Source organism: Cygnus atratus, chromosome 30, assembly GCF_013377495.2.
Source record: "Cygnus atratus isolate AKBS03 ecotype Queensland, Australia chromosome 30, CAtr_DNAZoo_HiC_assembly, whole genome shotgun sequence".
Taxonomy (NCBI): Eukaryota; Metazoa; Chordata; class Aves; order Anseriformes; family Anatidae; genus Cygnus; species Cygnus atratus.
The window spans coordinates 187,049-238,495 of record NC_066391.1 but is presented as its reverse complement, the minus strand read 5'-3'; the positions used below and the strand labels follow the sequence as shown (position 1 = coordinate 238,495).

The 51,447-nt window shown below is 51.8% G+C and overlaps 4 protein-coding genes across 6 annotated transcripts; 2 read left to right on the top strand and 2 right to left on the bottom strand.

Annotated features, from left to right (window-relative positions):
* Nucleotides 1-1,042: 1,042 nt before the first annotated feature.
* GMIP (GEM interacting protein) lies at nucleotides 1,043-23,872 on the bottom strand. 3 transcript variants are annotated; one of them, XM_050716027.1, is made up of 21 exons: nucleotides 22,832-23,684; nucleotides 21,924-22,061; nucleotides 11,983-12,076; nucleotides 11,831-11,906; nucleotides 10,945-11,008; nucleotides 10,147-10,272; nucleotides 9,818-9,882; nucleotides 9,273-9,383; nucleotides 8,952-9,032; nucleotides 8,421-8,609; nucleotides 8,165-8,302; nucleotides 7,587-7,777; nucleotides 7,164-7,276; nucleotides 6,308-6,394; nucleotides 5,967-6,065; nucleotides 5,742-5,881; nucleotides 5,280-5,468; nucleotides 5,040-5,177; nucleotides 4,738-4,934; nucleotides 3,875-4,169; nucleotides 1,043-1,800 (listed from the first exon to the last, which is right to left on the bottom strand). In XM_050716027.1, the coding sequence occupies exons 1-21, from the start codon at nucleotides 23,079-23,081 to the stop codon at nucleotides 1,795-1,797; spliced, it is 2,787 nt and encodes a 928-aa protein (XP_050571984.1). In that variant the 5' UTR covers nucleotides 23,082-23,684; the 3' UTR covers nucleotides 1,043-1,794. The 3 variants fall into 3 exon arrangements, with proteins under 3 accessions (XP_050571984.1, XP_050571983.1, XP_050571985.1); XM_050716026.1 differs by lacking the exon at nucleotides 1,043-1,800 and having other exon boundaries at nucleotides 3,750-4,169; nucleotides 22,832-23,872; XM_050716028.1 differs by lacking the exons at nucleotides 1,043-1,800; nucleotides 21,924-22,061; nucleotides 22,832-23,684 and adding an exon at nucleotides 18,340-18,820 and having other exon boundaries at nucleotides 3,750-4,169.
* A 2,145-nt stretch (nucleotides 23,873-26,017) lies between these two features.
* NXNL1 (nucleoredoxin like 1) lies at nucleotides 26,018-27,250 on the bottom strand. The gene is made up of 2 exons (XM_035571704.1): nucleotides 26,919-27,250; nucleotides 26,018-26,315 (listed from the first exon to the last, which is right to left on the bottom strand). The coding sequence occupies exons 1-2, from the start codon at nucleotides 27,242-27,244 to the stop codon at nucleotides 26,018-26,020; spliced, it is 624 nt and encodes a 207-aa protein (XP_035427597.1). The 5' UTR covers nucleotides 27,245-27,250.
* A 504-nt stretch (nucleotides 27,251-27,754) lies between these two features.
* SLC27A1 (solute carrier family 27 member 1) lies at nucleotides 27,755-38,109 on the top strand. The gene is made up of 12 exons (XM_035571701.1): nucleotides 27,755-28,079; nucleotides 30,300-30,694; nucleotides 31,237-31,398; nucleotides 32,365-32,434; nucleotides 32,537-32,628; nucleotides 32,733-32,842; nucleotides 34,101-34,310; nucleotides 34,440-34,566; nucleotides 34,821-34,958; nucleotides 35,366-35,530; nucleotides 36,408-36,554; nucleotides 37,320-38,109. The coding sequence occupies exons 1-12, from the start codon at nucleotides 27,913-27,915 to the stop codon at nucleotides 37,475-37,477; spliced, it is 1,941 nt and encodes a 646-aa protein (XP_035427594.1). The 5' UTR covers nucleotides 27,755-27,912; the 3' UTR covers nucleotides 37,478-38,109.
* A 1,512-nt stretch (nucleotides 38,110-39,621) lies between these two features.
* On the top strand, nucleotides 39,622-42,812 carry PGLS (6-phosphogluconolactonase). Its single transcript, XM_035571702.2, has 5 exons — nucleotides 39,622-39,921; nucleotides 39,998-40,105; nucleotides 41,402-41,503; nucleotides 41,961-42,101; nucleotides 42,332-42,812. Exons 1-5 carry the CDS (start codon nucleotides 39,652-39,654, stop codon nucleotides 42,467-42,469), a joined length of 759 nt encoding a protein of 252 aa, XP_035427595.1. The 5' UTR covers nucleotides 39,622-39,651; the 3' UTR covers nucleotides 42,470-42,812.
* The last annotated feature ends 8,635 nt before the right edge of the window (nucleotides 42,813-51,447 follow it).

The window sequence follows — 51,447 nt, the reverse complement described above, 5'->3', positions numbered from 1 at the left end:
CCAGTCATTTATTACAGAAGCTCTACAGTAAAAGATAACTTAGTATGCAAGAACTCAAAGCAATATATTAACAAATGTACATTGCTCCAGAGATGCAAACTCTCTTTAGGCTAAACTGTACAAATGCTAAGAAGAGATGCTAAAGAATTAGCATTTCTTCTACAACTCTGCGAAGACCAAAACATATCTGTTGATGAGATGAAAGAGATCTGGAAGGCAGATTGTTTAACCTCTTCAGCTGGCTGGGAAAGTGTAATGTTTTCTTTTAGCACTTAGCTCTTACACCTTCATGCACGTGCTAGTGTCTTTGCAGCTGATGGTAATCACTGAAAATAACCCCAGTGCAGGGTTGTTTTCCAGAGTAACCCCAGAAGTTTATATTGTATTTATATTTACACTGCATACACAACAAAACACTGAGGGAACCTGTAACATGGCCCATCGTACAGTGCAAAGCTATCCCCAGGATGAGCCGTCGTATGTCGTGAGGTGGCACTGTAGGACTGAGATCTCTCCCGTTGCACTTTGGTGGGCAGAAAACCTGCTGCAGGGGGCAGAGAGAAGCCTTGGGGTGAGCCCCGTGCAGGTGAGATGGAGCCCCAGCACCTCGGGGTAACCTCCTTTTAAGAATGATCTTAAGGTCTTCTCATCTGCTGGGGGTTCAGCCCCTCTGTGACAGCACCAGCATCACAAGTACTGCAGAAGCTCAAAATGATTCGAGGGAAAGAGTTAATGTTTTGGAGAAGTGGGTCTGGCTCAGGGTATGGCAGTGTCTTTCCCCTTTATAAAACGTCTTTGTGCTGACCAGCAAGTGGAAGTTCCAGCAACGGAGGCATCCGGAGTGCATGTGCTTTGCCCATGTACCCTGTTTTATTAGCATTACGCTAAAAAATGCTGTGAAATAAAACCAAGGAAAATCAGTGCTTGCTGCAGCTGCCAGAAAATGGCCACTTGGGGATGTTTTCTGCCCAGTGTCCTACATTTCAGTTACCTCCTGCCAGGCTACATCCTTCCAGCCAGACAATCTGTGTTTCCTTTCCTTCTATTGTGCTTCGTGCTAACCTGGACATGTTCCAGAGAGAGACACCAGGCTCGTGTGGGTCTGCTGACAAATAAGCAAACCCTGGGCTAGCTCAAATTCCAGGTAGTTCCCAGCAGAAGCCTCTTCTCCAGCCTGCTTTGTAAATGCAACTGCTAGGATGTTATTCTCACCCCTGTTGCTATTCCATCCTTCCACAAGAATTGTGGCATGGGATTTCAGTCCCTCTGCTGCTGCTTTTTGCTGTCACCTTTAGGGGCTTTGCTCCAGGAGTGTCTCTGGGCTGAGCTTCACTTCTTTCTCAGCAGACCCCAGGCTCTCCAGAGAACCCTCGGGGGATGCTGAAGTGTCGTCGGCTTTAAGCTTCGAGATGATCCTGGCGGTTTCCTCCGTGATCTCAAAGTGTTTGAGTTGCTGTTTGCTTCCTGAGCGGCCCCTGAGCGTGCTGGTGTCGGGCGAGCTGTTCCTGCTCCGAGTCCTCTCCCCCAGGACATCCTTTGCCGTGGAGCTGCTGTTGGCAGGGCTGCCTTCTGCACCGGCGTCCGTGGCTGTGCTGGATAACGTGGTAGTCCTCAAGGGCAAACTGGAAGGCTTGGGAATGACTGGTTTCGTTTTTGCCTGCACGCGGATGTATTTCACGGGCTGCCGACTGAAATGGCACCTGGGCTGGGTGCCGAGGACAGTGTCCGAATCGCTGTCGGTCTTCTCCTGCACGGAATCCTCCAGGTCCTCCAGCTCGGAGCCAGTGCTTGTATTCATCTCTGAACAACAACAACAAAAAATAGACAGTTATCTTAGAGCAGTGAGACGGGGTTACTGCAGCAAATAGTTCTGGCTGAGGATTTCTGTTGCTGTTAGAAAGGATGCTGAAAGTCCTGCTGTACTACCAGGCGAAAACTCCTCCCTCTAACAGCTTTGTTCATTGGAAGAAATGTGAGATGCACGCTTGGAAGAGGCACGAGGAATGAATCAGGTTTATATTCTTAGAGCTGTCCTTGGTACACTGAAGCCAGCAGAGCTGGCGGGTGGCTGTGGGCATGGGAGCCGAGGCAGCACACACTTTTCCTGTGAGCACCAGAAAACGTGCTTGCGCTGCCAGGCAAGCTTCATGGTGCTGTTCTGCACTCAGCTATGAATAATTATGATGAAAAAGGCCTGGCTACGCTTCCCCTGCTGTGTACCATAGAGGTAGGAGGTGCACGACACAGCCAGCGTGGTACCAGGCAGCCTACACCAGCACCACGACCACCGCTTCGTTTACCTAGGGCATCCGTGCTTAATGGGCTGGGGGCTCCCTCCAGAGTCAGCTCACTGACGGCTTCCCTGGAAGACGAGTTATCAGACACACAGTCCACGCTTAAACCGTGCTGGGAGGAGAAATTCTGTTGGAAAAAGCCAGGAGCGTTTATACAGGACACTCATTTTACATGAAGATAGTCAGCTCCCACTTCACCCCGACTGCTGCTCTAGCCCAGTGAACGGAAGCAAAAACTTAAGTAGAAAATGCCCTGATTTGTCTTAGATTATCTATAATGCCTGGGGGAGAAGGGAGGGAGTGTGCAGAAGGTCCCAGGGCTGGGCCAGAGGAAAATATTTTGGTTCAAGAGCCGTGTCCAGGCTGGCAGACCCCAACTGCCACAAAACCCCCCTGGAAAGCGGTTGTGTGCTGGAACTGAGGTTCCTGTGCCCCGTTTCAGGACAGAAAGGGGGAAACATCTGAATCCAAGCAATTATAGCACCAAAATTATGATTGAATGCAGATGGACGGGTGAGGGAAGGACACGGGGATGCTTGGGAGCTGGAGCTCGCGTGGAACCAGTGTGAGTTTGCACAAGGACCAGGACACCCGGGCAGGGGCTCCAGAAGTCGGTTTTATTAATCACAAAATGAGTGCCCTTAGAAGCAACTCCCCTTCCTAAAGGCTTGCGACACCTGTAGGATTCAGTCATGCTGCGGACGTTTGTAAAATGCCCTTAAAAATAGTCCAAGGCAATAGCTGTGCACATCTCAGTGCTTTCTTTATGAACGCTGTGGGATTTCTGCACACAGGGATTGAATTGTGTCTATGTTGGTGATTTCTTTCATTATTTTTTTTCAGCTGTCTTCACAGTTACTCCAGTTTCTGCTTCCTCAGTGTTTCTACACGGCAGGCATGGGTGTGATCGTGGCAGACGGGCTGTCTTGCAGGAGGCAGAGAGCCCCAAACCAGGGCTCGACTGCCTTTGGCTTAACTTTAGGAAAGTAATTTCCTCTTTTTTCACTCATCACACCAGCCTTGGAAAGGAAAGAGCAGCCATGTCTGGCTCGGGGGTGTTATGCCAATTCTTTTTAAGTGCTGTGAAGTATGTGTGAACTATTGTGAGGAGAGAGCCCTCAGGGAAAAAGAAAGGATCCACGGCCAGGGATCAGGAATGCAGCAGAGCCCTGTAGGGTTCCACCAGGGAACCCGCTGGCTCTGATGTAGCTGCTTCCAAAGTTGTCGAGCTGTTTACACAGGGAAACAGCAGTGTCCTGAGTAATTTAGCATGGAGAAACCCACAGTTTTTCAGAATGACTGGGATATAAACCATGGAGCAAAACCCGCTGTCCAGAGTGGGCTGAGAAGCTGATGAGTGATCTCTAGCTTATGTATATATATAAATATATGTATTTTCTAGTTCTCCCACTCCATGTGTAACAGGCTCTCTGCTCCTTCCTGTTGGAGTAACCCCCTGACAGTGAACACCTTTTTTTTTTTTTTTTTTTCCTGTGAATAAAGTTCTCTTTATCTGCCAGTCTGCCTTCCTGTCCCTACAGCAGGGTCAGCAAGCCCAGCTCAGCGTCTGGCAGCTCTACCTCTAGGGTTATTTTCTGGACTGTGCTTGGGCTCTGGTGTCCTTCATCCTTTTCTGTCGATGCTTCTTGCGAGGGGTTTTCACAGCTGAGGGATAAGGATGGAGGCAGGTCATCCATCCCGAACACCCTTTCATAGTTCTGGATGAGAAACTCCACGATCTGGGCTTGGTACCCAGAGTCAACGAGGCAGGACATCGAGACGTCGCTCCCTGAGCCTGGCCGGATCAGGGTGGGCCCAAACACTATGCCCAGGTTGTTTGGGGACATCTTGTTCTCTTCGTACTTCTCTGCCACCCTGAGGAAGGGAAACAGGACTGTGAGGGGCTTCCCAGCTCTCAGGCCCAATATACTGACTACACAGAGGGAATGCACCAGCTCCACGTCTCCTAGTAGAGAGAGAAACTAGGGAGGCTTCCCAGCTTTTACAGGGGAAAAGAGCTCTGGTCTGTGCACAAAAACAAGAGAAAAATCCCCAAGATTGCCCAAATCTGTCCGGGCAGCTCTAACGAGAGGTTTTTTCTTGGGATCCCTGCTCTGAGCTGCACGAGAGGGCCCTGATTCACGTTACATGACCTCTTGCTCTGCATTTAAACTACAGAGTGTTGTCAGCAAGGAGCTTCTTGTATTTTTTTTTTCTTGTATTTTAATGACCGAGCTTGGTCATTAAGACTTTCTCCTAATTGCTGCAAGTCTCTCCTTCCCACAAATTACTTTTTACCCTCCTCACAGCCTCCTGCTTGGCTCTAGCCCAGGTCGAGGAAGCCCAGGAGCTCACCTTGGATGCTTTTGGTGCTGAGCTGGCAGTGGGGTCTCAGCAGTGGACCCCCAGGGTCAGCACCTAATGCCCCCAGCACGCTCCTCACCTGTACAGGTGGGCGATGAGGTGCCGCAGGGTGTTGTAGTTGCTTCCAGGCAGTTTGCTCAGCAGGTCCTTCATGCTCTGGATGGGGTCCGAAGGGAAGCCGGCGCAGTCCGTCCTTTCTTCCCCGGGTTTTTGCAGCTCTTTGGCGAGTGCGATGAGGCTGTTGTAGAGCTGGTACAGCAGCACCGGTCCCGAAAGCTGCAGCGAGAAGGGGGGGGAAACTGTGTCACTTCATCCTGCTGGCCTGGTGCTGAGGAATGTGGAGGGCTGAATGTGGTGGTCCGGCGGAGGTTTGGTACCCACTTCCTTCAGGAAATGCTTCAGCACCCCGGTGATGTCGTGGGGGGAGTGCTCGGAGAGCTCCACCAGGCTCCTGCCGTTCTCAAACGCCTGGCACAGCTTCTCCACCCGGGCTTTGGACCCGCTTATCCGATAGATCCCCTGTGTTGGGGAAAAGGGAAGAGGTCAGGAGCTTGGGATGGAGCGAGAACAGATCGGAGAAGGTGATGACACTGAGACAAAACACCCATCGGAACAACTCACCTGCACTCCGAGGGCACGAGCTTCGATCTCCGAAGTGCATTTCACCACGATGAAGGGAACCTCCTCGGGGAAGTCTCGAGGAACTTGGGTGAAGTCGATGCCAAAAAGGGGCACTCGGTTGGGCAGCTTCCTGTGGCCACAGGTGATCAGCAGGCTCTCCAGGCACTTCTTGTGGCAGGCCAGGTAGCACTGGAAAGGCAGAAATCCCCCCGCGTTATGCTCTAGCTGTAGTCCAGGTCTCCTTGGAGGACTTTTCCTATTCCCACTCTACCAAAGTCCCTTCCTGGGGTACAAGGGGGCTGTTTTGGGCAATGGGCGGTGTACCCATGCACTGAAAAACGTGCCTGGTGTCGGGTGAAAAATCACGTAACTTTACAGGGGGGCCTTTCCATCCCCTCAGACCTCCAGTGGGACGATCACCGGCTGCTCACAAAGTGTCTGTGATGAAGGCTGAGCTCTCACCTCCTCACACTCAAAGCCGTTGACCATGAAGGTGTCGCAGTCCCGGCACTTGGATGGCCCCCGCAGCTTCCTGAGCCGGTGGGTTTGTGCTGCGCTGGAGAGGAGGATGTTCCTGAACTGCTGCTGGGATGAGCCGTTTTCTGCAGAAACAGCACGAAAAGGAACTGGTAACTGGGCAGGAAAGCATGGTGTTCAGCTCCTGAGTCAGATATCCAGGTCGCTCACCATTTTCAAAGGTTTGCAGCGAATCTCTTTCCTCAAAATCATCTGAGGAGGACATGGTGCCGGTGGATGGAGCTTTCAGCAGCTTCCTGTTAGAGTTTCCTGGAGAAGAGAGAAAATGCAAAGAGCTGGTCTCATCCTTGTGATCCTCTTTGTGGATCAGCATGTGCTTTACTTCCATCCTAGTATGCATGAAAATAAAACAAACTTGTAAAACAAACACAAACTATTAAAAAAAAAAAGGTAAAACAAACTTGTGTTTACTTGTTTGTTTTACTTTTTTTTTTTTAATAGTTTACTTGCATCTGTTTTAAATCCTAGGTAAGAATCTGTGTAGCTCTCACCTGGGCTGGAGTTGGGCGAGTCCAGGGATCGGGACTCACAGCTCCCACCGAGGCTTTCTGTGTCGCTGCAGAGGGATCTGTTTGTACCTGCAGGAGATGGGCACGGTAACCAACCATCCCCAGCACTCCTGGGGTAACTGCTAAGAATTGCCTTCAGCGGAAGCAACCTGTGAATGCCTCTAACTGGATGTTTATTGTTAGCAATTATTTCTCAAAACAGCTGCTTTTTTATCAGTGAATGTCCTTTAAAACAAGAAAAACAGGCAGGTACTCAGTAAGCCAAAGCAGCAATCTGTCCTGAACAAGTTAGGCTTCAAAAGACATATATAATAGATAAAGACATCTAGATAATGCCCTTCTGTATTAGAAAAAATAAACTAAAAAAATAGCTTCTACCCTAGAAAGGGATGCGTTACAGATGCTGTTAGATAGCGAAATACATTTTTAAACCTGTAAAGAAATGTAATTTTCCTTGCTAGAATGATAAAATACACTTAAAGAAAGGCTGAGCTGAAACAGCAGCTGTGAAAGTCTCACGAAGCTCCCAGCTGCATCACCGTTCATCCTCTGCCACGATTCCTGCCAGCAACAGTTGAGCCTGGGTTTATGAATGTGCTACTTGCTGTATACAGGTTTGGGTCAAAATTCAAGCCAAACTCCCAGAAAATCTGTATTTTTCAAGAGTAAGAAGCAGCAGCAAGATCTCTGTGCTCTGTTCTCTCCCAGTTTGAGCAAAGCCTTAAGCACTGCCCTAAAGATCTGAGAACATCTCCCACCTCTCTTTGGCTACACCAGTATCTAAATTAAACTACGATGACTCAAAAAAAAAATTACGTCTTTATTAAATTCAACCTACTCTGTTCACCATTTGGGGAGAACTGCCTTCTGGACGTGTCTTCTGGAGTGCTCGCGTCCTTGCTGCATCCCGTGTACTGCAGTGACATCTTCTTCCTGCTGCTGGGGGGAGACCTGGGAAGGGGTCGCAAAAGATTTTCCAAAGATGAAGAATAACGAGCAATATTGCATCACAGAGGTGCTTCGTGGATGCCAAAAGACATTTGTTTCAGGCAGCTTTTGGGTATAAGCCAAGTTTTCAAGGAGTAAACAGTTGTGTAAAACTAGGAAAGCATTTGTTCAATACAATTTCACCTTGTCTATCCACAGGAAAAAGTAGGAATTAAAACAGCACCCGTCTGAGAACAGAGAGATTCAAACCTTTGGCAAATGATAGAAATAACCACTTTTTTGTCTTCCACCTTTTTTTTTTTTTTCCCCTTACCTCTGCCCTCCAGAAGCAAGAGGCTCGAATTCAAACACTTCCATGTGAATGTCTTTCTTCTGCAGAGCCTGAATGAACTCCAGGTACTTCTCACCCACTTTGTACGGCTTGCAGACCTCGGCCAGGTGCTGGTATCCCACTGGGATGTGTTCTGACTGAGCCTGCCGCTGCTTAAACATCCTTAATGTGACCTTACAGGGGGGAAAAAAAAGAAAAGGCATTGCATTACCCACCTTGGTTACCTGTACTTCTGCTTAATGTCATTATTCTGCTCTGCAGGATGGGCGGGACAAATTATTTGTTGCTGTTTCTTTTTTTTGCTCTGCTAGCCTTTCTCTCTGGATATCTGTCCTGCAAGCAGTAGTAATTGAAAATATTCTTATGTATCAGAGAAGTGTTTGAGTAGCAGGTCGGTGACAAAGCGCTGTCCGGAGCGCTCGTCTGATTTCACCTGCTGGAGAATGGTCAGGCATCAGGTAAAAAAAAAAAAAAAAGAGGGCAGTGGTCTTATGCCAAAGAGGATTTTCTCTGAAACGAGAGCTGGAGGAGATCTTATGAGAAGGAGAAATTACACGTACCCACGTCAGCACCTCGTCTCCCTGGTAAATGAGCTTCCGAATGTGGGAGACGATGCGTGCCCGCACTTTCTCCAGTTCCTGCCGCCGAAAGTTGGCGTCGTTAATGCACATCTTGTACAGGGCTTCTGTTTCCTGGACCTGTGCGGGGTGGGGAGCAGAGGAAAGGAGGAGAAAGTCACTGGGATGGGAAGGGAGCTGCCGAAACACAGTTCACGGGCTGGATGGGGGTAACAGCAGCTGGCCCGAAACTCATCACCTTGGCTTGTGCCTCCTCGCAGGAGCGGCGCCGCTTCTCCAGCTGCTTGCTGGCACTGCCGGGGTTGACGACTGCTGCGCTCTGGTATTCGTCCTCTGCCTTGGCGCTCAGGTACTTGGCTTTCTCCAGCTCCTCGCAGCGCTGCACGTACTGCAGGCGGGACTTGCGCAGGGATGACAAGGACTCGTTCTTGGACAGGCAAAGGAATAGGGTTAGGAGTCCACGTGGGGCCGCAGGAGGAACAAATCACAGCAGTGCTCCGCTTGCGAGGAAAGCACCTGCCTCTTGCTTCAAGGGACTGTTACAGATACTATCCTCCAAACACTCCCCCTTCCTCTCCTCCCAAAGCTCAGGCACTCCTTAGGAGTCCTTGGCAGGATGCATATTACACTATTTAGTTATCGCTTGTTCACAAATGTTTTCGTTTACAAATTACGTTTACAAATTTGCAAAATTGTTACATTTTCATTTGTTTTCAGTGTTTTGAGCTGTGACCAGCGTAAAGGTCAGGCCTATCTTTCAGCCTCTTACCATTCTCTTTTGCTCCTTTGTCCACTGGTCTTTGAATTCCTTCCTCCACTTCTCAATCTCATTCTTCTTGGCTGACAGAGGCTGCAGAGGAGTCAGAGTTAGGATGGCAAGTTTCTTAAGAGGTAGGAAAAAGTATCTGGCAGATGAGGGCATGACATAGAAAGCAAGCCTTGCAAGGTACTTCCTTCTCCCTTAATCCTGGTGTGCATTTCCATCTCTCCTTCCCCCAGCCCCACTCCTGTTAGGTTTCTGTAGCGCTCCGGCAGCTGCCACTGCCTGCTTTTCCAGCAAAGCAATCTGTTCTCCGCAGAAATCCAGTACCTGGTAGAATTCCTTCTGTTGGAGCAACCCCACAGTCTCGCTAGCTGAATTTCCAACCTTAATGTCGTGTTCCAGGACCATTGCATAGAGCGCTCGAAGAGGCATGTTGGACTGCAGAAAAAAACAACAACAAAGGTATAAAGTGACAGATAACCACTCCAGCTTTCCTAAATTCACGAGCTTTTGTTAGCTACGACCAAGCTTTATTACAGTAACGCTAGAGCTGTGTGCACTGGTTAAATGAGCAGGCATTATGTTTTATTTCAAACACAGATTGCAGAGTGCTGGAAGCAGAAGAGTTTTTATGCTGCACAGCATCGTGCTGACTTCCTGCCCTCTGATTCTCCAAACAATCACTCCCTGTGTTGTAAGCCCACAGAAGAAAAAAAGGAACTGTTCCAACACTGAGAAGTTTAGGAAGGTTTTTGGAGGGTTAGTTCCTGTAGGATTTACGTTCACGTGTGTGGACAGCCTCACGTTTACTCCGTGTAGGACTCTGGAGGAAACCCCGCGCAGCAAAGCAGGAACATCCCGGGGACCCGTACCTGCTGGATGATGGCATTTCGTCCCGATTCTGCTATCTTCACAATCCCTTTGGCAAACTCTGTTTCTGTAGAAGGATCAGACACCGCGTTAACAGCCGCAGGGGTGGCTGTGAACGCCGGGGTGTTGCCAGGTAGGATTGTTCAGGTAAGGAAAAAATCTGACTCAAGCTCTTTGTCTTCTTATTTGGGCAAAGGAAGTAAAAGGTAAACGTTTGGCTTGGTTCTCACTGCTATAATTTCATTTCCAATTTTATGTTCTTGGCTACGATTAAAAAAAAGCTATCAGACAGTGTACGGGCTCCCAGCTGGTACCGTACACACTGACTCACCGTAGCTCAGACGTTTTTCAATCCAGTTGAGAAGCTCTTTGACATATTTACACCACATTTTGGCATATTCGAGGGCTGCATCAATGCCACCTTCACATTTGATCAGCATTTCATCTGCCTCTTCAACTGGGAAAAAAAAAAAATCCAGATTCAGCGTGGCTCTAGTGGATGGACAGAGGCTCCCCCAGGAGTGGCAAAATTTGGAGTTGGTGCTCTGAATACCCAAATAACAGCCATAAAAATAGGTCTTTCCCTGAACAATCGTCATGACCTATTTCATGGTAATCTCATGCTGTCCTACCTGTCAAACCGTACAAGTTCCAGGCAGTTTAGACCTGTGTATTCCTCTACCCCCGCTTTTAATTAGTGCTTTGATTTAATTTGAAAACCACAAGTGGGGAACTCAACGCATTACTGGGTGACAACGTATGGAGTCGCAAGGATTCCTGTTCCTTGGAAGAAGATAATTATATCATGCTGCAGTAAGCAAATCTAAATACATTTTAAGTTGAAATCTGTGAGAAAGCAGCTTAGAAAATCTCATTTTTTTTTCCTTTGTGGGGACTTCATATAAAAAAACAATTCAGTGTCAAGTTTGATGATGCCAGTGACAAGCACAGACCCAAAGAGAATCGTCCCAGTGGGCAAAAAAAGTGCTTCAAAGAAAGATCTTCACTGTGCCTAAAACCTTTTGGGACTGAGGTCTCAGTATTTGGAAGTCAGGACCTCACGAGCGCCTTCCTAATGAGACGTTAATTGATGAAATATTCACGTCATCGTTTTAATTTGTGATCTTACCTGTCATGTCTGCCTGCGCTTGTTTTTCTGAACTGCTTTTGCTCTTGCAGAAACTTTCGCTCAGCTGTGGGGAGGAAAAAAAGAAAAAGAGGAAAATGGTGAAGGAAAAGGAGTAGTGAGAAGTTGGGAGGATCCTTCAAAAAAGTATAAAAAAGTACAAAAGTCTGCCATGGACAGAAATGTGGAGGAAGCACATCCTTAATGCAGAGAGATTAGGGCTGGAAAAGGACTTCTATGACTGAACGCTGGCAGCTCTTATTTTATTATGAATCACAAAATATTTGATTATTATTTTTTTTTAGTTTAGCTCTGAGGATAATATGATTACATGAGGACAGTGGCTGTCAGAGAAAAATTAAGTTCCTCGCCCCTTTGTTTACACAGAAGGGCATGAAATGAGGCCAATTACCCCCAAAAGACCCACACTGCCCAAAGCAAGCAAAAGAACCATTAAATTCTATTTTAAAGGGCTTCTGTTTGTCAAAGCCAGAACTTCAGAAATTTTTGATGCATGACTCTCATATGTATTTTAGGTCTGTTCTCTTGTCTGGTCTTTTTCTTAGAGTGCAGAACTTAAACCAGCAATCTCCACATCCCGTTTTTCAGAAGAAAAAATATATATATAAACCCAAATAATCTTATTTATGATATAATCCTAATTATCCTATTTATACTATATGTCTGAATGCTCCCACTAAATATTGTCTGTTCTTTTGCAGCCACCATTACTGCAATAACCAGATGTTATGCAATTCTTTTCTGTCTACTCAAGTAAAAGCCATAACTATTTTTTCAGATGGTCACCTAAAAACCAATTTGAGTAACGTGCACTTTGGCAAAAGACATTGCTAATTTTTTTATTAAGTTGGTCTCGTTCTTTGCCTACCGGAACAATCTCTCTTTCTGCAGGCAGGTCTGTGTCGTCAGTGCTGTCAGCATCACCAATGAACAAATCAACTGTCCTGTAAAATGAAAAGGAATGATAAGTTAGGGCTGCAAAGACCCAGAGAAGTGGTTCTGCCCCGTATCTCTACGTACGCATTGCCGATGGAGATCTCCAAGTCGTCCAGGCTCCGGAATATCTCACTGTATCGCTTCTTGTTTTCAGGTACCCTTTCTTGACTATCGAGACCTGGGGTTGGAGAAGAAATCGTTTCACTGGAGCACTTAGCCCAGAGCTCCCTGAGGTCTGCAGGGTGGTTTCCAGAGCTGCAGGGGGACACGGCTGAGCTCTGCTATCCTGAGTGGATTCATAGGGAAGTGACAAACTGCAATGGCCAGGCAAAGCATAAGGTGAGGCCAAAAGTAAGATGGGATTTAAAAGAAAACACTGAGCAATAAGTTTATCGGGGTTCGTTGGGCAGAACCCCCTGGAAAATGAGCCTGCTGACGTCCCCAGGAGATACCTGTGCTGTTTCAGGGCTTGCAATCAGACCCAAGCTGTGAAAAGTGCACAGAAATCTTCGTTACAGCTGCTCCAAGCTGAAGCCAGGGCACTGTCCTTGGTTCGGGGCTGGCAGTGCGCTGGCAGACCTGGTGGAGGGGCTCACGGGGTGCAGAGGGGTGCTCTGAACCTGGAAGGGGCACAACATGCCCCAAAGAACCATGTGCAGGGCAAAGCAGCAGAAGCGGCTGCAGTCCAGCGGTGCGCGGGCTGAGTTGCACAAGTCGCCTTTTCCTTCTGTATCATGTGCGTGTTGCAATGTGCAGAGCTTCCCCAATATTACATACGTGCTTATTTATGGTGATAATCCACATTATGAAATACTGCATCTCGTTCAGTCCCCAGCAGGTACAACTTATTGGTCACGCAAAACATAAATTGGACTTGTTCCCACACGAGGGGCGATGGGTTCCTGCCACAGAACTTTGTAAAGTCTAAGCGTGTCCTGCCTGCAGTCACACACAAAGCACGGAGGAGGTAAGCACATGCAATTTACATGAGGTGATCCGTGCCATTAATCTCACTTTCCACTCAGTTATACATTTGTCACTGAGGGCAGGAACTAATGTTGAGTCAGGCTGAAAGCCTGACTTGAGTCAGTGGCTGAAAGCCACTGCAAAAAAAAAATAATAAAAAAATAAATATATATATATATATATAAAAAAAACTGGGTACAAGTGTTAAAAAACAAAAGAAAACTTCACTATTCTTTGTCCTTTTGACATTCCAGGAAACAGGATGTGGTTGACCTAAATCTAAAGTTGCTTCACTTGTAGTTGAGTTCGCTGTCAGAATGAGCAAGTGCTTGCAAATGTCACTTGAATGATGCTTGGTGGAAAAGTCAGTTTGTGTTTCATTTAGCTATAGCTACTCCCGGGCCTTGTGGCAGTCCTGAAAAATACAGCTTTTTTGAGCCAGGGTTTGATTAGGAGCTGCCATACCATGAAGCCTACAAACGTCGTGGTTTAAGCCATGATTAAACAACAGCAACAGGAAGAAAAGAAAAAAGAAAAAAAGGGGGGTGTGAATTAAACCCATCTATGAGCCTGAAAACAGAAATAAGTGTGAAGAAGGCTGGGTGGGACGCTGAAGGTGTGCTTCAGCACAGAGGGGTGCAGACCAGATGCCATGCTCACTTCTGCACCCAGAAATGAGCTGGAACACTCCTAGCTTTACTTGCCTTTGAGTGAATAATTCAGATTTTTGCTGGCCTTGCTCTTTAAGAGTTTTATGAGCATTTTACTCCAAAAGCGAATGGGACACTGAAAATGTGTGAAGACGCTCATTTTTTACCATAAACCTGAAGGAACTGCAACAAACCATTCAGAAAGACCTGGGGAAGGGATTAAAAGCACCAGTGGTGCTAACACTGTGAGCCGTACCCAGCGCACGTCCTGGTTAATCGTGATAAACCCACAAAATCCACGTCTCTAAACCCACATCTCCCACCCTGCTCAGCCAGTGCCCAGAGGGGGTTCACAGGGAGTTTGCCAAACCCCTCATGCTCTTTCTCTAGAAGAGGCACAAATGTTTCATAATCCAAGGCATAACAAATCCAAGCATGTTAATTTAACGTTAATAAGACCCTAACGGGGTCTTATTACTTTGTTTGAGCAGACGGACGTCTTCAAGTTCTTGTTTACCACTAGTGGAAGGTTGTACAACAGGAAAGAATGACTCAATTTAGCAGTGCTGGTGACGAGCAGAATGAAACATTTCGCTTTTGAAAGCAGTCATTGTAAGGCACGGTAAGATAAGCCAGAGCCTCAAGTTCTCACAAATCTTTTGCTTATCTTTTTGCTTACAGAAGCAGGATGCTAGACAAGTCGGACTCAAGGAGTTTAGCTAGCCTTGCTGTAGCCGATGTCACTAGCTGCATTCTCATGAGTTTAAACGTGTGCTTCCCCATATGCAGCCCCTTCCCTATATATTCCCCTTGTCCTTCACCAGCAGCACCAAGTTGCCCTGATCTCTACACACCCCCTACGTATCTCTCGAAGGAAATGAAGCGCCTCGCACGTATCGCCACAGCTGAGCTGTCAGACACCGTCCAGATGTCCCTTCCTGCAATCAAGCCCACCCGTTAAATGTGCAAACATCTGTATGCCTTTTCCTGTACCGCCTGGCAGGCTTGCAGGGGCTCCCATAAATATTCACAAATTCATCTTTCAAATCCTGCTCACAGCCCTGACCAGGGAGGATCAGGTTGCAGGTTCACAGAGCATCTGGGTCATAGGACTCCAGGTCAGAGAGAGAAGCAGGTTCAGTCCTTTTTGTCACTTCCCTGTGACTCTGTTGCTTCACTTAGAGATGGAAGCTTCATTTTGAGGCCAGTTATCTCACTGGACATCCCAGTGACAACTGATGCTGATGCAGAAGCTCACTCTTCTGGTGATTAAAAGCCCACGTTCCTAGCCGTTTCTCTTGAAGGACCTTATTCTCCTTATAATCCTTATATTCATCCTCATTCTCCTTCTTCATCTATTCTTTATGCAGCTCTTCAGGCTCCCTGATGCAGTTTTCTCACTGAGAAATGCAATAACAGCTTCAAATGCTTTGCTTGCACACCATATAACTATTTTTAAATACTATTCTTTAACAAGAGCTACCAAGATAATCCGAGAGAGCGTGGGTTCTGACAAGGGATTCTCTCTCAGGTGTATACTGTGCACTGTTTTTTTCCTGTTCCTGCACTGTTTTTTTCCTATAACCTGCACTGTTTTTTTTCCTATTCTCTTGAGAATATATACATAAAGATATGGCAGTTCTTCACCACGTCTGTTAGCTCTTGGGCAAAGAGTTAATTCATGAAAGTGGGAAAAAAGGTCTGCTTGGATAGCAAGTTGTTTGCTTTCACCTGAAAAACTCAGAGTCCTGAACACAATTCACTGTGATGGACGTGGTTATCCCAACAGCAGATAAAGAGACTAAGACTGAGCCTACCCAAACGTCTAACAATTTTGTCCTAAAGCAAAAGGATGGTTTGAGAAATTAGTACAATATTGCCCCTGGAATATAAAATGGATGTTATCACATTCTTCCAGTCTGCAAATATTTTCCTTTCTGTGTCCTCTGACAGTGGTTATTGTTTAATCCTCCTTATTCTCCCTGACATCAAGCAATTCCAGCAGCAGGGCAGAAATCCCTCCCAGCACCAGCACTGGACCTGCGTCCCGGAGAAAACCTCACGCCGGAGCCGAGCAGCCGTCATGCAAAGCTCTGCCCCATCTGTGGGTCTCGAGGGAGATGATGCTGTCCTCTGATGTGCATCGACCATCTGGGAAGCCTGCTGCTCTTCGTCCTGTGCTGCCATTGCGGGGAGAACAAGCTCCCGCAGAGGTGGGTGTGCAAAATGCCGCGGGTATTTTTGGAAGCCCTTGTTCTGCAGTTTTAGCAGAAGCATCACTTCCCTCTCAGCTAGGGTTACCGTGAAATGAGATAAATGTCTGAGCCCGAATTCAGCATGGCACTGTCGACCGAATATCACAAGTCTGTCTCAAGAGTTCCTGGTAGCGCCTTCCTCCTCCTCTGTGCTCGGCTTGGCAGTTTGCAGCGCGGCTTCTGAAGTTCTCCACCACAGCAAATCCCCTGCACGAGACTTGCACATCACAGCAGCAGCTACATAAAATGCACTCTCTGTTAAGTTACAGCATGGCTTGTAACGAATTGGGCCAAATCAAAATCTCAGGTCTGAAAACTCAGATTTTCATTATCTCTTTCTGTGTGAAATCCTCCTTTTTTACCCAGGCTGTTAAAGGCTGCCTAGGTCAGCATCTCTCTGCCTGGAATTAGAACAGCCTTGGAACACCAAGCTTCTCGACAATGGTTTTGCAAAACCAAGACCACTTCCCATCTGCTGCTCTGATTTCTCATGTTATCTCTGTACAAAAGCCCTGGAACAAACTGAATTTACAAAATCAGCTAATTCTTGAGTAGATCAGAACTGCTGCAGAACAGTGTGATCACAGGAAATACCCGCAAAGACAGATGTCTTAAATAGCAGTACGTATTAACAAGGGGATTAATGAAACATGTCAGTGTATAAAAAGGAGAATTTCCACTTACTACATCAATTCATTTAAAAAAAAAAAGTGTGTAAACTGCAAATGTTTCTGAAATGTCTGACAGCAGAAACTTAGTGCAGGTGCATTAGCTTGCAAAATAAAAATGAGATTATTTCATCAATATTTTCCTTTAAAGCTGGCAGAGCTGTGTCTTGATAGATCGCAGCACCGTGCAGTGTTCAGCTGCTTACTAAGCCTCGCTTTTTAAGTGATCAAAGAGCTGCATTAAACTTCTGGCTTCTTGTTTTTTTTAATATTAAGAATAAGGAAATGTCAGCAACAGTTAAGAAGGATTTAGGCTGACAGTGAAGCCCATTAGATGTTTCCAGTACTGGAAAGCAGTAGAAGGAACTCCCTGTTAGTAATAGAAGAATGAATCTAGGACACTTACTGGCTAAAAAGCTAAGACTGAGCAAAATAATTCACACCAGTCATCTTGGTTTTGCAGAAGAGCTGTCGAACAACCCCCCCTTTAAAACAGGAGGTTCTGCTGATAGAAGGGATTCTGTGGATAGAGCTCGCTTCGATTTCTCAGAGGACTTACAGACATACCCCGTTCTGGAGGGGATTCTCGGTCACAGGTTTGTCGGTGAAACCCTTTTTAACATAAAAATACAGCTTAAATCAACGCATGGAGTTCTAGAGAGGTCTCAGAAACAGATGCCTGCTCCTTGTGGTCAACGAGATGATGATCGTAAACCAACAAAATAAGGCAGACAGCCATTAATTGCAGTCTTTAGTGACCTCAGAAATGGTTTTGCTTCCACTGGGGAAAATAGCTGAGCAAATTAGGCGTGGATGCCGTTCCTCCAGGCTGGAGGACTGCCTTGAGAAGCAGAGAGGGACACAGCAGGCGGTTGCCTAACAGGAGGTTCACATGCAATGCTGTGCAAAGAGGACCTCTGCAAGCCCTGGGTGTGTACAAAAGGGGAACTTCAGGCAGAAAAAAGCTCATGCTTCTGCACAGTGCTGTATGGTGAGCACGTCAGATCTTAATGTCACTTGTGGGGCCCATATGGAGGTGTTGCTGAAGACACCAAAGCAGTCTGTGGGGCAAAGATGCACGGAAAGCTACTCTCACAATACAACCTGTAAGCAAACTCAGCTTACCAAAGACATTGAAGCATCCCTTTACTACCCCTGCATGTGGTCACGAGATACAGAAATCCTATTAGCCATTTTTTTTTCAATTTTTATGACAAAGACATGACAAGACCCAGCTGCTGGAAGGTGAAAGGCAAGCTGAAATAACGAATTTTCTAGCTACAAGTTTAATGCAGCATTTAAATATAATAGCAGGGAAAGGTCTAATGTTTCTTGTTGTGTTTCCTTGATTACAGAGCCAGGGAGCTTTTTTCACCTCTCTCCAAAGTGCCAGGGACTGGCCCTTGCTGAACATGGGCCTCTGGCAGGAGGGATTCATGTTTGGTACAGAAAACTCGTACATGCTCAGTAAGTGTTACTCAGATTCATGCTGATTACATTCATAATTTAGGCTGACACCTTTAAGGACGAGGATCTATAGCAAAGTTTTGTCAGAGAGACTTGAACAAATGATGTGCAAGTACCAGCATGATGTACCAATCTCTTGAGAGAAAGCTCTATCTGCTGCCTCCTGGGAAAAAAAACTCAGTTTGCATCCTTGCCTCTTAAGTAAGTCAATGTCCAGCACGAATGCATCAAATAATTTCATCCATCAGAGAAAGATTCAATGAGCTCAGCATTCAGGATCATCGTGGAAACCCCATTATCACCTATATTTGCTAAGTGGCTCGCAGGCTGATCTGCCACTCACGTCACATCATGCCCCCAAAAGCTTACATTATAACAAGTATAAAAGGTTGTATAAAAGGTTGTATAAAAGGTTGTTTCAATGCCATCACATACCACTTGGTTCTGGGTCCCCCATGGCTGAATCTTCACTGTTTTGGTCTGAAAGCAGCAGAATCCCAAACTACCCAGCTTTGAATCGCGGCGGAATTAAGCAAAACACAAATTCCTGGTCAGATGAGATGCTGTGAGACGATCCGGAGGCTGCATGTGAAGGGGACCTGCCCGAAACAAGTGGCAGGGGCGCCACCGGCGAGCGTGCGGCCGCTGCAGCCAAATCTGCTTCCTGCAGACACGCTTCCGTGTGGGGAAGCAGTGCACAGCATACATTTATTTGATCATCCCATTTGCATAACTCATTTCAGTCTTGGTATACAGCACAGAAAGGACCATTTCGGCGTCCATTTTTCACTCATGCCCACGAACTTCTGAGTCTCCGCTGCGTTGCTGAGTTTCACCCCAAATGGTTCGCCACAGGCGTAGGATTTTTCACAAAAACGTGGTCACTGCTTTAAGGGGCTCTTGATCTCATCCCAAAGGTGATGCCAGGCCACGAGGGGTGGGTTTGGGATGGGCAGGTGGCCAGGAGGTGGTGGAAAGGGGCCAGGAGGGATCCTCCACCGCTCCTCCACTCTATTCATGTGTGGTGGAAGAGTGTAAGGGAGCCTTCTCGAGATCACAGCCCACCTCGGTTTTAGCCCCGCAACACTGAAACCTAACCTTTCTGGGGGTTGTTTCTTTAATAAAAACAAACCCTGATTTTGTAGCTTTTTGATAAGCTAAGGAAAAAATCTATCGCTTGTATCATGTTTTTCAACCTGGGAGCATTCTCCAGACCCTGGGCTGGGGGGTGAACCTTTACATCCCACCCGTCCCCCTTGCTGGATGTTTTGCTGCACCTTGGCTACAAGATATTGATTTACCGAGTGCGAGAACCTAGCTAGCACTGCTGCTTTTAAAATCAGTTAATTTCACCTTCAGTTTTGTGAGGATTTAGGGATGAAGCTGTGATATGGGAAATAGAAAATATTTATTCAAAGATTCAAGCGAGCAGAAGTTTAAGGGAACTTTATCTTCTGCAAATATTAGTGTGAGAAAACGATGGCAAAAATGTGACAGCCAAAAAAACAAACTTGTGCTCAGCAGCGAAGCTATTTTTCTTGACTAAACTATGAATAATTAAAACAGCTCTGTTTTCTTATGCAACCTGAACATATATTGATTCAAATCTGTTGAAATCACAGTGCTAAATCCCTTTCATTTTATCTTCCTTCTTAGCGTGAGCTCTGACCTCCAAGGCTGTTTGGTGCGTGGAGGAGAGGAAAGCACTGCCCATTTTTTGGGGCATTAATCCTAGGCCCTAGCTACTTGCAGGTAGGTAAAAAGGGGTAGGTTTCCTGCAAATCTGAGTGAAAATGGTATTTTTAGAGTGCAGGGGCTAACTGTTTTTCACAAGTTTCTGTGGTTTTAAATACACAACTGGGGACACACCACATGACAGTTCCTCTAAGTCCTCCTCTTCCTCTTCCTCCTCCTGAACTCTAACTTAATTTTCTGATCTTTCTTTCTCTTATTGTTGTCTCTGGAATGGGAAGTCCAATCCTCTAGCTGCTGTGACAGCGCAGGGAGCTGATCCAAAGGGATATGCTGCAGGCACATTATGAACGTTTTCATTTGAGCTCCCAAAAATCGTTTCCCTTTCTTCAGCATCTGCTGGAGGCTGAAATAATGCCGCTGAATTTCTTCTGCAAAATTTCTCCCTGTGGTTGTGCTTTGTGGCAGACAGATCTATAGGTTTCTCCCCCAAAACTTAGCTGCAGATAGCCAGGAACAAGTCATAGCTAAGGCTTAGCTGACCTTTCTGTCATTAACACCCGTTTAAGATTAAAAAAATAAAAATTCCTGGAATCCTTGAGTTACTGCTTCTGTGTCGAATGTTTCAGGCTCAGGTGGACATGGCATGTGTGAACTCTGGTGATTTCTGCTCAGACTCAGGAATTAACGATTGACTTTTAAAAGGCAGCAGGAGAATGAGGATGCACAGCCACAGTGAGGTGCTGCTGGGATCAGCAGGGTGTCAACGCGATGAGTTTCTCCTATCAAAGCTTTCCTAGCCCGTGTCTCAGTTCCGTATATTCAATCCATGTAATTACAGGTAGGTTTAGTCAGTGTAATTATCACAACCAGTTTGTAAAGGGCCGTATTTACAGATAAAAGCTATAAAAAGCGTGTTTGTAAAGGTATTTATAGCCAAAAGGGTTGCAACAGAGTATGTCAACACCCCCAGTCCCTGATTAATAAAAAAGCTAATAAAAGCTAAAAGAGGACAGGGGGTGTGACTCCTTATTTTCCAGAAATACAGCTCATGATCCAAATTCCCAGTTTCATCACTCTGTCTCCTAAACATTCTTGCTGAATGAGTGTGTCTCACCCTTTTTTTTCGTATGTCTCAGCCTTTTTTCCTTGTTGTAAGAGTAGGGATGGTAAAACTTTCTTTTGCAGATCAGAGGTGCATAAAAGGGAAACACAAGAGCTTCTGAGATAGGGCTCATCTTCCACTTCCAAGGCAGCGTGGGGTTTTATACAGCATAATAACACAGTCCCTTAGCAGTAATTTCCACTTGCTGGTGTAGCCAAATCACCATTGATTGTGGAGCAGAAAGCTGCTTCAGCTCTCATGTTACTAAGATCCTCCAGAGCAGCCTGCAAACTCTTACTGCTTGTCTAAAGAATTAATTTTATGAATTACTATTTTAGAACAAGTACAATGGCAAGCTACTACTGTGCACTCTGACAATACCCAGGAGCAGCCCACCACCAGATCTCATTAGACTTCCTTTTACGTCACCGTTGCTATTTTATAAGTCAAATATATTTTCACATCAGCAAGGCTTTTGAAGATGGGGGAGGAAAGGAACCGCAGAGTGAAAGCAGCTGTTTGCTTGGTGCACTTTCTTTTTTTTCCAGTTCCCTGACAAGAACCTCGTGCCAGTGCTAGCTCTGCTCTGTGGGGCCCATACGGCAGAATATTGGGACAGGACATGCAATATTCCCACTTGAAGCTCACCTGGTCCCAAAACAAGGGCAGAAACCATCGTGTTTTCAACCAACTAGCTTTCAGGTTTTCCACTACATTTAAGTATATCTGAGCTCCCAAGAAAGTAATATGCAATACAGGAATAGAAAGAGCATTAAAGACTCATATTCCAAGAAGGTCAGAGTGGAGTAGAACAGTAATTATTGTTATTTCTTCTTTTTATATATATATATATATATATATATATGTATATTAGTATATTAGTAATTATTATTTCTTATTTCCTAGAGGCTGTTATCAGTATTTCTTAATTGGTGTGTGGTGCCCTGGTGACCTCCAAGGGTTGTGTAAAGAAACTATCCCTACAGTTCTGTGGGTCAATCTAATTCTCCTTCTGCCATGCTCTCACAAGCAGACGTGTAAAAAGCATTTTGCATGGGGTTATGCAGGAATTCAGCACTTACAGTTGAATTCAGCTTCGGTAGTGGCATGTGCTTTATACACCCATGTACATGTGCGAGCCTGGTGTGAAAGCTTTCCATTAGCACTGAGCAGAAGGCAGTAACTACAGCAGCTGTCAAGTTCTCTAAGGTTACGGATTTACCATGGATTTTGGTGATAAGGGTCGCTACGGCGGGCTGGATGGCATCCCCGGTCAAAGCAGGGTACGTGTTCAGGAAGGAGGAGATGGCTTGCAGGAGGTCTGCCAGTCTGGCTTCAACAGGGCCTGAAAAAACTTCTCCTAAAATCAAGAAGGGGGAAAATTATGATTTTTTTGCATGCATAAACTCTCATCCTCACTTCTCCCAGGGACAAGTCGCTTCAGCGGTGCAGCAGAGGTACCCCGTTCTTCCTAAATACTGAAGTTCTTTGCAAACCAGAAAATAACAAACCCTGCAAAATAACAAGCCAGCAAAGCTGAGCCAGCCCAGGCAAGTCCAATTTCCACGTTCAGCTGGCACAGTTTGGGGGCTGTTAGAAGCAAGCTATGAGCATCACCGCAGCTAGGAGCTGGCTGGAGAAGCATCACCAACCCAACTCGTTTGGCGTGCCTGGGGTACGAGTCCTGCAGGAACGGAGCTGTTCTGGGAAGGAGGGAGGACAAAAGTGCTGGTGTGCAGGGCAGGGAGGCACAGCGTTTCTGACAAATCCCAGTTCTCTCAACAGAGTCACCGCAGACACCCTTTTTTTCAGCCAGTTTAACTCACTTGCAAGTAATTGCAGTGTTGTCAGTAGCACTTGGGTGTTTTTTGCATTGCATTTGAAGGAAACTTGTGCACTTGGATGGCTAAGTGCTGTGAAATTTGATCTGCTGATGCAATTCATTACAGGAGAAGGCATTTGAATAATTAAATATCCATACAGAGAGAAGCCACCCTAAATTATCCGAGGGCCATCTAAATTCATTGTTTTAAATACTGCAGCAAGAACGACGCTGGGTTGCTTTTGCCCACGGTTGTGATATGTTGAACATTAAGCTGTAAGCAAATAAATGGAATTTTAAAGGTTTACCTTTTCGGAAGAGCTCCCTTAAATTCTGAAATCTCCCGTCGATGTCCCTCAGGTGTTTGGCGATGCGAGACACCTCGCCGGCCATGGGGTCCCTGCGGCTGCCCTGGTCCCCAGGGACAGGGCTCTGCACCGAAGCCCAGACAGCAGCCAGGAATTCGGAGTCGTGGCCCGGTGGAAGGAGCCTGCTGTGGGGCAACCTGCCCACGGTCCGAGCAGAACCGGCGTCATCCCAGGCACCCGTCCTGTTCATGGCACAGCTGCGGTGCTGCGCTTCCCAGTCCCCCGGGTGAGCTTTTTTTCTCGGGCTATGTTTTGGGGAGCAGATTCCCAAAGTCCTGCAGGTCCTGAGTACGCCTCTCGCTCATCGAAGGGAAGAGGAGCAGCATTCTGTAAAAGCCGCTGGAGACGCAAGATGAAATACATGGAAAGAGATGGAGGGGGTGAGATGAATTCCCATGCTCTCAGCATTTATTCATTTTCTAGTCCAGGAGAGCTGTATCCAGTGTCTTCTAGGTTTCTAGATTCTTCATCCTGCTAGGTTTTAATTACCGAATTTCCTTGTACCCTTTTCAGCAAATAGAAACCTGAGTTTAGGAAACTTTTTCCTAGCAAAACTTGGAAATCAAAACAAGCCCCAAATATCCGTATGCACAGGCACTGCATTTCCATATTGGTCTCTCTTATTTACCATACCTTTATCTGCAAGTAAAAATGTCTTGGGCAACCTGTAGAGAATATTTTCCACCTCTTCCATTGCCTGTCTTCAGCCGAAAGATGGATCAGGAAAAAGCCATGACCTCTCCGAGGGAGAAATCTCTTGGCCATTTACTCCAAGTCCCGCGGCATCTCGGCGTGTGCTGATGGAGCCGGAAAAGTGTCCTCGTTCCCTCCCGGGGGCTGCAGAGCGGCTCTGGAGGCTCCGCCGTGTCCTGCCCCGTGCCAGCCCCTGCAGGGGAGCGGAGCTACGTGCTGTCTGCGTGGGGTGAGTCTGAAACCCCAGGCAGGTGTCAGCCAATGCAGATTTTCCACATTCCTCTCGGGAGTTATGAAATTACTCACTTCCCAGGCTATCTCTGCCATCTGTAGGATCAGGCTGATCCTCCTACCCGGCTCTCATTAACTCTTTGCTTTCTAAAGCCTGTGAAGCATCTTCGTGGTTCTGCACATTTCTTCCTAGGTTATAGGTACAGTGCAGCATGGCCTTTTGGGGGAAGTATTGTGTGACATGAGAAAAAAGTAAAGCAAGAATTACACAGCCTTAAAGTATAACTTTTGAAGAGAATAAATATATCTTTTTTAAGTAAAGCAAGAATCACACAGTCTTACTGTAAAGTATAACACTTGAAAAGAATAAATATCTTTTTTTTTTTTCACTAAAGGATACTTAGATACAACCATAAGCATTCAAATACCTTTTGTTCTACACTCTATACATATAAACCATGAGCATGACACGTGAAACCAGAGCTAAATGTCTTACAACGCCATGCAACGCTTCCATGCAGCGAATTGGTCGGGGTGATTTTCATATCTGATGGAACTTGAGAAATAATGGTCGTGGCTGATTGTTCTTTGCAGGATTTTTCTCTCACCCGCGGCCAGCCCTGGGTGCAGTGCTGTGTTCACTCACTAGGCAGAACATCTGTGGTCGACGTCCCCCATCGTTATCAGATCTCCGGAGCGGCTCCTGCCCACGATGTGGCTTGAAGATCTGGCTTTGTTGGCTTCCGACGTACTGCAAAGCCTTCTTAGTTATAAGACAGGAGTGTCTCCAGCTCAGCTTTTGTCTAAAGTACATGTGAAAGCATCATGGCTTCTTTTACTTGGAAAAAAAAAAAAAATTGAAAGAAATTGAAAGTAAAAAAAAAAAAGAAATTGAAGAAGAGGAAACAAAGCTCTAGTCTCTCTTTAGTAGAATGATGATGGTAGTAGCACTTCCCAGTGCCAGCAGCTTCACTTTTCACAGTTGCTTGGTGGCCCTTTCTTGGCCTGTATTTTTTTTTCCACAACACAATAAACCAAGAAAAGAGTAACTTTTGGTTTTGAACCCAAAATAATAAAAATACCGTGCTTTAAAAAAAAAAAAAAAAAGTAGGGCTGGTAAAAGTCCCCATTTTATATTATTTTACTTTACGTAAATTTTGGTGTAGCGTGTCCTTTTATTGACATCAGAGTCCCATGGGGACGAGAAGCACAAGCTGAATGCCAGTTAATAGCCACGGTACTCACATGGGCAGCACTTACAGGTGAAAACATTGCCCTTTGCCTCCCTCTTATTTCTCCATGTTCCTTTTTTGTGATTTATTTACTTTTTAATACAGCTGTAAGCGTTTGCCCTACTAGGCAGACGTTGCCCCAGGTAAATGGAGTACTGCTTTATTACTGACCATCAGAGCACACCAGACAGGGGAGTTTCACTCGTCCAGCAGGTGTGTGACCCGAAAGGACTCTCAGATTTTATTTGCATCCCTTCGTGCGGTGTCCATGTGCCATACAAAATACAGGGAGCGTCTTGAAAAGGAAGTACCCTTCTTGCTGTGCATAACGCAGCGTCCCTCCCATCCATTTGTTTTACAGGACTTCTTCCCTCGCCTACCTGCCAGACTTGCTGGGTGAAGAGAAGGGAGGATTAAATGAGAAAACGAGTTGAACGAGCTGGCCCTGCACAGCCTCTCTGTCTCTCTTCAATATGCACATTACTTCCCAGGTCCTTCATGCATCCAGTAGAGCTTTTTCAAACTCTCAGCTCACCCCCCAGGGATATTATGGAGAACCCAGAAAGGAGCAAACGAACAAATCCCTTCCATTGTGCTGCTACCCTTGGGAGCCCTGGGTTACAGACAGGGGAAGGTGGGTGCTACACAATTCTCTGCAGGCTCCATAAGCAAATTTTTGGTTATCGAGCGTGCACCCAAAGGTGTAAAACTGCCCTCTTAGCTGCTCAGAGAGTCACCTTGATACAAATCTGTTGAAACTGAAAGGGTGAAGCAGAGAGCTGCTTGCTAAGGATGTGTGCTCAGGAAAAGCTGTACAAGGGAGTAGAACTCGTTTGTCCTAGAACAATTTACCTTTCAGAATACTAACGCAATTTTAGCAGATTTCTATAACACGGATGTTGGTGTTACTGTTGAGAGGCAGCCAGGCTGGGGGCAGCAACCCAAGGGACGTCCCCAGCCAAGTCAGCCCCTACGAAGACTCCTCATCCTCCCCTTTCCTCTCTTCATCCTTGGCCTCCGTCCTCTTGTCCACCTTGTACTTGAGGCGGCGGAGGGGGTCAGTGATGCTTCTCCTAGCCCAGTCGTCGAAATCCTCTGCCAAGAGAAAATTCCTGTCCACCAGCTCGGCAGCCTCCTGCCAGTTTCGGAAGCAGGCAGGGCCCAGGCGGCTGATCTCCTCCACGGCGTTCCCAGCGATGACCTCCCCGTTCGGCTTCAGCACCACCACCCTGGGCATGTCGGACACCGCGAAGCGCTGCTCCAGCTCCCTGGGAAGGGAAAAAAAACTCAAATCAAGACACGTCACGGTCCTCCCGCCGTACCCTGAGCTCCTTATTTTGTTCATTAGGATGGGTAAGAAAAAGGGAGGCTGCCATACGCGCTGCAGGATTATGTGCAGGTCCGTATAGAGTTAAGTGATGCTTGGCTGCTTGCTTAATATCTGCCTCGGGCAGAAGTGGCCTTTGGAAGCAAGACAGGATAAAAATCACCTTTCTCATTTGTTTAAGCGCTGGTAATTATGCAGAGCAGAGCCATATGCAGATCTCTGCAGGGCCAGTAAGAGGGGAAGGGATCCAGGTCCTCGGGATAACTGCTGCAACTCGTTTTACACGAGCAGTGCACGACTAACCATAGCAGCAAGAACCCCAAAACTGTGACGTGCTCCCGTCGGAAAACGAGCTGGAAGTAATCCCGAGGATTAACCGCAGCTCGCCCCGTGGCTGACGAGGTTACGGTGAATCTGTGCACGTCTCCCACCCTTCCCACCGCACAGGTCAGTGACCGCTGCCGTTTTACGTGCCCTGCCTGGGGGATGCTTCACGGCCGGAGCTCCTCAGACGTAGAGGCACGACCGAACGCCGTGACCCTACCTTTTGAACTGGTCCCCGAAGGGTAGGGACAGCCACCGCTTGGGCATGGTCTTGAGGAAGGCGTCCTGCTGCTGGGCGGTGGCATCCCGGGAGACGTAGACGAGGCCGAGCTGCGAAGCCCGCTCCACGTAGAACTCATCCGTCAGCCTCACGAAGAAGTCCCTGAGCACCGGGGCGAACCGCCGGCACCGCGGGCACCCGGCCGCCCCGAAGTACAGCAGCAGCACCTTGTTCCCCAGGGCCTGCCCCAGCTCCCGCTCGGTCTCCACCTCGTCCCGGTCCCCGTTGTTCACCACCAGCACCTTCCCGGCGAACAGGGAGGCCATGGGTGGCCTCGGCGGAGCTCCCAGCGATTTACCGACCGGTGAGTGCCCGGTTTGTGCGGGCTGGGAGGATGCAAGGTTCCCCCCCCCCCGCCCCGCTCCCAGCTATTAATAGGGGCGGATTGTGCCCAGCCTCCCGCGATCCGCTTAAGCCGGGAGGCCAGCGCTTGGAGGGACTTCGGTCGGTACCGGTGCGGAGGCCGGTACCGGTGCGGAGGCCGCACCCTACCGGGACTTGCACGGCGCAAAAACACCGGAGACAAAGAAGACAACGCCGGTTTTTATTAAAACTAACCCCCCGACGCCCCCTCCCCCCCCCCCGGGGACGCCTCCACCCGCCCCCCCCCTCCCGGCGGCACCGGCACGGAGCCTCCGCTCCGCGGCGCTCCGGAGGCTGCGCCTCCCCCGCGCCCCCCCCCCCCCGCCCCGGTGGGCCGCGAGCCCTCGGCCAATGGCGTCGCGAGGCGGAGGGGAGGCCCCGCCCCCCTCGCCCCCCTCCTCCCCCCCCCCCCCGGCGGCACCCCCCGGGACTCCGCCGGCTTCGCGGAGGCCGGGATCGCCGCGGGGCAGCGGGGGGCAGAGGCTCGGCCTCCCTCCCGGCCTCCCTCCTTCCCTTCCCGGCCTCCTGAGAGCCCCGTTGCCCACCCCCACCCCCCCCCCACCCCCGCAGCATGCAGCCGGTGGGGGTCTGCACGGCCTCCCTGGGCTCCCTCGGGCTGATGAGGTTCTTCGGGGTGCCCTGGTCGTGGAGCCTCGCCGCCACGCTGGGCGTCTGCCTGGGCAGCGGAGGATGGAGGCTGCTGCGCGTCCTCTGCAAGACGGCGCTGAGGGACCTCTTGTAAGTGCTGCCGGGGCCTCCTCCCGCTGCCCGCTGCCTGCGGGACGCATCCCGCAGCGCGGGGCGAGCGCTGGGTGCCAGCCTCCTTCGCTGCCGCTGAGCCTCCGCTCCGCCAGCTCTAAGCGGAGGCAGCGTTGCTCGCCCTCTCCTCTGCCCTCAAGGAGGAAAAAGAGGAGGGATCGGAGAGGCAAGGCCCTAAACGGAGCGGGCGAGGGCTGGGAAATTGTCCTTAGGTGCCCCGGAGCAGCGCGGTTCGGCCCCGCGAGCGGTGGCGGGGCGATGGAGGCCGTTCTCTCGCTGGCGGGGTGATGGAGGCTGGCAGGGTGATGGAGGCCGTGCTCTGTCGCTGGCGGGGCGATGGAGGCTGAAACGCGGGGCGTGAAGTGGTCTCCGGGGGCTTGGAGGTCTGCGGGTCCCTTCGCGGGGAGCCTGCTGCCACCGCCGTCTCGCGGAGGTCCGCGGTTTCCAGGCCTCCGCGAGGCTGTGCCTCCATCGCGGAGGATTTAGGGCTCCTGCCGCTGCCAGGGCTGCCTGGCTTTGCTGCGGCTGTCAGCGCGCTTTGAAGAGCTGTTTCCTCCCGATCGCCTGGCAGAGCTCGAGAATAAAACCGGGCGAAAGAAAGCCCCTGAAGTATCTGGGAAGCGCAGCAAACCCGTGAAAAGGCTCCTCTGTTCTGCCTTTGGCACGGCTCGGCGGCAGGTCACCGCGAAAGCCCCGCGGCCACTGCCAGCAACTTGCTGCCAAAGGGATCCCTTCCCCCTCCGCCAGGGCTTCGCTGCCCCCGCTGCTGCTCCCGGCACAGCCCTGAGAGCTGTGGGGGCTTCAGAGGGCTGATATTAAGTGACCTTTCGAGTTTCTGGGGATCCTTCCAACTTTTTATTGCCGCTACGAGACCCATTATGTGCGCCCGCTGTTCTCCGTCGGACGGTGCTGGTTGCGGCGGGGTGGTGAATTTATTTCTGTGCCTCGATTGTAACCGATAGCCGAAGGGAGGGAGCCGCCAAGTCCCCAAAGATGCCACCAAGTCCCCAAAGACAGCATCCTCCGAGGGCATCGGAACGGCATCCGTGGAGCGGCTGGAGCTCACACAGCAGCTTTGCCATCAGGCCAGAAGTGTGTCAAGGTTGAACTGGCAGCCACAGAGACTCGGAATAATTATGTAAATTACAGGAAGCCCCGTTAGATCAGCCTGCTTTGTGCACGGTCACTCTTCATACCCACAGAGGCAGCAATTTTTTCTTTATAAGGCCCCCCGGGCTGGGTTTTTCTGATTTTGATTTAAATCTGTGCTTTCTCCCTGGCAGTTTTTAGACAGCCTGGTTTCCCACCAGCCCGGACAGCATCGGAGACTGACTCACGGGAGACGTGTGTGCGAGCAGCACGCTGGCAGCTCTGCCTCCTCCTAGAAGCAGCATGCCCGCACATTTTGGGGCTAAAAAGGGAGCTTTGGGCTTCGTTTGCTTGAAGCTGAGCTCACACGTTGCTGTTGAATGGTCAGGTTGTCTTCATCATTTAATTACCTTCAGATCCCGAGGGGTACGACTGTACAAAATAACCAAGATGCTACAGAATGCGCCGGCAGGAAGGATGCTTCCTTTGTAAAACATCACCTTTTTAGGTGAAAGCAGTGGTTGCAAGGTCCTTTTTTTTTTTAATTATCCCAGAAGACATCCTTAAAAGAAGGGCTTGTAATTTAGCCCCTCTGCTATTTTCCGCAGGCTTGTTGGAATTGGTATCAGCGTGTGGATTTTCCCTGATTTGCGGCATGGGAAGTTAGTTACCGTAATGCTAAAATAGGCACGTAATGCTAAAATAACGATCGTGCTCTGTAGAGCAGCAGCCGTTCAACGTCCCAGTTTCAGCATTTATGGTTAAACTGTCCGAGGGCAGCCGAATTCAAGTGGGACCCCCACGTGGGGTACACGCGTCCTGTCCTTTTCCCCTATAACATGGAAATTTGAGTGGAATATTGATCCGAAAGCGTCAGCCTTTAAAAAAAAAATCAATTCATTTTAATATAAACTGAAGAATCTTACCAAATTACACAGCAGACAGACAAAAGCCATCACCAAAATTGGTGGAGGTCCAGATAACACAAAGTGGCCCTGCAGAGGGAAGCACCCCAGCCTGTATGTGAGCGTGGATGTGTGAATCTCAGGTGTGGGTATCGGACTGTCTGAGGACGTAGTAATTCCTGCTATGCTTTTTCTTTCTTTGCAGCGGCCTCTCGGTGCTGTTACGAGTCAAATACAAGCTACGAAGGCATCAAAGGGCCAAAAGCACCATTCCGAAGATGTTCCAGGACGTCGTCCGCAGGCACCCCGACAAAGTGGCCCTGATTTACGAGGCCACCGGTGAAAAGTGGACCTTCAGGGGGCTGGATGAGTACTCCAACGCCGTGGCCAACTACTTCTACCAGCAGGGCTTCCGCCTGGGGGACGTCATCGCCATCTTCATGGAGAGCCGCCCCGAGTTCGTGGGCCTCTGGCTGGGCATGGCGAAGGTTGGCATCGAGGCGGCCCTCATCAACTTCAATTTGCGCTTGGATTCCCTGGTTTACTGCGTGACGACCTCGGGTGCGAAAGCCGTGATCTTCGGAGGAGAGCTGTCTTCAGGTGAGCCTCGGGGTGCTCATGGACTGTGATCAGCTCACAAGCTGTTTGCTTGGGCTTGAGAAAGATGATAAATCTTGGGAAAGATGATAAATCATCTTGGGAAAGATGATAAACCTCCTAATGGTGTTAAAAAGCAGAAGCATTCCGTTAGTACCTGAGGCTAAAAGAGGAGCAGAGCTGCAGGACAGGCTTGTTGGTGGATGCAGCTTTTAAGCGCATCCTCACTTCCCCAATGAACTCTGTTCCAATGGTCGTTGTTAGACCCGATGATTTATTTTCCTGGCTCATCTGTGTGAAATCACCGCAGATCATGACGTGGTGAGCATGTGGAGGGGCAATTTTGCACCTTTTTTTTTTTTTAACTTCATTGATGCAGGTGGTATCTGGACAGGTATGATGTAAATATTGGAGAGGAGTCCCTGGTTCTTCAGGTCCTTCCATGGCAGTGGTGTTTTGGGGCAAAATAGGATGTTACGCAGATTATTTTTGCTACTGCCTCAAGTGCTGTGCTTGTTGCGAAAGAGCCTTGCTTTGTGTTGCAGCAATATCCGAGGTGAATGGGATGCTGGGGAAGAACATGGCAAAATTCTGCTCGGGCGACTACAACCCAGAGGTTGTTCCAGCGGAGACCCGACATCTCGATCCTCTTCTGAGCACTGCATCCAAATTGCCCCCGGCTCAGATCCCCGTCAAAGGTTTAGATGGTAATTTTATGAGTGATTTTTATTTCTCAGCGTGACGTGCGTAAGAGCTGGGCTAGGTGACAGCAAAGCAAGAAAACTAAGCAAGTAAAGACGGAGGGATTAAATCAACCCAGTTTGGGGTCACAAGTAGAAGAAGGGGGGAAAAAAGAGAACAAAAACTAAGATCCATGTTCCAGGGTATTCTGGTTTAAGTTTCTCATTTCCCAAGACTTCCAAACTTCACCTGCCGAATGTGTTTAATACCTGAAGGAAGGGGATTGATGCATTCCCCAAAACAACTTCTGTTACAGGAGGATGGCCACTGGTATGTGTATGGGGTGAAGAAACCTGTGTGCCAAGGCTAACCTACTGATTTGTTAGCTCCAAATTTATTTTTGTCTGCAGCACAGAACAGCCCGCGTTACCTTCCCCCACAGCTGCCTTGCATGCGATGGAAATCTTTCCTGGTGATATGCCTGTGCAGAGGATGCATGTTGGTGGTTTTGTGATTCAGGAGAGGGAAAGGAAGAGGCCAGCTGGCCTCCAGTCTATATTTAAAGAGAGTGAAGCACATCCGAGATCGATCAGGATGAGACTCCCTTTTGGGACGTCGTTTTCTGTGGGAGGAACGGTGCTGCGAAGAGGCCTGAGGCATTTCCCCCTTTAGATTTATTTGTCATCAGAGTCTCAGATCTCCTGCCTGCTGTCAGACGCAGGGTGAGACCTTTCCTGTGGGTTAGTTTGGAATTAGTGTCTGGCCTGGAGCACTAATTGAGTTCCAGGGCAATTTGCTGTCCGTTTACCTCGGTGGGTGACATTCAGACCTTCTGCTCGGGCTGCAGTGGGACTTTTGTGTCCGCCTCCGGTGCTGTCACCGTTTCACAGCCTTTCTCCATCTGCTAGGAAAAAACCCTAAAACACCTTTTCTCGAGGGGTTTTCTCAGGCAGCTGAGAGCAGCCTGCTGACGCCTCTCTCCGTTCTTCCAGACCGGCTCTTTTACATCTACACTTCGGGCACCACGGGGATGCCCAAGGCTGCCATCGTGGTGCACAGCAGGTGAGGACCTGGGGAGGCCCTTCCCTCTCACCGTGCTTTTCCCATAGTAAACCCTGAATCTTTACCTGTCTCGTGTCCTTAGCCTGTGCCGTGTTCTTCCAGGTATTATCGCATCGCTGCCTTCGGCTACTACGCGTACAAAATGCACCCGGAGGACATCGTCTACAACTGCCTCCCGCTCTACCACTCTGCAGGTAAGCCTCCTCCTCCTCTGTGGCAGAGGGGTCGTGTCGGTCCCCTGGGATCCTCCTAACGACCCAGAACAGCCGAAGCTGACTCTGGGACCCTCGTTTTTCAGGTAACATCATGGGAGTCGGCCAGTGCCTCATCCACGGCCTGACGGTGGTGATCAGGAAGAAGTTCTCGGCCAGTCGCTTCTGGGATGACTGCACCAAGTACAGATGCACGGTGAGGGCTCCACTGGCGCCTTGCTGAGCAGTTGCTGTCTTCGGCGCTCAGCTTGAGAGTCCCCCGGTGCTTGCATTCCACTGCTTCATTATTGATCTCCAGATAGTTCCCCATTTTTGGCCTGTCCTCCATTCCTGTTACTTCTTACCCCAGTCCTTGCCTGCCCTTCCTTGCCACTCAGCAGCAGATTTCCCCCAGTTCTCAGCATCCTCTCTTTGCTTGTCCTCCCTTGTCAGATATCGAGGCTCCTGTGCCACTCTCTGTGGGTGGGGAGGCTTTAAGTTACGCAGGAAAGATAAATTGAGGAGGGGATGGGGAGGGCACAAGGAGGGGAATGGGATGGACAGCCCCTTGTCTTGGAGGCTGCTGCTCCAGTGGTGAAGGATTCCTCCTGGCTTTGCTCATGGAAGTTCGCATTTGTGAAGCTTGGGTCTCCAGCACAGGGAAATCAAACAGAAAAAAAATAAAGGGAAAGGATTAAAAAGGAGCTCTTGAGCAGTGTGGGAATAAAAAAAGGGTCTGGACAAAGGTAGGAGGAAGGAGAGGTGAAGTCCCTTTGGGAAGAGAAATACATTTTAAATTGCTAAACCTAGGCATGTGGGACTGAGAGACTTTTTGAAGTCTTTCATCCATCCTCACCTGCTTCTCCTGTAAAATTCTCAAGACGGACTCCTAAAACACAAAGGGATTTGTTTGCATCCATTGCTGTTGGGGGAAAGCTGTTCCTGAACTTAACCACACTAGGAACGCCTCCAGAGGAATTCTCTTGGCAATCTGTAGCCAGTAAATACCTGCCTGTGTTTGTGTCAACATCACCCGCTAATTTAAGCAGCTTTTTCTCCTTCCTGGTGTTTATCTTGCCCGTCCCCCACAGGGAGTATTTATAGACGGTAATTGGATCCCCGCTCAGACTTCGGTTGTGGCTGACCACTCATTCCCCACATCTTTCTAGGGTGCACCTATTAAAGCATGAGGGGTTTTAGTTAAGGGCTATCTTTATTCACACCTTCTCCACTATTTTCTGCTGTTAATGTGCAGCTTCCAGAGGGCAGTAACTGATTTACTTTTGTATATTTTATCATGGAAGAAAAGAAAAAAAAAAACGAACTTAAACTTGCAAACACTGATTTTATTAAAATGCCTGCCTTGTCTAGCTCCACGAGGTGCACTGGTGCCAGTGGCCTTGTGGTTGGCTTTTTCCAGGGTGTTGTAAGGGTCACCTGAAGCCTAAGCTGTGTTTTTGTGTTTGCTGCTTCAGATTATTCAGTATATCGGGGAAATCTGCAGGTATCTCCTGAATCAGCCGGTCCGGGAGTCAGAAACCCAGCACTGCGTGCGGCTGGCAGTGGGCAATGGTTTGAGACCCACCATATGGGAGGACTTCACCAAGCGCTTCCGCATCAAGCAGATCGGAGAGTTCTACGGAGCCACGGAGTGCAACTGCAGCATTGCAAACCTGGACGGAAAGGTGAGGGCGATTTGGGGTGGTTTTGCCTGTTTCCTCTTCAGTGGAGATTAAAGAAAGATTCCCAGAAAGCGGCAATTCCAAAACCGAGCAGTTTTCCCCAGCCTTTTGTTTTTCTCTGTCTTTTGGAAGGTCGGTGCCTGTGGCTTCAACAGCCGGATTTTGCCCAATGTTTATCCCATTCGTTTGGTGAAGGTGAACGAGGACACGATGGAGCTGATCCGTGATTCCAGGGGGCTGTGCATCCCCTGTCGCCCAGGTGAGTGTTAACCTGAACAAATCAATCGCAGCTCTTTGTTCTAAAAAGGGAAAAACAAGCTCTGATAGGTTTAAGGGGCTTCTGGTGTCATATATGGGTTCGCTTCTGGATGTTTCCTCCAAAGATGGGTCAGTTCGTTTACTGAACATCTTTGAGACAAAGCAGCCACTCACTGGCACGCACAGAGCTTAATTCCTTGTGGAATACATCACAAGCTGGTGTCATCTTGTGCTGTTTGATCTTGTTGTCTGCAGGAGAGCCAGGATTGCTTGTGGGGCAGATAAATCAACAGGATCCCCTGCGCCGGTTCGATGGCTACGTCAACGAGAGTGCCACCCACAAGAAGATTGCTTACAACGTGCTGCAGAAGGGGGACCAGGCATACCTTACAGGTACCGTCAGTGGGAGCACGGGATTCACCGCTACCGACTGCAAACGTTCCTCAGCGTTGTGCCAAGACGGTCCGAAGAGACCTAAACCTGAGGCTCTCTTCTGAGAGGAACAGATGTGTTAGCGTTCTGAAGTTGCCAGCCTTTGAGCTGCTCTGGGTTTAAGGAGAAATGTCTGCGCTTCAAGGAGGGGGAGATTTTTCCCTGCCCTTTTTCTACGGCTGCAGCTTCCTTCTCTCCCGTAATTTGGAGGTGCGGAGCATGGTGGTGAAAAGACACCAACCTGGTTCTGTGCTTCCCCGGGAAGAAGGCGATGCAACATCTGACGTGGAGATGAGAGGGCGGTAAGGCAGGCTCGAGTGCTGCTGAACTGAGTCGTGACATGGCTCGGTGTCTTCTCTCCCTCCTAGGAGATGTGCTGGTGATGGATGAGCTCGGCTACATGTACTTCAAAGATCGCAGCGGTGACACCTTCCGATGGCGAGGAGAGAACGTCTCCACCACAGAAGTGGAAGGGATGTTGAGTCACATCCTCAACCAGACGGACGTTGCAGTGTATGGAGTGGAGGTACCAGGTAAAATCTCACATCAGAACTCTGAAGCTTTTGGGAGAAAGGTAAATGTCAGGCAAATGTACCAGATCTGTGTCACACTGCAGAACAGGAAGAAATCGGTCACTTTTATTGTAACTGGGCACCTGAAAATGAGAAGATGTGATGGAGGCTGACAGTGGACTTTGACAGAGTTGCATTTATTCTGAGCAGTAGAAATAAGCTGAGCTGCAGGGGTAGAATCTTTATTTCTTGGAAAAGGAAGGTTATTTTGATGTGAACTTTGCAGAAGCAAAGCGTGAAAAGACCATTCTCTGTATGTGGAGGCTTTAAGTTACGCAGGAAAGAGGAATTGAGAATGGGATGGGGAGGGCACAGAGAGGGGAATGGGATGGACAGCCCCTTGTCTTGGAGGCTGCTGCTCCAGTGGTGAAGGATTCCTCCTGGCTTTGCTCATGGAAGTTCACATTTGTGAAGCTTGGGTCTCCAGCACAGGGAAATCAAACAGAAAAAAAATAAAGGGAAAGGATTAAAAAGGAGCTCTTGAGCAGTGTGGGAATAAATAAAGAGTCTGGACAAAGGTAGGAGGAAGAAGGGGTGAAATCCCTTTGGGAAGAGAAATTTGTTCTGGGCAAGCATTGGCCAGAAGGGTGCCCTCTGTGGCAGTTTGGTCCCCAGATTTTTTTATCACAGCATATATGAGAGAAATGTGATGAAAATTATGAAAATGGAGGGATGCATTGGTGGTGGACTTGGTGTTAAATTGGGTTTTCCTCAGTGTGTTGCATGGAAAGAGGCAAGGGGACAATATCTGTGCTTGAGTCTCCTAACTTCCATGTTTAACTTCTGCTGCTTCTTTGTGTCCTGGTGTCCGTACCCAAGCTGTGCTCTCTTATTTCAGGGGTGGAGGGAAAAGCTGGAATGGCAGCAATCGCAGATCCTAAAACTAAGGTGAATCCCAACGTTCTGTACCAGGAGCTACAGAAGGTGCTGCCTCCTTACGCCCGGCCCATCTTTCTGCGTCTCTTACCCCAGGTTGACACCACAGGTATGGGAGATTTGTGTGCCTGCTGCTCTCTGGGTTCAGATTTCAGAAGGGACTGGGTGTTGCCACCTCGGGGTGATGGGAAAGCTGAGAAAGCTGCCCTTAGGCAATGTGCTGTAACCGGAGTCAGTTGGCTGCTGTCCCTCTTCTTCAGAGGTTGCGTAATAAAGTCCCCACTTGTAGTACGCCAGGCACATAAATACCATTAATAAAAACTGCATTTGAGCCTTAAACAAGAAACGAGCTAGTTCCAGGCCAATAAAGCTGGAGTGTTTTGCCCAGCAGTGAGGTTCTTGGGAATGTCTGTGAAGGAGCCTTGCATGTGTGCAGCGCCGCAGAAGAAATGTGCACAGAAATGTGCACAGAAGCTCTTGACCCCTCTAAACTCCTCTGTGCACCCTCTGCTGCCATTCCTGGGCTGTTGCCTGGCTTGAATCTGGTCACCCCTGTGCCCTCACGCTCTTAACCTTCCTCACAGTACGACCAACAGCTGTTAACACAAATAATGATTTGGCTGCTTTCTTTGGTGTTTTCAATTTCCTGGGAATCCAGACAGCTCTTCTGCCACCTTATGCGTATGGAGAAGCAAAGATTGCACAAGCTTTCTGTAAGAGCTGGGTAACGATCAGTATAGTTGCTTCAGATAGCTAATTCTTGAGCAAAACTGAACTAAAAACGAAATGCCATCTGTGATGTTTTTCCCTCGCTGATGCTTACACAGCCTTTTGGATACAACATGTTTTGAGTATTTTTTTTCCTCCTTTGAAGGGACTTTTAAGATTCAGAAAACCCGCTTGCAGAGGGAAGGATTTGACCCCCACCAAACGTCAGACCGGTTGTATTTTCTGGATCTAAAGCTGGGGAAATACGTTCCTCTGGATGAATGCCTTTATGAAAGGATTTGTTCTGGAAAAGCCGCTTTATGATCTAGTCCGGATTGAGCCTTTCAGAGGAAACTGTGACTAACTGGAGGGATGATGCCTGTGGGAAGCGGCAGATTCCTGCTTAATATGCAATGTGAGATCCTCCTACAGTGAATCACCATCGGGGAAACATCTTGTGGGGTGTTGCCCTCGCCTAAAGCACATTAACCTGTGACCTGCGCCTTTAGAGAGCACTGACACCCCATTAATCTGCTGTTACACACCTAGAGAGAGTATTTTTGTAACCACTAACCACTTAGGTGGAAGAAGTTTTATGGTTTATATTTATTCGTATCCTGAGGATAAGCGGAGATGCTCGTGCCCCGCGTGGGTTTCTTTTTGCTTCATCTCCGAACTTGACTTACCAAGTTAACTTTTAACAGTGCGGGTCGGGCAGTCTTTAATTGTGTTAGGTGATGTTTTACGTTAACTACACCTGGAAATCTCACATTCACCTGTGCCAAGCCCTTAGGGCCAGGGATTTAAGGACATTAGTGCCTAGAGGCTAGCCTCTGGACTCAGAGCAGGGTGGGATGAGCACTGGGAACAGGGGTCGTGATGGGCTGGGGGGAGAGGAGGGAGCCTGGCGGTGCTGTACGGTGCTAACGTGAACTCTAAGGAAATGTTAACGGCAATGCTGCTGTGCGTGTTCCTTGGGGAGGGCAGGGGGGCCCGGCGAGCCCTGAGCCCAGCAGGATGGTGGTGGGGAAAGGGGAGATGAGACAGGGAACAAGAGAAAGCACGTCGATTTTGCAGGTTTTAGCTGCAAATACACAGGAAGTATGTTGTGTATTAACCGCAAGGACAGGACTGAGGCAGGGAGTATGAGGAGGGGACGACCCTAAAAGATAAGGGAAGAAAAGACTTCATACACACAGTTAATAGAAACAGCAAGAACTGACTTGGACTGCTGAAGTCTGTAAAAAAAAGAAAGGAAGGGTCAGAAGTTTAGCAGTGAGGAAGACTTCTGGGCTTCATTAGAAGACCACCAGAGTACGCTGGATGACCACTCGAGGACCCTAGAGCGCAGGTGAATAGGGGTGGGAACCTATGTTAATGATTCTTTGGAGACCTCATGAATACGCAAGAGACTTACGGGGTTGGGGGGGGGGGGTGAGATGAATATGTATATATCCCACTAATATAGGCAATGTGGCAGTAACCCTTGGTGTGTGTGTTAGGTGGAGCGATCCCACACACACCCGGTGCCGTAATGAAGAATAACTGCTTAATAACTTTGGTTATCGAGTTTTCGCTGTGTCAGGAAGGAGGAGAGTGGCTCAAAAGCTGTGCAGAGGAAAAGGATCTGGGGGTGCTGATTGATGCTCACCTAAACACGAGCCAGCAGTGTGCCCAGGTGGCCCAGAAGGCCAACGGCATCCTGGCTTGTATCAGGAATAGTGCGGCCACCAGAAGCAGGGAGGTGATCGTCCCCCTGTGCTCAGCTCTGGTGAGGCCACGCCTCGAGTGCTGGGTTCAGCTTTGGGCCCCTCACTACCGGAAGGACATCGAGGCCCTGGAGCGTGTCCAGAGAAGGGCTACGAGGCCGGTGAAGGGCCTGGAACACAAGTCTTGTGAGGAGCGGCTGAGGGCACTGGGGGTGTTCAGTCTGGAGAAGAGGAGGCCCAGGGGAGACCTTATTGCTGTCTACAACTCCCTGAAAGGTGTGGGGAGCTGCGGTTGGCCTCTTCTCACAGGTAACCAGTGATAGGACCAGAGGGAATGGTCCCAAGTTGTGCCAGGGGAGGTTCAGGTTGGAAATGAGGAGACATTTCTTCTCGGAAAGAGCAGTCAGGCACTGGGACGGGTTGCGCAGGGAGGTGGTGGAGTCACCGTCCCTGGGGGTGTTCAAGGAAAGGTTGGACGTGGTGCTTGGGGACACGGTTCGGTGGGTGACATTGGTGGTAGGGTGACGGTAGGACTAGATGATCCTGGAGGGCTTTCCCACCCCTAACGGCTCTCGGATTCACCGCCCTAGCAGCGGCCGCCGCTCGCCGGGGCCGGGACGGGGAGGCCGCGGGCTCGGAGCCGCGGCCGAGGCCTGGCGCGGGGCCTAGGCCGCGGGTTGCTAGGCAACGCGGCAGCGCGGGGCTCGGCCCTTCCGGGTTCGGCGGCGCTTCTCTTCCGGTCTCCGGCTCCCCGTTTCCGGCCGGCCGCCCTCCGCTTCCGCCGCCGCCATGTCGCGCCGCGTCTCGGTGTTCCCGTCCCCGCAGGAGCTGGGCCCGGCCCTGGCGCAGTTGGTGGCGCAGCGGGCGGCCGGCAGCGGCGGCCGCTTCTCGCTGGGCCTCTCGGGGGGCAGCCTGGTGGCGCTCCTGGCCCGGGAGCTACCCGCCGCCCTCCCCGGGCCCGGCGGCGGCGGCGGCGGCGCCGAGCCCTGGCTGGTGGCGTTCTGTGACGAGCGCCTGGTGCCGCCCGGGCACCCCGAGAGCACCTCCGGGGCCTACGAGGTGAGCGGGGCCGGGCCCGCGGGCGGCCGCCGCCGGTCCCCGGCCTCCCCTGAGCGCCTCCCGCCCGTGTCCGCAGGCCCAGCTGCTGCCCCGGCTCCCGGGACCCAAGCCCCGGGTGCTCACCGTCACCCCCGGGCTGTCCCCGCACGCTGCCGCCGCTGACTATGCCGCCAAGCTCCGAGAGGTACCGGGGGGGGGGGGTTATGGGGACTGGGAGGGGGTTACCGGGGTGGGGGGTGGGGTACGGGGGTGTGGGGGGGGTTACCGGGGTGAAGGGGGCTTCCCGGGGGGGGGTGGGAGTTACCGAGCTGAGGGAGGGGGTTCTGAGGTGGGGTGGGGGGTTACCGGCTTGAGGGGGGCGTTACCGGGGCCTCCCGGGTGACGTTGCCAGAGGAGAGGTGGCCGCACACGGGGAGCGGGATCTGGGGGCTCCCAGCGCGGCCGAGGTTGGGAGGGATCCCGGGGGATCTCCTGGTCCGAGCCCCTGCCGGCAGGATCACCCCGAGCACAGTTTGCTGGATCCAGGTAGGTTTGGGTATCACCAGGGGAGGAGACCCCACAGCCACCCTGGGCAGCCTGTCCCCGTGCTCCGTCACCTCCCAGCACAGAAGCGTCCCCTCACGTTGAGCCGCAACCTCCTGGGCTTCAGCTTGTGCCCGTTGCCTCTCGTCCTGTCGCTGGGCACAACTGGCAAGAGACCGGCTCCGTCCCCTCGACACCCTCCCCTCAGATGTTTGTACGCGTCGATGAGCTCTCCCCTCAGTCTTCTCTTTTCCAGCCTAACCAGGCCCAGCTCTCTCAGCCTGTCCCCGTACGAGAGGTGCTCCGGTCCTCTCATCGCCTTCGCAGCCCTCCTCTGGACCCGCGCCAGTAGCTCCGTGTCCCTCTGGTACTGGGGAGCCCGGAACTGGGCGCAACGCTCCACGTGTGGCCTCGCCGGGGCCGAGCGGAGGTGGAGGCTCGCCTCCTTTGACCCGCTGGCCGCGCTCTTCCCGACGCAGCCCAGGATCCGCCGGCCTTTTTGGCCACGAGGGCACGTGGCCGGCTCGTGCTCAGCCTGCCGTCCTCCAGGACTGCCAGGTCCCTCACTGCAGGGCCGCTCTGCAGCGGGACGCCCCCAGCCTGTGCTGGTGGCTTGGGGTTATTCCTCCCCAGGTGCAGGACCCTGCACTTGCCCTCGCCGATCTTGATGGGGTTCCCCACGGCCCAGCCCTGCGGCCTGTCCAGGTCCCTCTGAACGCGGCACGGCCCCTGGGGCATCAGCCCCAACTCCCAGCTTCGCGTCCTCAGCACTCCATCCGTCGCCCAGCTCGTGATGGATAAATAAATCGAACAGCACAGGACCCCGGGCGGCCCCCTGGGGGGCACCGCCAGCTCCGGGCCCCCCAACGAGACCCCGCGCCGCCGAGCACAACCCTCTGAGCTCTGCCTGCCAGCCCGTTCTCGTTCTTCCAGCCCCGTAACGCCGCCTTTCTTGCAGGCCTTTCAGGGCGACGGCGTGCCCGTCTTCGACTTGCTCATCCTGGGAGTGGGGCCGGACGGCCACACCTGCTCCCTTTTCCCCGACCACCCCCTGCTGAAGGTGAGCTCGCGAGGAGCCGGCTCCGGGACCGTTTTCTCCCTGCGCGGGGTCGAACTCTTGACGGGCGTGATGTGGGTGCTGCTGCCCCGGTACCTAGCGAGTGACTGCTGCGTGTGAGACAGCTCCCGGCACTGGGATATTGCATTTGAAGAAATCAAATGCGAAATTAAAAAAATAATAATTAAAAAAAAATGTTGGGAGGGTAAAAAAAAAAAAAACAAAAAACACCTCCTGAACCTGATTAGTCCTCAGTGCCCTTTTAAATTTCTTCCGCTCTTGGGAGCGGAGGTAAAAAGGAATAAATAACTCGTGGTGGGTCTTTGCTCGCCCTCAGCAGCCGTCTCTCCCCGTTTGGTTTTGGTGTGGCTGGAGCCAGGCAGCTCCCCCTCCTGCCCCCGTGCTTTGTTCCGATTCTTTTCCGCTTTTTTAATGCCTTTTTGTTGTTGTCCTCTGACAGGAGGAGGAGAAAATCGTTGCTGCTATTACCGATTCTCCCAAGCCGCCGCCGGAGCGGATCACGTTGACCCTCCCGGTGCTGAACGCGGCGCGCGCCGTGGTGTTCGTTGCCACGGGGGAAGGCAAAGCCGCCGTCCTGAAGGTACCCGGGGCACAAGTCTCAACGAAAGGCCGAGCTGTCAGGGCTTTGCTGACCCTCGCTGCAGACTTTTCAGCCGCCTTTCCTGGGGTGGGGGGAGAAGCGATCAAGGTGTACTTTGGGGAAACGGCGGCGTTTTTAGGTGCAGGGAGAGCTTTGAGGCTGGCGGCGTTGGTTTGCGGCTCCCTTTCGCTGCCCAGCCTTTGCTGAAACGCTCTCATTTCTTCGGGCAGCGCATTCTGGAAGGCGCCGAGGAGAACCCCCTCCCCGCTGCTCGCGTCCAGCCGCACACGGGGCAGCTGCACTGGTTCCTGGACGAGGCCGCGGCGGCGGAGCTGACCGTTCCCTTCGAGAAGCATTCCGTCCTGTAGGACCGAGCCCCTGGCCGGGTTTTTGGGAGCCGGGCGGCGGCGACCGCGGCGCCTGCTGCGTGACGTCCCGGTTCGAGGACTCCACGTCTGGTTGCCGTACTCGGGAGGGGCACGAAGCTAACGCGGGCTTCTTGTCCCCCGGGGAAGAGCCAAACCGCGCGGAGCACAGATTTTCGTGTGATGATTCCTTTGGTTTGGCGTGGACCACGCGCCACGGCGGTGTCCGGGTGCGAGCGGCGGCGCCGGGGGCTGCACGAGGCGCTGGTGTCGTGCGGGCCGTGTCGCGGGTGGTCGCTGGGGCGTTAAACGGGTGCACGGCATTAAACGAACGCATTCCAGCTCTCCTGCTCGCGTTTACTCCTTCACCTGCTCACGTTCTTCCCTAAGTAGCAGCAGCAAGTCGCTGACGGAGCAGGCGCGGGCTTCGTGGCAGCGTGCAGGCGGCAGCGTGACGCGAGGACGTCCGGGTCTCGTCTGGACCAGCTCCGAGCTCTCAGGCTTTCCGTTTCCCCCCCGTAGTTTGCTGGAACCCTCTCGGCTTAATTGTCTTCGCTGTAACCCTGACTCGAACCTCAGTTCATGAGAAACGCGGGGCTGTGGCTCCCTCCTGCCCCGGTCTTCTGTTAATTTGTGTGCACCGCGGTACGGTTTTGCCTTGGGGGCTTTCAGTCCCGACCTGCCGAAGCTTTCTGCTGTTGCTTTCAGAGCAGTGGCAATAAAAAATGCTTTGACCTTGCGTGGTGTCCAGCGAAGAAGCAGCGCTCGCACGCTGACAGACGAAGAAGCTGAGCCGGAAGAAGCAGATGACTTCTGTGCCCTAGGAAACACGGTGCTCCCGTGCCAGATCCGGGAGCAGAACCCAAGAATCGAGCTTCCCACGAATGCGACAGGTCAGAATTTGACAGGTTCGTTGCACAGAAGCTGGACGGGACATCACGCAGCTGCCCGGCCTCTTCCTGCACCCGGGGAAGGGAATTGTGGCAGGACACAATCGTTCCTGGTGGCCAGGAAGGCCGAGGGCACCTGGGGGGTGGTTGGTAGGGCGAGAGAGGTTCTCCTCCCCCTCTGCTCGGCCCTGCTGAGACCACTCCTGGAATATCGCATCCAGCTCTGGGCCCCTCAGCTCGAGGACAGGGAACTGCTTGAGAGAGCCCAGCGCAGAGCCACGAGGGTGATGAAGGGAGCGGAGGATCCCCCTTACGAGGAGAGGCTGAGGGGAGCTGGGGCTCTTCAGCTTGGGGAAGAGGAGACCGAGGGGTGACCTTATTAACGTTTATAAATACGTACAGGGTGGGTGTCAGGAGGACGGAGCCGGGCTCTTCTCGGTGACACCCTGTGACAGGACGAGGGGCAGTGGGTGCAAGCCGGGACAAAAGAGGTTCCGCTTAAATAGGAGGCGAAACTTTTTCATGGTGAGGGTGACAGGGCACTGGAACGATTCCCGATCCTCGGACTTGCCAAAAGCGCAAGTTTTAGCAAGACGGTTTTGCAAACGTGCACCGTTAAATTTTGGTGCGGCCAAGGGCTGCATCAGGCTCCTCCCGCCGTGTTGTAGGAGCCTGCTGCTCGTGCAGCCCTGCCTTGTGATTCTGAAGCCTTTTTCCACCCGGCCGTGCAGCTTTCTCTAAAGCACCCCCGATGATTTCCTTCTCTTGGAAGTTCCTTGGCTTTTTGACCAGCCCGAGGACTGATGCAAGCGCTGAACATTTCTGCTCGGCGCTTCCTGTTTCTACACGTCCCGTGGGGCGCGAAGGGTATCAAAAACTGCTCGCCGCATAGCAGCAGGAATGAAAGATTAAGTTCAGCTTGGTTGGGGAAGTGAGAGGAGGTGCAGCGAGGAGCAGCAAGTAGCTTCGTTTCCACGGTACGCCCTCAAATTTAGAAATAAGTCAGCAAAATCCCCTGGCTGTGTCCCACGTCGCTCCTGAACACCCTGGGGGTTTTGTTGAGCGATGCCTCGCGTGGCCGGGAGGGCACCAGGCGGGCAGGGCACGAGGAATATTTCAATATTTGTATGGTCTGGAGGAGAGCGAGGCCGAAAAGGCCGAGCACCGACGCAGAAGATGGGAGGAAGGCGTTCGAGCTCGCTGGACGGGAAGCAGCGCAGGTAGGTGAGAGGTGAGGAACGCCTCCTGCTCTCCGCTTTGCTGCTCCTGGGAGGGAAACAGAAATTCTGTTTACGGTGAGGTCTGTGTGCAGCCCAATCCCCGATCCGTGCGTTTCTGTGTTGTGCTGGGTGAGGGGAAACTGCCCCCAAACCCTTTAGGGGAAAACATTTGTGGGACCGAGGCTGTTGGACCCCAGGCGAGATCAGGTCTGCTGCGGTCAGAGGTTCACTCCTAACAGTTGCTTCGTTTTAAACAGAAAATTCTGCGTTTAGAGATGAAAGACGAGCAGGGTGCTCGCAGAGGTGGCAGAGGACCCTCTGCGTAACTGACCCAGGCGCTCGCTGAGCTCACGTTTGGGCTCCGTGAGACGTGAAATCTAATTTGGGTGCCGGTTTTCTGGCATTAACTGGACAAAAAGGACAGTGTGTGTGAAACTCGCCTCAAAGCCGCCTTCCCCGGTGCCTTTCTCTTTGAACGCTGCGTGGGAGAGGATTGGGAAAAGCCTCATTTCGGGGCTGCCAGCTCCCCTTCCTGCCTCCTGCCGTTTTCTCTGCAGCGTGTCGCTCTGCCGGCCGACAGGGCAGGGCAGGGGATGTGCCTTTATGTTCCAATTCCTCCGAGCTTGCGGCAGGTTTCGGGGTGACGTTTCAACAGCTCGCTCATCAGTGAATTTGCCCCCTCGTCTCCATCCTTACAGCTGGCGGAAGAAAACGTTTGGAGCAGCAGTGGCACACAAAAGTCTTTTTGTATTCCCGATCGGCGTCAGGCTCTCCGGCACTTGGGATCCTTTTTTCCCCGTGCTATAGGGACCCAGGGTGACAAAGCGCCGGCTGTTTGGGGCCCAGCAAGTGCAGGAAACAAAGAGCTGAAACCTCCTGAGATGCAGACAGGTTTTCATCCGCGCCCCGGCGCTCGGTTTCCTCTACGGCACCCCGGCACTGGGTTTAACTGGAGCTGCTGGGTTTAACTGGAGCCGCCGGGTTTGCGGCTGAGCGCCAGCCATCGCGCTGCGCCCCGTGCCGTGGAGCTCAGCCGGTGGCCTTGCTTCTTCGAGGGGAGCAAAACGCCACCGAGGAGCTCGATTCAGCCTCCCTGATGGGACCGAGCGACCCGGGCTCTGTTCTTGCTCTTCGCCGAGGCCACGCGGACGCCACGATGAAGAGCTTCGTGCCCCGTTACCAGCGGCAGCTCCCGACCTCAGGCAGGTATCGGGGGAGCTGGACCCCCCAGGGCAAGCCTGCCTGCAGCTCCTGCCATGCTGGGACGGGATCTGCAGCCGGGGATTTAGATGTCCACAAAACCCTCCCAGCACCGCTGAGAGCTACCAGGGAGTCGGAGCGCCGCCGGTTCAGGTGCTCTCCTTGCTGCCTGTGGCCGCTAGGTGTCCGTGTTCGATCGCCTCCGGCCATTATTTCTATTTTCATAGCAAAAGGTCTCGGTTGGGGCAGCCTCAGCACAGCACGCAGCGTCCGTCCGTCCATCCGTCCGTCCGTCCTTCCCCGCAGAGCTCTGCACCAGCGCTGAGGTTTGCTGTCCCGGTACGACGGCGATTCCCGCGGCTGGCAGGACAATTCCTTCGTTCTGCTCGGAGATTTTACCCTGCGGTGGTTTGAAAGCGAAGGGGTAAACGTGCTCCTGCCGCAGGGGCTGTGAAACCGAGGATTTTCATTTGATCCTGCCTCACAAAAACCTCGCAAGGCAGAGCCAGAAATAGGCAGGGGGGCAGCACAAATGCCTCTGCCCTTGCAAAAGCTGCCGCTCCGCGTGGCACGGCTGCACAGCACTTCTCTGGGCGTGGGCGAACCCACTCTGATCCCTGACGGTCCGCCCTGCTTTACTGCCTTGCCTCCTGTTCTTTTGCTCTTTTATTTGTGCAAAAGAGGTGCTGGGTTCCGCAGCCGGAGGCCGTGCAAGCGAAGCCGCCGGAACCAAACCCGCTGAGTGCTGCCAGCGAGGAACGCCGCCCAAAAACCCTGCTGAGGGCTCCCCCGATCTCTCCTCCAGGCCCTGGGAAAAGGCTGCGAGCCCAGCGGGCTGCTCTCTCTGGCTACCGGCCGGTGCCTTTGCTGCGGGAATACACCGAGCTGCTCGGCAGCCTGTGCCCGGGGCTCGCAGGTAATTCTGTAGCGCCTCCATCATCAGAATCACGCAGCGGCGTGAGGTCGTGCGGCGAAGGATGACCCAAACGGCAGAGGCAGCAATGGCACGGAGCAGGGTCTGTGTCCAGCACAGGGACCTCGCACCTCTCGGTGACGGAGGGAAATCGTTAAGCGGGGGCAGAGCGGTGACGAAGGGGACGTCGGGCTCCCAAAATCCGGCAGACTTTCCCTTTGCTAGCCGGGAAAGTCATGTTGGAAAACCAAGTGGCTGGAAACTGAAGTCATGTTTTCAAACCAAGTGGCAAGAAACTAGAAGCAGCTGCAAAGAAACGGTGCCAATGGCCAAAACTCACCCGAAATGGCTTTCTCTGTTGAGCTCCTCGGCGTGCGGCAGCCCTCTGTAGCTGTGTTCCGTCAAACTGCATCTGGTTGCGATTAAAAAGCCATCGGTAGTTTACATGTAAGCTGCAGACTGTGCTGACGGGGCCAGGATCCTTTCAGTGTGCTGTGGACGCTGGTCCAAAAGGAAGCGAGGCTTCACCAGCTTGCTCTCGGAGCAAATCGTTTGTGCGTGTCCTCTGCAGACGGTTCTCGCTGTTTATAACGCCGTGCCAGAACTGCTATTTGCTGCGTCTGAAAGGCGAAAAAAAGCAAAGCCAAAGACCAGGCGAGCTCCTGATCCGCTGCCACCCGTGTGCTGCTTCCTCCGATCGCCCTCGTTTCCTAACGAGCTGCTGGGGCGCTCTGGGAAGGCAGAGCTTTGTCGTGCTGCTGTGATGGAGTCTGTCCAGGGGAGACCACAGCCCCGCGAGCAGCGAAGCCGCCTGGTGTTTGTATCAAATATGAATTTAAAGTTGTCCCCTGCGCTCTCTCCTCTCCCCTTCCAAGGCAGCGGCTCCCAGCCGTGCTGCGGCCCCGTGGCCGATCCTCGGGGCCGGTCCCTGGTGCTGCTCCTCCACCACCCTTCCAAAAACACCTCTGCCTGTGCGCCGAGGCCGCTCTCGGGGATGGCATTCGCCACCACGGCACGGGTGAGGCTTCAGAAGCCGCCACCAGCATCATGGTACGGTCAGGGACGTCTGAGAGCTGCCGTGAGGAGCTCTTTGGGGGGCTCAGAAACCCCTCGAGCTCGCGCTGGGACAGCGAGAAGGCTCCTTGCGGTCTTTATTCCTGCTTGGGATACCTTCCAGCTGCGGCGTTCCTGTGGGAATTGCTCCGTGGCTGCAGCGATCGAGGGTCGAGCTGCTGTTTAGACGATTTCCCCTCTTTTTTTCCCCCCACTATCGGTGGATTGTTGCCCTCGGTGGTGGGTCTCCTTCGGCATCTCCCGTCCCAGCCTTTCCTGGTCACCGTGCTGCGTTCACACGGGTGTAATTTGAACACGTGTAAAGTTGGCCAGGTGTTTTGTTGTGTGTTTTTTTTTTTTTCTGAGTGCCCCTGCTTCCAACCCTGCCTTCTGCCTCGGAACTACAGCAGAGGGATCCTCTGGAGGCTGAAGCCTTCCTCGAGGCCTTACGACCTCACGGGCAGAGGATCTTCTCCTGGGACCGGAACCCGAAGTCTGCGCAGATTTGGGGACCCGAGTGCTCCCCGCGCCTTCGTTCCTCGCCCGATGCGGCTCCCTCCGGGCTGCAGATCCTCAGCAGCGTGCTGATGGGGGACGCGCTGCGGCCGTCGGAGGGGCAGGGAGCCGGAGGACGCGGCCATGGTGGCTCCGGGTGATGGGACGGCCGCAGCTGGGGGGCGAGGGGTGGTTTTGGGGTGCGCTGTGTGCCCTGGGGGGGGCTCCGGGCACTGGGGTGCTTGCCCTGGCTGCGGTTCGGCCGCTCCGAGAAGGGACGAGCAGGGATCTGGAGCAGCTCGGTGGAAGGACTGCGGAGGTGAGCACGGGGCATAAATGTGTAAAATAAGAACAGTTTTGGCAAAAAGAGCCCCTTCTGTGGCCGTTCTGCTTTGGTGTCTCCTCTGGAAGTCCTGAGCAGCGTGGTGGGGAGGGAAAACGGGGAGAAAATAGGGCACAAAAGGCTCAGGGGTTGAGATAAACCCTTCCCGAACTGATCCTGGGGGGGGGGGGGGGGGGGGGGGGGTCTTCAAGAACTGCTCCCACGCGGCTCCGTGGGATCCAAAACTTGGATTTTTTTGGATTTTTCCATCCCCCAGGAGCACAACCTGGGACCCCCGCGGGCAGCAGCTCCCCCCAGACCCCTGCTCCTGCGGGGGCTCTCCTACGGCCCCCCCCGCTACCAAAACCCAGCCACGTAAAGCCACCGGTAATCAGGCAAGGGATTTGCATCTGTGTCTTCCTAAATTTTGTCTGAGGCCCCGGGGGTGCCTCTTTGTCCCCCCATTTTCTCCATGACCCTCAGAGCCTGGTCCCCGGGCAGGTCTCCGGTGACCTCGAGGCTTTTCAGAGGGAGAAGGAAGAGCTCCGGAGTCAGCTGGAGGAGAAAACCCGCCCGGACCCGGATCAGATGCTGACTTGAAAGGCCCAGGGTAGACGGAAACCTCCAAGATTGGGCAAACAGGGGAAAAGACCAGGATAAAAGGCAAAAAAAAAAAATATATATATATATATATAAATAAAAAATAAAATAAATATAAATAAATAAGATTAGGGGCTGGTGGTGGAAGCTGTCGGGTGGCAATTCCTTTCCCCACTTTCCTCCCTTTCCCCTCTTTTCCTTCTTTCTTTTCCCCCTTTCCATGGGTTTATTTGGATGCGGTTCTGTTCCGGGTGTCCTTTTTTTTTTTTCCCCCCTCCCCTGCTGAATGGCGCTGCTTCACTGCACGTGTTCTCCCGTCTTTTCGCGTGGTTCCAACCCCACAGACGTGGTTCTTAGAAAGATCTGCCCCCGAGCGCGATCCGCGTGCAGACGTTTGGCCGTGACGGCAGCTCTGCCCGCGGGCAGTTTGCCCGGGGGTGGCTGGTTTGGATTTTTCTCCCTTTTCTGCTGAAGCATTCGGAGTCCCAGCGCAAGCTGCTAAGGTCGAGCCTGCGATGGCCGGCGGGGGTCCCGACGGCTTGGGTGGGGGGTGCTCAAACGACCCGGGTGCAGTTCAGCAAGAATCTGGGTCTCGTGAGAAGCCCCGCGAGCCCTAGAGGAGCGATTCCTCTTCCCTCTCTCACGCTCTGGCGCTTAGGAACTGGGCCGTGCCTCTGGAAAAAGAGAGCTCCCCAGCACGCGGGCTGCCAAAACCGCAGCTCTCGGCCGCGGCAGGCAGCAGCTCTCCTCCGGACGGACACAAGTCAGGCTCTGTTCCGCGTCGCGGCCGTGCCCGTCCTTCAGCTGCTTCCCAGAACATTCTGTTTTTATTTTTTATTTTTATTTTTTCCCTTTACTGTCTCCTTCTCCCCCCCCACCCTCGCTCGCTGCGTCATGCCAGAGGGCCGCCTGGCCCCGGTTCCCTCTGCAGCAGATCCCGGAGGCGGTTTTGGGACCGCTGCTGCCGGGGGGCACCCTGCCACGTGTGTTCATCTGGGAGCCGAGAGCACTTTTGGGGAGACTTACCCAATTCCTGTGAATTCCGCTCGGGTCTCTCGTCCCGCCTGGCTGCGAGCAGGGATGCTGAACTACGCGGGGTCGTAACGAACCCCTTTAATTTCGAGCTGCCAGCAAGGCAGCAGATGTCGGTCACTAGGATAAGAGCAGATTTTGGGGGATGCTGCCGGGACGGTACCGGCCCCAGGTGTGGGGGCTTCGAGGTTTATCCGCTGATGCTGCCCCATTTCCCCCTCTCCCTTTGCTAGGAGCTGCCAAAATACGAGAGCTACGTCTTCGCCAACAGCAGCAGCAGCACGGAAAACATTTGGGAAGCCCCGGCTCTGGCCGTGCTGCTGCAGGCTGCCAGCGGAGGCGAGGAGCCGTGTCCCCTGCAAGTACCGGACGGACGGACGGACGGACGGACCGAACGCCCCGGCTCGAGGCCTTCCCACGTGCCGAGCTCGTAACTTCCCCTCTCCCTTGCTCTGTTTTTTCAGCCTTCACACGGAGCCCCATCTTTGTCCACCCAAGTTTCTGTTCCAGGTGTCTGGGGGCAGCTCCGGGACGCTCACCCCGGGGCTGGCGGCTGCCTGCCAGCTCCCTCGCTCCCCGCTCGGCGCCTTCCCACCCCCGCGGGACGGAGACGAGGAGAAAAAAAAAAAAAATTCATTTTCCGAGGGTGACGTCAGGGCAGGACTGCGCTCGCCCCCCCCCCCCCCCCCCCCCCCCCACTTTTGGTCCCAGGGGAATCACGACCGCGGCCCTGCAGCCCCGGAGCCGCATCTGCGCCGCTTTCCTTGCAAGGCAAAAAAAAAAAAAAAAAAACCACCAAAAAACCAAACACTCAAATTAAGAAATTTCAGCGACGGGGAGCGAGGCCGGCCTCCGCGAGGCCAGGGGCTGAGCGGCCTCCCCAGCGCTGGAGTAAACTCGGAGTAAAAAGCCGGAGGGGGGAGAACGGAGGGAGAAGCGCTTCCAGCGCCCCCAGAACCCCCCCCCCCCCCCCCCAAAAAACACCCCCCTGCCTGTCACATCCCCCAAAAGCACCCCACGCCCCCTCCCACGCCTGTCGCAGCCCCAAAAAGCCCCCCCGCGTGTGACGCAGCCCCTCCAAAGCCCCCCCCCCACCCTCCCACCCCGATGTGACCCTAAAAGCTCCCCGCTCCCACCCCTCATTCCCCCCTCCAAACCCCCTGCACCCCCCCCACCCTTCCTCCCTCCCGCCTTCCTTCCTCCTCCTCCTCCTTCATCATCATCATCATCCCCCCACAGCCTCGAGGAGGCCAGGC

What these genes read in the sequence shown, in the direction of transcription:
- GMIP (XM_050716026.1), bottom strand. Translation starts at nt 23,081, where the DNA reads ATGAACAGGACGGGTGCCTGGGATGACGCCGGTTCTGCTCGGACCGTG. An exon ending in GAAATGCCATCATCCAGCAG is followed by an intron (nt 9,384 to 9,817) that starts GTACGGGTCCCC and finishes TTTTTTCTGCAG; the next exon opens with TCCAACATGCCTCTTCGAGC. An exon ending in CTCGTGCCCTCGGAGTGCAG is followed by an intron (nt 5,178 to 5,279) that starts GTGAGTTGTTCC and finishes TCCCCAACACAG; the next exon opens with GGGATCTATCGGATAAGCGG.
- NXNL1 (XM_035571704.1), bottom strand. Translation starts at nt 27,244, where the DNA reads ATGGCCTCCCTGTTCGCCGGGAAGGTGCTGGTGGTGAACAACGGGGAC. An exon ending in TTCGGGGACCAGTTCAAAAG is followed by an intron (nt 26,316 to 26,918) that starts GTAGGGTCACGG and finishes TTCCCTTCCCAG; the next exon opens with GGAGCTGGAGCAGCGCTTCG.
- SLC27A1 (XM_035571701.1), top strand. Translation starts at nt 27,913, where the DNA reads ATGCAGCCGGTGGGGGTCTGCACGGCCTCCCTGGGCTCCCTCGGGCTG. An exon ending in CGGAGGAGAGCTGTCTTCAG is followed by an intron (nt 30,695 to 31,236) that starts GTGAGCCTCGGG and finishes TTTGTGTTGCAG; the next exon opens with CAATATCCGAGGTGAATGGG. An exon ending in TTGCAAACCTGGACGGAAAG is followed by an intron (nt 34,311 to 34,439) that starts GTGAGGGCGATT and finishes GTCTTTTGGAAG; the next exon opens with GTCGGTGCCTGTGGCTTCAA.
- PGLS (XM_035571702.2), top strand. Translation starts at nt 39,652, where the DNA reads ATGTCGCGCCGCGTCTCGGTGTTCCCGTCCCCGCAGGAGCTGGGCCCG. An exon ending in ATGCCGCCAAGCTCCGAGAG is followed by an intron (nt 40,106 to 41,401) that starts GTACCGGGGGGG and finishes CCTTTCTTGCAG; the next exon opens with GCCTTTCAGGGCGACGGCGT. An exon ending in CCGACCACCCCCTGCTGAAG is followed by an intron (nt 41,504 to 41,960) that starts GTGAGCTCGCGA and finishes GTCCTCTGACAG; the next exon opens with GAGGAGGAGAAAATCGTTGC.